A 61415-nucleotide genomic window follows, 5' to 3' on the forward strand; every position below is an offset into this window, starting at 1 on the left:
CAAGGCCACACAGCAGGAAGCAAGTGTGTGGTAGGCGGGGACCTGGAGAAAGACAGGAAAGAATGCTGGGAGTGGAGGAAGCAGGAAAGAGAGAGCTTCAGAAGGGTCTGAGGAGGCAGGGAGCCCCTGAACCATGTGGAGCCACATGTCAAGATTCTGGCTGTATCCTAAGAACACCAGGCAACTAGAAAAGTTTCAGCAGGAGAATGACGGGGTCAAATTTTATTCTGTTAAATCATTCCAGTCTCCAAATCCCATCATTTCCTGTCTGTGTGTACTCCTCTAGGGAACCCAAATCATGTTATGTTGTATCTCGTTGCTTAGGTATCTTTCTCCCCCACCAGGCTGACGGCCTCTTAAGAGCAGAGAACATCCCCTAACCACATTTGTAACTCCACCAGGGTCCCTCCTGCTCCTGAGGCTAAGTGCAAACTCCCACGGTGACCTGCAAGACCTTGCACCACCTGTCCCTTGCCCACCTCTCCAGAATCATCTCAAGTCACCTCCTTTGCTCTCCAGTCATCGGCCGTGGTCCAGCCACACGAGCAGACACCTCACTTCCTCAGGGGCCTTCCAAGATGTCCTGACTATGATAGCACAACCGCTAAATGTTCTCAGCTCAATCAATACTCCCTACCAGACCCACCTACCAGGATTTTCATCACAATTTATATACATCATTGATTTGGTGTCTGTCTTCCCTCCTAGACTGTCAGTTTCACGAAAGTAAAGAAGTTGTCTGTTTTGGTCACCATTATATCCCCAGTACCTGGCATTGTAACTCTTAGAGTTGGTGTTCCACTGAGAGATGTTAGATTACAGAATGAACAAGTAAGAATGCATGAATAGGGAAATGGATGGAAGGAAGGAAGGAAGGAAGGAAGGAAGGAAGGAAGGAAGGAAGGAAGGAAGGAAGGAAGACCCCAGTGGCCACCCCGGCCAATTCAACAGCTGACATTGGACAGCTGTCTCTCTGATCTTCCTCCAGTACCCTCAATGACATAACATCTTTGCAGGCCTCACTGCCCCTCCACTAGAAGAAATCAATGTTAGCAAAGCCTGAATAGAATGAATGGAAAGTAGAAATGGGCAGAGAAGGCCAGGAAGGCATTTCTGGCAATCTCTGTGTAGTTATTATCTTAATTCTTCTGCCAAGCAAGAGGCGTAAAGCTGGAAAACACCTACACTCAGTTAATGAGGACTCTGGCTGCATTCATAAGCTCCCAAGTCCAGGGCATTGCAGATTCTTGAGCAGGAACTAATGGGATCAAATACAGTCCTCTAGGTCAATGCTTCTCAAACTATCTCTGGTAAATGGCCAGGTTTTATTTTTATTTGTAATCTACTCCCGATCAATACTTTAAATATGTTTTTAATTGTTTTGTTTTTTTTTTTAGAGCAAAAGGAAGGGAGAGAGAGATAGAAACATCCATGTGAGACACATCCATCGGCTGCCTCCTGCACGCCCCCTACTGGGGATCAAGCCTGCAACCCAGGCATGTACCCTGACCTGTAATTGAACTGAGATCCCTCAGTCCATGGGATGACACTCAATCCACTGAGCCACGCCGGCCGGGCAAAGAAAGAAAAATTTTAAAATAAACTTAGTGTAGCCCAAGGGCACAGTGTTTGTGAAGTCTGCAGTCATGCACAGCAAGGACCTGGACCGCCACATGCACACACCACGCACTCACTGACTCCGCCAGGGCCTCCAGTCCTGCAGCTCCTCTCGCGGTACGTGCCCCTCAGGTGTGTCACTTCTTACCTTTTATACCATATTCTCACTGTATCTTTTCTACATTTAGATATGCGTAGATACACAAATACTTACCGTTGTATTATAATTGCCTGCAGTGTTCAGTGCAGGAATACGATGTACAGGCTTGTATCCTGGGGGCAACAGGCTGTACCGCAGAGCCTATGGGTGTAGTAGGCTAGACCATCTGGGTTTGGGTAAGTACACTCTGATGCTCCCACAACAACAAAATTGCCTAACAACACATTTCTTAGAACATACCCCTAGTGCTAAGAAACACATGATTGCAATTAGGTTGAGTTATATAATTATGTTCTTTTTGTAGCTTAAGAAGCCCTTAATCCATTCATACCAAAGAAGACATAGCAATCTAGAGCACATATAGAAGCTTCTAGTGTGTTCTCCCATGTAAACTGTGTGGGTCGTATCTGGGAACCTGAAATCACTGGTTCTTCATCGCTTTGATTCTTCGTTCAAGTTCCCCACCCTACAGCTCACTTGCTTCTATTCCAAGTCGTCCCAAGGCCTCATCCACAGTGAGTTGTTTTTGCTTCTCATTACACTCTTTGACAGTGAGGGCTGTCACTCCCCCCATGTTCAATCTTTTCTCAAGCAAGATGAAAACCCCCTAACCCTTCTCAACCTTCCCACAGAAAGGCCAAAGAAGCCACCACCAGGGGGCAAGGACTTGTCTGTCATCTCTGGGTTTCAGATTTGAAACTCACACTGGAAAAAGACAGCTTCCTCTTTGAATCTTTTCTCTCAGCCTCTCCTGCCAAGTTCCCTTTGAAATGGTTCTGCACCTTTTGCAAGCTACAGAATCTGACTGTTAGAGCCAGATGGGTGCCCCAACCATGGATGGAACCTGCAGCCCGGGTATGTGCCCCAACCGGGAATCGAACCCACTACCTTTCATTGTACGGGATGACACTCCAACCAACTGAGCCACACCAGCCAGGGATGAATATTGCGGTTTTAACTGCCCTTCTCATAGCATCACAGAAACTAGAAGCCGACGTCAGGGTAGGAACACCGGAAATTGAAAGAGGGGTATAAGTGATCCAATATGTCTTTTAAAAAAGAATTTTTTTTTGGATACTTGGAAGCTGAAAGGAAAAAAAAGAGGGGGATTTTGGGCCCCATTTGTAGTCCACCCAAGAGATGGATGTAGTTTGAACTAGGACGGTGGTCATGAAAGGAAAAAGTGGGCAGATTCAGAAATATTTATAAATGTAATCAGGGCTGGGTGATGGTTTGGATATGGGAAGACAGAGGGAGGGGGCATGCTCAGGGAGACACTTCTGGATTATTTCACTGGATGATGGTGTGGTTTGACCAGATAAGGAACACGAGAGGAGATCCCGGTTGGTGGGTCACCGATGCAAGATCGCAGTCTTGCCCTGGCCGGTTTGGCTCAGCGGTTAGAGCATCAGCCTGCGGTCCCGAGAGACCCGGGTTCAGTTCCCACTAAGGGCATGTACCTTGGTTGCAGTTTGTCCCCGGCCCTGGTCGGTCGTGCGGGTGGCAGCCACTCGATGTGTCCCTTTCACATCGATGTTTCTCTCTCTCTCTCTTCCTCTCTCTCCCTCCCACTCTACCTGAACAAAACAAACAAACAAAAAAAAAGATCACAGTCTTGGTTTTGGACATGTTGAGTTTGAGACAACCAAGTGGCAATGTCCAATAAGCCATCGGAGCTGAGGGGATATAAAATGTGAAGAGAATCCACGAAGGTGGGAACTGAAGTCTTGTCCAGGATGAGATCAGGGGAGAAAACACGGGATGGGACAAGGAGGGAGCCTCGGGGGAGTCCTGAGGAAGCGTAATACTGAACGGCAGAGGCGAACCTCAAGAGAAACCAAAGGGAGACCAGAGAATCAGAAGGAAAAGCAGAAGTCTTTTAACCAAGAGAAGAGCACAATTCAAGAAGAAAGAAATGGCCAGTAACGTCAAGTGCCAATTAAAATAAACACAGAGATTCATTAGATTACAATGGAGGTCACCGGTGTCCTTTCATGACAGAGATCAAACTCTAGGTCTCTTCCAAACACAGGTCCTTCCCTGTTCCTTGCCCCTGTTACCATCGCAAGTTCAAAATGGACCCCAAATGTCTGAGAAAACCAATCATCCTTAGCGTCCTGGCCACTGAGCCTGTAATTTTCTAGAGGCCCCGCTTAACCCTACATACTAGAAATTCAAAGACGGAGATGGGCTTCCTCTAGACCACAGGTGGTCTACCATGCAGCATATCAAACATCACTCACCCACGAGAAGTCTCCACCTGAAAACAGGTGCCTCTGGGCTCGCTGTCTCCACATACTAGGTCCAGGATGGCTGCATAGCCCAGAACCCTGGATCCCCTGCCTGCCTCATTTACCCCCGTCCCCATCCTCTCCTGAGGCAGGTGGGAGAACAGAGGAGACAGAGACGAGAACGTTCCACGCCACCCCTCGTCCCTCCTGTCCCTGCACGCAGCCCTCAGCCAGACTGTGGCATCTGTTCCCGACGGCGACGTGACTCGCAGTGATTTGCTTTGGAAATCAAAGCCTGGGGATTGTCGGCTCTATCTGAAAAGCAGGCCCTGCTCCACTGGAGAAGGAGAATGACTCGGCTCCCAGCAGAGTGGAGTTCACTTGGCTTGTCCTGTCGGACACGGACGCCCGCCAGGTCCCGCCCAGCCCGGACAACGCGTGTGCCTCCTTGCCAGTCTGATTTGGGAGGCTGATAAACCAAACAAAGGAGCAGATGATTGCGGAGGCTTATTTGCAGTCTTCCCCATTTATATTTAGCCGTCCTGTGACTGGGCTGCAGGCTGTGTGATGATGGCCCTTGGGAAATTCAGTCCTGGGGCCGCCGAGGTGGGCCGGGCCCAGGAGTCAGGAGTCAGGAGGGCTTTAAAATGCCGCTTCGGGTCACAGGAAGCAAGGTCAGACGAGATCTGTTCAATTAGACGTCAGCTGAACACTTAACATGTAAAAACATGTAAGCGAATGTACAAATATGCAAGAGAGGATACTTTTCTTAACAAGTTGGGACTTGCCACGTAGCGTGTGTGGTCCGTCCTCTGCTCTTCACGGCAGCCCTCGCAAGCCTGGCAGCTCAGAAATACAGAAAACCTGAATTCTGCTCCTTGTCTGCCACCAGCTAGAAGCTGTTTCCCTGCCTGTAACATAACAGGGCCAGGGAAGATGATCCCTGAGATGCTGTCATCCTGCCCATGACAAGAGAAAGCCAGGTGACCCGTGGGATGGGCCGTGGGTGGGGACCTGCTGGTTAAAACCATGGGAAAGTCATAATGGAATATTCTGCAATCCTTAAAAATGGTGATGCTGGGCCTTGGCTGGGCAGCTCAGTTGGTTGGAGCATCATCCAGAACACCAAAATGTTGCAGGTTTGATTCCCGGTCAGGACACATACCTAGGGTTGCGGGTTTGATTCCCAGTCGGGGCACATACAGGAGGCAACCAATAGTTGTTTTTCTCTCACATTGATGTTTTTCTCTCTCTAAAATCAGTAAAAACATATCCTCGGGTGAGGATTTTTTTTTTTAAAGGATCAACTAATTAATGCATAAGTGGAACAACAAAGCAATGTCTCTCAAATCAATAAATTTAAAAAAAAAAAAAATGTGATGCTGATTCAGCCCCACCAAAAAATAAAAAATAAGGAACTCCCATTAAAATGTATCTCAAAATTAAAATAATCTTTAGAGAAAAAATGATGGTACTAATCTATATTAATCAAGACTGAAGGCATTCTAAATATCTCGCGGGGTGAAAATATAAATGAGTGTGAAGCAGCCATTGATTCTCAGACAGGCAGCGCTAGGATGGGAGACAATGATCATCGAAGGTGGAAGGGGCCGGAGAAAGTTCTGGAGAGGAAGGAGACCCCAAGCAGACCCTCACCTCACCCCTGCGACCCCTCTCACTCTATATTTTGGGACTAAGTCGTCTGGGAACTTGAATCCCAGACCTGAATGCTGCCAGAGAAAAGAGGTATTTTTTGTTCTACTCCTCACTTGGGGATATGTTTCTTATTGAGTTTAGAGAGACAGGAAAGGAGAGAAGGAGAGAGAAAGAAGTATTGATGTGAGAGAAAAACACTTACCAGTTGCCTCTCCTATGCACCCCAACTGGGGTTCGAACCCACAACCTTTTGGTGTACAGGATGACGCTCCAACCAATTGAATCACCCCGCACGGCAAAGGTGGTTTTTATACAGGGCTTCTGTGGTTGCTTGTTTGGGTTTGTTTCATTTTGTTGTTTTGTTTTATTTGTCTCTGTGATGGTTCGTGCCAGGGAACCTGGAGGGGAAGCTCAATCCACTGTCTTGCCCAGCCTGAGCCGGCAGGGGGCGCGCAGGCGGGAGCCCGTCAATGGGGGCTCCTTTAGCACAAGACGGCGGTGGGAACCAGCCTCCTAGAGATCGTCTTCTTGGGCATAAATCTTCCAATTCTAGAATGACGAGGCCGAAAGGGGCCCTAGAGGTCCTCCCTCAATCCCAGAGCAGTCTTGTTCCCATGCTCTGGGTTCCAGGATAATGAAGGATTTAACCTGAGTTCCAGGGACAGACTCGCTTCTCGCAAGTACCTACCCAGCCAATCTCCCCTATCAGATCCCAACGCCTCAGCCTGTCAAAGGCGACAAGGATTCTGACTGGTGTGGTTCCAAAGAGCCGAGTATCTCTCCCACCACTTGCCAAAACACCCGTAGCTCCTCATCCCTTTGTGTTAAACAGATTCACCGGCTAAAATGGAAGGACGCGTGAGTCAGGAAAACAAAACCCCCGCATATGAAAGAGCCCCCAGACTAGAAATCACACTAGCAGGCCTCTAAGCAGACAGTCCTCCAGGCTGCACTGTCTTCACCACTCGGATTCTTGGAATCAGAAGGGACTTTTCACATCATCCCATCCTTTCATATAGGAGCAATTAGGCCCAGAGGGGTTATGTCTCATAAGCAAGGTCACACAGCAGCAAGGTCACACAGGACCAGGATCGGGGCCCTTTGGCTCCTCTGCACACTCTGAAGGATGCTGAAAGGTTAATTCTAACCCAAGACTTCATTCCTTTGTTTTACAGGCAATTAGGAACAGCTCCCACCAAAATCCCCCTTTTTAAAATTTCTCTTCTGGCGCTAACATCTGTAGCCATCAATAGTGTTCAGAACGGGATCATCACTGTAAATACACTTGTGTATCCCAGTCGAGACCCGCAGGGCTTGGGCTTGGGAACTTGACGTGACTTACACCAGCGCAAACCCTGTTGGACTGCCTGCCTGTTACCTGCGGACTTAGTCCTTTGCCTTGGTGCTTCTGCCCTCTAGTGGCAGGAAATTTTACTGCAGCCATTCATCTACACTGCAGATCAACGAAAGCGAAATAGGAAGAGAAGAGACTCTTGAAAAGAGGGATAGAGGCAACCCGCATCCATCCTCCCCTATAAAAGCAGTCCTGGTTGTGATGGGGAAAAGTTTAAACATACACACACACACACACACACACACACACACACACACTGCAACTAAGTAGACGCCAGCCCACAACAGAGTTGAACCTTCGGAGAGGTGAGGCTAGAGTATCAAGGATTCTAAAAAGAAATTACATAGCTGCCTCAGGGACTCATGGGATGAATGGGCTCTGAGAATCTGACAGAGACAGGAACAGAAGAACCTAACATTTCAAAACCGATGTTGTTGATATCCAACAAACACTGGCACTGATGAATTCCAAGTCCTGCTCCCCCAACTTTGCACAGGCTGTGCCCAATGTTCACACCACTGGTTCCCACCCTCTCTTAGCTAACTCCTGCCCCTCTGCCCAGCTCAGCTTGAGCTTGCCATGTCTCAGCAGACACAACAGGTACTCATCATAGGCTCTCATGGCACACGGTACTTTTCCTTCATGAGACTCTCACAGTCCCTGATGCTATGTTTCTCTGATTATTTTCATGCCCACACTAAAATGTTAGCTCCTAGAGGCCACCTCACTGATTATTGAATCTGTGTCCCTAAAAGTTATTAGCGCATTGGGAAGCCCTCAAGGAATACTTTACCATGGAATTTATAAAACCACAAGTGTTGGTTGAATGACTGAATCACATCCGTTTAGAGAAGTAAAAGACAGATCTCATCTCAACAGACAGAGCAGGTGGATTGCCTCTCAGGGCTTCAGAGCTGTGCAGCACCCACAGTGTGGTTAGTGCTTTTTTTGGCCATGTCTAAAGTCTTCTCAGGGTAGAGACTGCCCTTGAATATCACCCCAAATGCCCAGCATGGTCCCTGGGGTGGGTAGCTGGGCAGGTGTCTTTACCATAATTACACTTTTTTTTTTGGTACGTGCCTCTAGCAGGAACCGAACCCAGGACTCTCTGGTTCGCAAGCCGACACTCTAACCATTGAGCCAAATCGGCCAGGGCCAAAATTACACTTTTTGACGGTCAGCCTCCACAGGCTCGGCTTTCACCCCCGCGTGGTAGGAAATGTGCCCGAGAACTGAAGGGCTCGCAGGTGGGCGGCTGCGAGGACACCGGGAGACCTGACCTCCAGGGCTGCCTCTCTCTGCTGCCTTGGGTGAAGCCTCCCCGCACTGGCTCTCCATTGTCCCATTTGTAAAATAAGATCTTGGAGGATGTAACATCAAAGCCACCGGTTTTCAGGTTCCAGAAAACCCAACGTAAACTGCCTTACAGTTTATACATATTTGCGCATGACACTGAAAAGTCATGGATTCGGGGTTGACTTAATCCAGGAGATCAAGTCCTATCACCTGAGCCTGGTTTCGCTTCTCCATCCTTCAGCTCCGATTCCCACTGCGTCAGTCCCTGTGGGCATGTCCCTGTCGGTGGCGGTCTCCCCCGGCTCCAGGCTTTCATCCCCACAGCAGAAACATAGAGGGGCTTTCTGGAAGCAGGATCAGACGAAAGCCCCAGGACCGCCTCCCCGGTGCCTGGGGGGGCCACATGCTCGTCCATGAGCCAGTCACTGTGGTCAGGGGAAGTTCTGGGCTCCACCTGAATCACACGTACGATGCAGTGAGAGGCCAAGCACCCAGAGGTGACCCAGGAAGCACTCTCAGAACGTGGGGGAATAGTTGCTACACACACACACACACACAAACACATGCACTTTCACACACACGCACGCACACACACGCAAGCACACGCACGCACGCGCACACACACAGACAGCACTGCAGAGTAACTGATCTCGAAGGGCTCTTCCATTTCAAATGTGCTGCAGACACTCTGATTTGATGCCAGGGAAATGGAAGAGAGAAGGCGGCTTGGACGAGTCTAGAGTTAGCCTGCCCCACACCCTTTCAAAAAGCCTGAACGCCAAACAAGACCCTTCACCCATCCTGAAGGGAAAGAAGGGGTGACATTAGCAGCCCCAGAAAGCCAGCAGTGAACCCTGGCCCTCCAGAAGCCTTGGGCATGAAATAAATGGTATTTCGATAACACCAGTAAAATGGAACATTTCTATTCCCCCCAAAGACGAACACTGTCAGTACAATTCATAAAAAAAAAAAAAAAAATCTTATTAAACTTTCCCTTTCACTGCTTCTTTGTATCTCTGGTCGAAGTGGAGCAGGATGCAGGTTGCCATGGTGATGGTTGAATTTTAAATAACAGGGCTCAGGAGCTCTGGCTGCTGCCAGTGCCCGCCCCAGGCAGGAAACAGTGGGGCGGGAGGGGGGACAAAGTGAGAAAAGGAAGAGAGCTGCTGGGCTCATCCCAGGACACTGCAACTTCTCCAACGTGTGCTTGCTCTGAGGATGAGGCTCCAAAATCAGACTCCCGTTTCTCCATAGAATGTGGAGCCGAGCTGTGTAAGGACAGGACCTTAGACATCACCTTGCCCATCTCCCACCGGAGTTTTCCTCTTGACAGATGGAATTCTCCTACGCATATGAGCCTTCCCACCAACAGTGGGCCCGGCCCACCCAAGTTTTACATGGCCACCGGAAACCTGGCTCGAAAAGAAATGTTCCAAGACCTAGAGACCCTGAGAGCAAGAGCCCATAGGATTTGTTAAAAATTGATTTGAGACAGAAAGAGAGAGGGAAACATTCATTTGTCATCCCATTATTTATGCATTCATTGGTTGATTCGTGTATATGCCCTGACCGGGTATCGAACCTGCAACCGTGGTGTATCTGGATGATGCTCTAGCCACGGAGACACCTGGCCAGGTGGAGCCCATCGGATTTTTAAGTGAGAGAAATTTGAGAGTAAGAGCACAGCAGCTGCCAATTCAGACAGCCCTGGCCACAAACTCCAGTTCTGCTCCTTCTTCTAGACCCATCTAAGAACGGAACGGAGAGACTGATGAAGTGGGGAGCGTCTCACGACTGAGCAGAACCCAGCACAGGCCAGCCCGGGGCTGACGGCAGGGATGCTGTGCTCCAGTTCCCGGCGTCAGAGCGGCAGGACCCTGCGAGCCAGGCTGAGGTACCTCGGCCTTCCGCCCGCGTCCGGACCCTGCCAGGCTCCAGGCCGGGAAGGGGAACCAGAGACTGAGGCTGGAGAGAACCAGCAACCAGGCAGCCCCAAAACCCGCTGTGACACCTGAGCCTGTGGGAACCGGACCGACGGGTGGTCTCCTCTCATCGTCCTCCCCGCTAGCCCCCACCCCCGCCCTCGCACCCCGGAAAGGACTTGCGTTCTTCCGCGGCCCCACCCCTTGTCTCCTGAGCAAAATGGCACGCAGCCAAGACCATTCAGTATTTGTCAAAGAATGCTTTCTAAAGGTTGAAAATAATAGTAATAATAACAATAAACACAACGCTTGCGCCTGGAAGCCAGGAGAGTGGCAGGATTCCTAAAGCAAATGTGTCTGACATTCCCCCCAGAAGCTGGGTGAGCAGAGGCCCCAGGAGAAAGGGGAAGACTCAAAGAGAGGGGGGCCTGGGCCTGTGACCTGCACCCCGTGACCTGCATCCCCACCTCGTCCCTGTCCTAGGCCTGCTGGTCCAGCAGCGTGGGGCCTCGGGTCCCATCAGCACTCCCCAGGCGGCTCGGATCCGGATGAGCAGGCAGAGGCTGCACTTTGAGAAAGAGAGAAAGGCCAACTCTGAGCTGGGGAAGGGGCCAGCACTCAGGACACACCTCCTGCCCAGCAGGGGGAGGGGCCAGAACTCAGGACACACCTCCCACCCAGCAGGGGGAGGGGCCGGCACTCAGGACACACCTCCTGCCCAGCAGGGGGAGGGGCCAGAACTCAGGACACACCTCCCGCCCAGCAGGGGGAGGGGCCAGAACTCAGGACACACCTCCTGCCCAGCAGGGGGAGAGGCCGGCACTCAGGACACACCTCCCGCCCAGCAGGGGGAGGGGCCGGCACTCAGGACACACCTCCTGCCCAGCAGGGGAAGGGGCCGACCCTCAGGACACACCTCCTGCCCAGCAGGGGGAGAGGCCGGCACTCAGGACACACCTCCTGCCCAGCAGGGGGAGGGGCCAGAACTCAGGACACACCTCCCGCCCAGCAGGGGGGGGGGCCGGCACTCAGGACACACCTCCCGCCCAGCAGGGGGGAGTAGGCCGGCACTCAGGACCACACCTCCCGCCCAGCAGGGGGAGGGGCCGGCATCAGGACACACCTCCGCCCAGCAGGGGGGGGGCCGGCACTCAGGACCACCTCCTGCCCAGCAGGGGGAGGGGGCCGGCACTCAGGACACACCTCTGCCAGCAGGGGGAGGGGCCGGCACTCAGGACACACCTCCCGCCCAGCAGGGGAGGGGGGCCAGAACTCAGGACACACCTCCCGCCCAGCAGGGGGAGGGGCCGGCACTCAGGACACACCTCCTGCCCAGCAGGGGGAGGGGCCAGAACTCAGGACACACCTCCCGCCCAGCAGGGGGGGGGCCGGCACTCAGGACACACCTCCTGCCCAGCAGGGGGAGGGGCCGGCACTCAGGACACACCTCCCGCCCAGCAGGGGGAGGGGCCGGCACTCAGGACACACCTCCCGCCCAGCAGGGGGGGGGCCGGCACTCAGGACACACCTCCCGCCCAGCAGGGGGGGGGCCGGCACTCAGGACACACCTCCCGCCCAGCAGGGGGAGGGGCCAGAACTCAGGACACACCTCCCGCCCAGCAGGGGAAGGGGCCAGAACTCAGGACACACCTCCCGCCCAGCAGGGGGGGGGGCCGGCACTCAGGACACACCTCCCGCCCAGCAGGGGAAGGGGCCAGAACTCAGGACACACCTCCCGCCCAGCAGGGGGAGGGGCCAGAACTCAGGACACACCTCCCGCCCAGCAGGGGGAGAGGCCGGCACTCAGGACACACCTCCTGCCCAGCAGGGGAAGGGGCCGGCACTCAGGACACACCTCCCGCCCAGCAGGGGGAGGGGCCGGCACTCAGGACACACCTCCCGCCCAGCAGGGGGGGGGCCGGCACTCAGGACACACCTCCCGCCCAGCAGGGGGAGGGGCCGGCACTCAGGACACACCTCCCGCGATCCTCAGCAGAGGGACTCCGAGGCCCCGCGCTGGCCGTGACCTACCAGTGGCCCCCCTAAGATCCACCGCCTCTCTTCCCAAGGGCAAGCGTAGATCCCAGACCACCACTATCCGTCCTCATAGTCAGCCCTGCCTGCCCTGCACGTGTGCATGTGCATGTGCACACACACTCACACACTCTCACACACACTCACACACACTCGCAGTCACTCACACACTCACACCCACACTCACACACACTCACACACGCCTGGAACAGGGGCCGGAGCAGCATGGGGCCTTAGAAATTGTGCCCGGGCATCTATGCACACCAGGCGTATACACGCATGAAACGGCTCCGGAAGGAAGCCCAGAATCCATCCTCTGAAAGACTCCAGGAGCCAAGCTTAGGGAGCCGGGGACAGACTTCCTTCTCACCATGTGCCTTTTTGTAGACTTTTTCTCACATGTGCATGTTGCCTTTTCAAAAAATAAATGTTGTCCCTCTTTCCAGAGCACACACACTGAATCTCCTCTGTGTCCCTTGGCCGGGAAGACCAAGTCCCAGTTCTATTGGGCCAGTAACACGGAACACGGTGACGCCAGCCCGGGTCTTGCCACCCTTTGTCGTGGTTCCTGCAGCTGTGCATGGGGTTGATGAAGCCCACCTCCCTTCCTCACAGGGGCTTCAGGAGTCTGTGAGGCAACAATCACTGCAGTGCTAACAGTTCAGTATACGGACTGGGCTCAGTACTGTTATTTCCATCCTAAAACAATCCCATCAGACAGCAACTAGTATAAGCCTCATTGTAAGAGATAAATAAATAAATAAGGGAGAGAGAATGAACCTTTTCAAGCTCATGCAATTACATATCTGGCCTTCTGAGTCTACAGCCAACACTTTTACCACTCAACACAACGCGTCAGTGTGACATGAGTATTCGGTTCTCCAGATGCAGCTTCCTGTCCCGAGAGGGATCGGGTTGCCTCCACCTATTTGCCCCAATATTGGAGTCTCTGCTTTTGCTGAAGACAATTTAATGAGGGGCTAGGACATAGAAATAAGGACATAAGCAGATCCCAAAGTGGGATCCCGGTCCTGGATGGTAGGGTTTGTCTCGTGGCAGAGATCAGGGTGGTGGATCCACCTCTAACAACCGCACTGGATGCTCCTAGACACACAATCAGAGTGTTACTTCCCCACCCCACCGTGGCAGCGGGGACCTAGGATGCCAGTCCTCAATCATTGTTCCGGATTTATGCACACTTCCCCTTTAAGTCTTCTGTTCTCTCCCCAGTGGACCTCACAACCCTTGATAATATCCACCAACTGTGACAAGCAGCTCACTATCTACCAGACCCAAGTCACCCTTAACTGCTTGCAAAGACCCTTCCCTTGCCCTGAAATCTGCCTCCCCGTTTTGTCAAGCTGCAGTTCAACCTCCCTGCTGACAACCCCTCACAGTACTGGAGATGGTCCTGGTGTTCCGCCTGCGTGTTCTCCAGGTCAGTGGTTTTCAGAGCTGAGCGAGCATCAGACGTGGAAACCTTGCTAAACCACAGAGTGCTGGGCCTCCCCCCCAGAGTCTCTGACTCAGTAGGTCTGGGGGGGGGGGGGCGGCAGAAATCTACATCTTCAAGTGGCCGCTGCTTGGAGATCATCCCTTGAGAACCTCTGCTCTAGATAAACCCTTCTGATACCTTTGAAAACGCGCCCTGTGGAGAAGGTCCCAGGCTTCCTTCTCCGTCTGTCCTCTCTCCTTGGAACCTGCTCTGGTTTGCCAGTGTGGCTCCCGGAACTAGACAAGGAGCCTTACATACACGTTTTGGGCTACAAAGAACAAAGATTCCCTCAGACCACCCCAAGTGCCTCAAGTCATAGGAGGTGTTTATTGTGGACTTAAGAAAAAGAGGAACCTCAAGTTCATGGCCTGATGAACTGGACCCAGGGCTGATGGGGCCTCTTGAGAAGAGTACTGATAACAATGCAGTTGACTCTCTGCCCAGAGGACAAGAGATCTTGCCAGTCCCTGGCAGCCGTGTGACATTTATCCTCAGGGCTTTCTGCCTCTTCGTCCACTGTTTCTGCTGCCACCACCCATTCCTTAGCCACTGTCCCCTTCTTGATGTTCTCTATCTCATAGCTTCTGTTTCTTACGCTCCTTATGTCCCCTCTGGCCTCTCCAATAGCATGGCCTCTCCCCATGGACATTTCAGCTTCTGGGCCTGCCATCCTCATCACTGCCTGGCCCTAAAGTGCCCTTAGCTTTGACTCGCCTGTTGTCCTAAATGCCTTCATTTGCCCCCACTAAGGCCCTTTCCACCCTGCTCTGTGCCCGAGAGCCTGTAGGAACTTATCAATGGGCTCCTGGCCCTCTGACTTCCAGGTGGGTTTGGCACCGGCGGGAGATCAATGGGAAGGAGTAGAGAGAACGTGGTGAGGTTGGGGTATCTATTCCTCAAGTTCCCTCCCTGTGGGGTCCCCAAGGGCTGGCCGCATCCAGAGGTCTCAGCTCAAGCAAAGCAGCCCTCTCTTCAGTTCTATCTCCCCAGTTCCTGTAACCCACCCCTCCATCTGTCCCCAAAGGTTTAGGGGTGGTAATGGAACCCCACTATTACTAATGTGAGGTTCTGTACTCTGCCCACGCCTTTGTAAATAGTGTATGAAACTCAGCTTGAAGTACCCTAACTTGAGGGTGCCATCTGTTTCCTGCTGATACACCTCTCAAATTTGATCTTATATGGGTTGAATGTTTCTGCTCGGTGACATTTCTGTGTTCCTGCTGCCTGAATTGCTGCCCTGTACAGGAACCTATACCTCAACTTCTGAAGCCACACAGAATCGGGTCCATGTCCCACTCCACCTTCCTCAGCTAGAAGACCTCAGGACAGTCGCTTTACCTCTTTGAGCCTGTTTGTTCATCTGAAAATTGGCAATAATAATAATAACAATAACAACAATAGATCCACTCCATAGAGACCCCTGAAGATCAACTGAGACAATAGGGAGTGGTGGGGAGTGTGACAAATTACAGATCTCATGCTGCATCTAAGAGAGAGGCAGAGGCTCCACAGACCCAAGTGATAATTGTCATGAAGAAAAGCCAGCCCAGGGTTTAGATGTTCTGCTAATTCAAGAAGCCAGACATCCAGATTTATATATGAAATCTCCTCTTTCCTGCAATGTCAGTAAATGACTATTTTACTATTTTATTGAGAATAGCAATGACTATTTTATTCATCACTGTATCCCCCAGTGACTAGAATAATGCCCAACACATAGAAGTGATCAAAAAAATTTTTGTGGAATAATTATTCCAATTTTTAATATTTTTCTTTATGGATTTTTAGAGAGAGGTAAGGAGAGAGAGATAGAGACATCGATGAGAGAGAACATCGAATGGCTGCCCCTACATGTCCCCCACTGAGGATTGGGTCCACACTCTGGGCGTGTGCCCTGACTGGGAATTGAACTGGTGACCTCTTGATGCATAGGTCGATGCGCAACCAGTGAGCCACACCAGCTGGGCTATCCCAATTTTTAAATATTCCAAAATAAAACCAGGACCTGGGTGGTGAACACACAATACAATATACAGATGATGTATTATAGAATTGTTCACCTGAAACCTATATAATTTTATTAACCAATGTCACCCCAATAAATTCAATAAAATTAAAATATATATATATATGCATGTCTGAAAACTAAAACAAATAGTGTTCAATAGTTTAAAAACAAAACCAGGACCATGCAAGAGCTACACAACATGACAGTGAACGCTTCCTTGCATTCTGCATCCGAGGTCCCTCCCTCAACCCACCCCAGTCCCAGCCCTGAACACAGTACTTCCTGTGAATTGCAACTTTAGATTTCTGCTCTAGAAATAACCACACTTGAAAGGTGCTAATAAATGATGCATCTTTTTTGGGCCTCTACTCCTTAGATGAAGGCAGATTTTCACGAAGTGGGGTGCAGCTATCATCTTCAGAATTTCCACTGCTCAGCCCCTAGTTCCGCTCACCTGCCACCAGGCATGTGATGAACATGCTTAGGGCTGAGAGGAGATACCGCCAACCTGTTTCAGCCCAAACAGACCCTCCGCTCCCTCCGCCAGCCTCAAGATACGGATCCACGGAGCTGCAGATGTGTTAGCCAGTTTATAAATGCCAAAGAAAGTGCTCTCCAGCAGAAGAATGACTTGGTGGACACATTGCAGATAAATAATGTATGAAACCACTTCTATTTTAATGGCACTTTGCGGTGACACTAACATTGATGAAAAATGTTAGCATGTGTTAGATGGCGTTATATTCAGGGAGAGATGAGGTTTGACAGGCTCGGGGCCACTTCTAGTCTCAGCCAGAGATGTGAGAAATAGCAGCTCCCAGCTGATGAGTGTTAGCCCCTGTGGGAAACAGGCTGGCTGGGTCAATTAAGACCAACACTTGACCTCGGCAAGTTTCTTGTGGTGTCCGCTGTTGGCTGGCTCACCCAACCATCATCATTACCAAATCCCTCTCTTCTAGTCAACGTCCACTCCAGAGCTTGGAAAAGGTTCCCAGCCACTTCAGCAGTTGGCAATGGTCATGTAAAACACAATGATGCATGAGTGGAATTCTGCTGAGGGGAGGAAGGGGTTCTGGGAAGAAAATGCTTTCCTGGTAAAAGAAGCAAAAGTGTTCAGTCAGCACCATGTGTTTCACTCTCTTCCGGCTCTGGATTGAGATGTGATGTCCAGAGCTGGTGCAGCCATTTTAAAACCAAGAGGCACAGTAAAGAGAACAGCAGTGACAGAAGTCTTGATGTCACTCAGCCTCCAAACCAATGCTAATAGAGGCCCATATTCAGACTGGATGAGAAAAAATAAATGCCTACTTATATGTGCCCAGTAAGCTGGATGTTTTGTTCTATGCAAATGAATACAGTCTGACACTTATCTTATCCTCTCTGTGGTCTCATCTATATAATGAGAATAATAACAGTATCTACTATTGTTGTGAGAGGTCGATGGCTTTAATTTATTAACTATCTGTTCAAAGTCTTGAAATAGAGCTTGGCATATAGTAAATCATTAACACTAACATCCTTACACATTAATAAATAAGAAGCTACTAGCCTTTTTCAACACTCCTAAAACCACCAATAATACATGAATCAATGTGAGCAAAAAGCTAAAAGAAAAGAAAGACAGATATTAGGGAGGCGGGGGGAGGGGAATGGAGGCAGCAGATCTGGAATCAGGAGATCCAGGTTCTAACTGTCCACTAACGGGAATGATCATGTCAACAAAGGACTGCGGCCACTTAAAATGCACGAGAAAGCCTGGCTGGTGTGGTTCAGTGGTTGAGCATCGACTCATGCACAAAGAGGTTGCAGGTTCGAGTCCTGGTCAGGGCACATACCCAGGTTGTGGGCCCAATCCCCAGTGTGGGGCATGCAGGAGGCAGCCAATCGATGTTCTCTCTCATCGATGTTTCTACCGCTCTCTCCCTCTCCCTTCCTCTCTCTCTAAAATCAATAAAGAAAAAAAAAATTTTTTTTAATGCATGAGAAAGACGATGTAAAGACATGGGCAAATGCTTATGATAAAATGATAAACAATGGAACACACACACACACACACACATTACATTTAAAGTGAAAATGAAAAGACAACCCCAATGGTAATCTATGAGCATATAGATAATGTTTTTCTCCTTTATGATTTTCTGAATTTTCCAAGTTCCCAGAAAAAACAAATACATAATCATTGTATAATAAAATATTTTGGATAATTAAATTTTTTCTCATGTATATGTTTCTGCGTTTTCAAAATTCTTTGCAGTAAACTCATATTACTTAGCTAAGAAAGATAAGTTAGTTTTTAAAACAAACAAAAAATACATTTGTTGTCCAGAGATAGATGGCATCTGGCCAGTCATGAGGTTGTTTGTTTGTTTGTTTGTTTGTTTGTTTTTGTTCATCCTTACCTGAGAATTTTTTCCATTGATTTTTAGATAGAGTGGAAGGGAGGGAGGGAGAAAGAGAGAGAGAGAAACATCAATGTGAGAGAGACACATTGACTGGTTGTCTCCCACATGCACCCCAAGCAGGGCTGGGGATCAAATGTGCAACCCAGGTACATGCCCTTGACCAGGAATCAAACCCAAGACTCTTTGGTCCAAGGGCCGATGCTCTAACCACTGAGCAAAACCAGCCAGGGCTGGCCATTCTTAGTAGCGTTGTAGGACCCAGGGCAAAAATATATTATAGTTTCTTAAAAGCTACCAACAATGTAATTTCAATATAGTTTAAAGTATGTCTGTGCCCCAGAGGGTGGTCAAGCCACGTAACCTTTCAGAAACTCTTTTCCCGTCTCTAAAATTACGCTTATAATGACGACTTCACTGGGAGTGCTGTGTTCAGCGAATATAATCATGTGTGTTAAAATGCCGGGTAACCTGTAAAGCCCAGTGCAAACCTGAGGGAGAAGAACTCAGGGTCTGATTAGGCAGCCTCAGTGAACACCCCAGCTGTGACGCTTAACCGTGCACGAAATTTAAGCAAAGTACATACAAAGTCCCCGAGCTTCGGTTTTCTCATCTAGAAGATGGAGATAATATTGTTCCTTGCATATAAGATACCTGGAGCATTGTAAACCTCTAAAATAGTGAAGTTGTAATTATGTTGGCTGCGCTTTCCCAGGAATAACACAAGTTAGCTCTGCTGGGAAGAACTGGCCCAGGAGAGAGGGGCAGGACTTTCCTTCAAAAACATTGGGGATCAGCAAAAAGGAAAAGGGGAACATAGCCGATAAAATTGCAGTAACTTTACACAGTTAAGATGACTACTAGAATTGGTGGGGTGATCACACTGCAAAGTATAAAAATGTCAAATCATCATGTTATACACCGGAAACTAATATAACCAACATAAGACTGTATACCAACTATACTTAAATAAAAATATGAATTAAAAGTAAAATTTCTCCAAAGCATCTTAGTGCTGTGAAGACCAAGAGGAAGTAGGAAAAATGCCCAATTTCCTACCCACCACCCCAGAGCATTTTTCCAGATTCTCAACCTCCCAGACACTCAAGTTTTAAACTGCCTTTCTGAAATATCAAGATGAGAGGGCAAGAGAGCCTAGAAGTAAATATATGTATATATTAAAAAAAAGAAAAGAATTGCGATGGTTAATTTTATGTGTTAATCTGACTGAGTCACAAGGTGCCCAGATATTTGGTCAAACATCATTTTGGGTGTGTCTCTGAGGATGTATTTTCTTTTTATTTTTTAAAATATATTTTTATTGAGTTTTTTAGAGAGAGACAGAAACATCAATGTGAGAGAGAAACATCAATAGGCTGCCTCCTGCTCGCCCCTCCACTGGGGATCAAGACGGCAACCTGGGCATGTGCCCTGACCGGAAATCAAACTGGGACCTCTCCGTCCATGGGTTCACACTCAATCCACTGAGCCACAACATCGGGCTCTGAGGATGTATTTCAGAAGAGTTTAACATTTAAATCAATAGGTTGGGCCTGGTTGTTACAGCTCAGCAGTAGAGCGTTGGCCCGAGAAACAGAGTCTCGGGTTCGATTCCAGCCAAGGGCACGTACCTTGGTTGGGGTTGTGCAGGTGGCAACCAATCGATGTGTCTCTCTCACATCGATGTTTCTCTCTCTCTCTTCCTCCCTCTCTCCTTCCTGCTCTATCTGAAGATAAATGTAAAAATATCCTTAGGTGAGGTTTTAAAAAAAACAAAAACAAAATAAATAAATCAGTAGGTTGAATAAAGTAGATGGTCCTCCTTAATGTGGGTGGGCCCCATCCAACCAATTGAAGGTGTGACTAGAACAAAAAGACTGACCCCTGCTGGTGAGTGGGGCCACTTACTGCCCGACTATTGAGCTGGAACATTGGCTTTTCCTTGCTTTTGGATTCAAAGTGAAACATCAGCTCTTTGTGGGTCTTGAGCCTGCCAACCTTTGGACTGAAACTACACACCTTGGTTGTCAGGCCTTCAGAGTCAGGCTGGAACTACACCATCAGCTCTCCTAGGTCTCCAGCTAGATGACTCACCTGCAGATCTTGGGACGTGTCCAGAGGGACTCCATAATCACATGAGCTGACTCCCTATAACAAATCAATCTCAATCTCCCCTCCCCCCACTTTTAGTTCTATTTCTCCAGAGAACCCTATTACAGAAGTCTCCACCTTGACTAACAACGGCTTGACTGCTACAAGGACTTGGGAAGCCACTGTGTCCCTAAGTCACTGATTCTCAGCAACCTTGTAACGTGGATGGGCAGCGACTATTAAGCAGTGTGTCCAGTTTCCCACCGTGTGCCATCAATTTGAGCTGATAAATCATGACCTTCCCCTGTTATCTGAAGATGGCAAAGCAATACTTCCATGGCTATGATTACGATGGTGATGATTACTTTCAAAGCACCACTACAGGAGCATCGGACCGGTTTCCTTCCCAGCACAGAGCCAAAAGGATGATGAATCTGCTTCAGAGACCCTGTCCATCACAGCAGGAAGGAAAAGGATGAGAAGGAAGAAGACATGTAAGTGGGTATAGGAAAAAAATGTCCGAAAAAGCCTAAAACTGTTGCTCAAAGTGTTACCTTAGAAATTCCTTGCTGGTCACCCGGCCGGCGTGGCTCAGTGGCTGAGCATCACCCCATGGACTGAGAGGTCCTGGTTTGATTCCTGGTCAGGGCACATGTCCAGGTTGTGGGCCTGATCCCCAGTGGGGGGCATGCAGGAGGCAGCCAATCAATGTTCTCTCTCATCGATGTTTCTATCTCTCTCTCCCTCTCCTTCCCCCTCTTTCTCTAAAAATCAATAAAGAAAAAAACAAAAATAAATAAAAAAGAAATTCCTTGCTGGGAATCCTCAGGGGTGATGAACATGCTGAGTCTGCCGGTCAGGGGCATGACCCAGGAATCTGCCATAACTAGCACCCTCTTCAGGTGACTTTATGCACCTAACATTTGCACTGGAAAAACTTGGAGACCTACTATTTGCTGGTGGAAATGATCACTGGTTGTAAACTTAGGGTTTGTGGTCCTACTGTTCATGGACTTTACAGAGGTAAGTGTTACAGAATCCCCGAATGTCCACTTCCAGGAGAGGGCCAGCTCCTTTCATATCAGCATCAGCCACACTGCAGTTTAGTGGAGGGGGGCTGTCCCTTGACTGACACCAATTCTAAAACGTTACTGTGCATTAGTCAGTCAGCCAAAGGGCTTGTTAAAACAGAAATTGCTGGGCCCCACTCCCAGTGTTTCCTATTCGATAGGTCATGGGAGGAGCCTGAGAAATTACACTTCTAACAAGTTCCCGGTTGATACTGATGTTGCTCATCCAGGAAACACACATTGAAAACCACTGATTTACACAATGAATTGATTCTTGGAAAGTGGCATATATACTGAAGGTTCTTTTTTTTTTTTTTCCTTATTTGGGCAGAGAAGTATAACTAAGGAGAGGGAAAAAATCACCCGCTACCCATCAGACCTACACACACACACACACGCGCGCATGCGTGCACACACACGCGCGCACACCCCCCCACACACACACTGCACGTTGCCTGTGCCTCCCTCCTTCACTGAGCACACCAGGAACCTCCCTCCTCTCTCACAACGCATCTCCGCAGCGTAACTTCTAACCAACGCACAGATCCAGCACTGCCTGGTCTCATCACAATTATGTGTGAAATGTCCTTCAGTAACTTTATTGTTTTAATTAAATATGCTTGGCAAAAGAATCAAACAATAGAGACAAAGATGAAGAAAGGAAAGGGCACCTCAACTTTCTCTGCCCCAGAGTAACCCCTTGGGTAAATCGATGTACCTCTTGCAATGCACATTATCCTACATACTTTTATCATCATTTTACATAAATGGGATCATATAATCCAAACGTTTGTATTCTGCCTTTTCCACTTTTATAACATGAGTTTAGACAAAGCAAATACAACCTCAAATCCCCCCCCCCGAAAATGTATTACTTAGTGGAATTGTAACATAAATCCTCTTAGGAAATGAAGATTTCTTTTTGTTGTTGTTAGTCCTCACCCAAGGATATTTTCCCACTGATTTTAGATATCGAGGAAGGGAGAGAGGGAGAGAATGAGAGAGGGAGAAGGAGATAGAGAGAAATATCAATGTGAGAGAAAAACATCAGTTGGTTGCCTCCTGCACAACCCCGACCAGGGCCGGGGATTGAACCTCTAACCTATGTACATGCCCTTGACCCAGAATCAAACCTGAGACCCTTTAGACTGTGGGCCAACGCTGTAACTACTGAACCAAACTGGCCAAACATTCTTATAGGTTGTATTATTTGCTGTGTGTGCGTGTGTGTGTGCGCGCACACACGTGTGCATAGTCCACATTTGGCTACCAGGTTTGCTTCAGGAAGAGTTCATCTGCAATAAGGACGAGTCTTTTGCGTTAAGTCAGAACTCTGGGTCTAAGTCAGTGTTCACAGCCGAGATGATCCGAAACACAGAGCGTTGAAGCCTGTGGTGTAAATTCCGAATTTTCTCTAGTGATCTAGGACTGATGACACTGATCTCTGGTCTCAGTTGAGTTTCACTGGTGTTCTGGTTCTGAAATGAGTCACTTGCTAAGGGTCTAGTAAGCAAAGGTCGGAAGTGGGCAGAGTGAGAGGGGCGGGTAAGGTCCTTGATGTGATCAGCACTGCCCAGAGAGCACGCCACACCCCACACCCATGCTGGGGGCTTTCAGAAGGGCCAAGCGCCCCTCTGCAGCCACAGAATGTAGTTACACTGTTTCCTAGGACATCCCTTTGTTACTCTGTCCTCATTTCCCAGATGAGGTTTGGTGCGAGGTTCACGGTGATCATTCACAAAATGCCCCAAGCACAATGCCCGGCACACAGCCCGCACTCAACAGACACATCACTGAGAAAACAGCGTGAGGATCCACAGGCTGGGTGTCTCTGGGCTAGTCCACACTTTCATTCTGTGGACTACAGTGGGATGGACATTTCAGGACACCGACAGGCAGTAAGGAATCAAAGATGAGTTTTCAAAAAGACAAAGCATGCCCCGGCCAGTGTGGCTCAGTTGGTTGGGCAGCATCCCACGCACCGAAAGGCTGGTGGTTCGATAGCCAGTCAGGGCATTCACTCGGGTTGCAGGCTCGAACCCCCGTAGGAGGCAACCGATCAGTGTTTCTCTGTCTCTCTCTAAAAATCAATTGTAGAAAATTAAAATAAAATTTAAAAAAAGACAAAGCACACTCCTTCTTCCCCACCGAATTGAAAGCCTACTAAAGTGCAGATAGCACGCACACAGCCTCCAGCCCTGTGTCTAAAGGTGGAAATCATCATTGTCATAGCAAATCCCAGCCTCGGAGCAGACCCAGCTGACCGGGTGGCAGAGGAAGACAGCAGAAGGGCACGACCCACAGACACAGCTGACGGTGCCAGCAGATGGGGCAGCCTGCACAACCTTTGTATCCCTTTCCCTGGGAGACACTGGGGCAGAGTCTAAGGACAAACTCTTCTTCCTTGTTTGGAATACAAAGACACGATGTAGCCCTTCTGTATTTACAGCAGGCAAGGAAGTTGAGACTCAAATAAAGGGAGAGGGGGACCATAAGAGGAATGTACCCATGTTTTTCATCCTAAAAAGGAACCAGTAACCTCATCCATGGATGCCAAAGAATACTTGTCACATTCCATGAATTCCATCTGATCCCATGAAGGGGGTGGGGGGAAATCCCTGCATGGTAGTGCCGGGTGTCTCAGCTTCATTACAGTCATTTCCCCCAAGAGTCTGTAACAGTGTGGAAAGAAGTTAGCACCGTACCTGCTCGTGGTAAGTAATCAATAAATGTAAACTAGTTGTAACAGCAGCAGCAGCAAGAATGACTCACCAGGAACATTCATTTAGCTACTTGGAACCCTGCTCAGCGTAGAATTCAAGTCTTCTCTCAATTAAATGAGTGTTTTTCTCAAGAACCCAGCCTCCCTGTTCCTTCAGAGCCCGGCACTTTGCCCTTCTGTCTCCAGGCTTCCAAGTTCTTCAGCGGACCTTGGGGCTGCTCTCCCGGGTGTCCCTCGAGTCCACGATGACAGAGCTATCCCAGCTGAAGAACTGAACTTCACAGGTCTGACACTGACACAACCCATGGAATTCAGTTCTCAAAGCTGAGGACACACAGAGGCCTTCCAGAGTCAGCACAGAGCCCCCTCCTCGCAGTCCAGGTCCGTCCGCGCCCTGGAACATACAAGACGAAAGCCAGGTGAACCCGGAGCAGCTGCCTCCCGGTGCCAAGTCCGGTCATGCGCATCGCGGAACATCACCACGCACTAGAGCTGGCCTTCCCCGCCTCCTGGCCCTCCCACGCGCTGCGCCCCTGGCCTGGAAGACTCTTCCTTCTCTTCAACACCAACTCATCCTGAGGTTCTCACTTCCGATGTCCCTTCCTCAGAGAGGCCGTCTATGGTAGACGCTGCTAATTGTTCCCCTAACACCTGTTTGCTCCTCCATCTGTAGTAATAGAACCCCACAGTTTAACCTGGGCACATGGACACCTGGTACATGACATCACTTCCTGGCCTCGTGTGACAGAGTCCTGGAGGCCAGTATGATGAGATCATAAAAACAAGTAGCTAGAAGTTACACTGGGTTCTAGTCCCAGCTCGTCTCCTACCAGCGATGAGAACTAGGCAGCCCACACAGTCTCTCTGCACATCAGAGATCTTCTCCTTCCAACCAGGCACTGGATGAGCAAAGGGACCTACTGCATGAGAAAGCATTGCTTGACCATGAGTTATTACTGAGGCCCAAGGTCAAATAGCTAAGTCAGTCCCGTCAGTAAAAGACAGCAGGTGACCCAATTTCTAGTCCAGGGTACATGCAGGGGCATCATAATTCATTTTGCAAATTATTGCTGATTTCCATCATCAATGTGGATGCTTTCTGGTTCAACACAGGGAAGGGAGCACCAACTTAGTCCTAAGTCACAGAAATTCTGAGTCTTCCCACCTACCGAGAGTCCCAGCCAAGAAGTGATGCTGCCCCTAAGTGTAGCTCCAAGCAGGGATTGTGTCTTATTTACTACTGAGTCCTCGGCACGTAAGACTATACCTGGCACATGGTAGAGGCAGAAAAGTATTGTTTAAGTGGTGAGTGAATAAATAAATGATCAAACAAATGAGTGTCAACATGAACCTGAATCCCACAGTCTGAATAAAGCAGGTGGGAATGAATGCCTCAGGTAGAAGGATCCGGAAGCAGCATTTGGGCACACCTGGAGGAGGTAAAGCACAACAGCTGGAAACAAGCCTGCACAAGCTACTGACCCCTCTGAGGCTGTTCTCATCGCTACTGAGGCGTTGGGAGGAAGCAAGAGGATGCTGGTAGGACGCAGTGCGTGGCCGGCAGTAAGCACTCAGTGAAGTTTAGTTCCCTATCAGAATCGGGAAGGAGCGATAGGATAGAGTCATGAAGTCTGTCACAGCAGAGGAGAGAGGCAGCCACCTGTGGTCACCTCTGCCTAAACGCAAGTCTGTTTATATCTGTCGCTGTGTGACCCGTTCCTTCTGTTCTATGCCAGGCTTCATGCTCCATCCATCCACGGCCCTAAGCCAAAGCCCCAGGCACTTGGTATTCTGGTTGGATCCGCACAATTCGGTGATTACTAGGTAGTCTTGTATTGCTCATGTGGCAGCATCCGTCACACCTCCTCAAATGAGCCAGTGGGCACTCACTCGCCTCGGGTGGCACCTAATGGCTTCTCCATCACCCTTGCCTCAGTGTGGCCTTTTATCCTTGGAACACAACATAATATACAATGTAAACGCCCACATTTGCGGGTTTCCACTGTTTCTTCTCTTCATTAAGTTTTGTGGTTTTTTAAATGCTTTTATTGATATTTTAGAGAGAGAGAAACATGAATGTGAGAGAGAAACATCAATCAGCTGCCTCCTGCACGCACCCGACTGGGGATCAAGCCCACAACCTGGGCATGTGCCTTGACCAGGAATCAAACCAGGACCTCAGTCCATGGGGCGATGCTCAGTCCACTGAGCCACACCAGCTGGGTTCGTTAAGCTTTTTTCCCCATTTTATGTGATGGAAAAACCAAGACATGGAGGGAGGGGGGTGGTGTGATGCCCTCATCTTCAAGTGCTTCAGCCGAAAGGACCCTGAGATCTGAGAGCCAGCAAGACGGAAGTCCGCTGGGAAGGGGGGAGCCACACAACATCAAGATCACCAAGTGCCAACTGCTCGCCAGACCCAAACAAGGCGCTTCATAGGCAAATTTCACTTCACTTTGCAGAGCCATAGGAAGCTACCCTCTCCACTTGACCAAAAAATAAAAAGGTACTTACTTCAGTTAAGGAGGAGCAGGAGGAAGGGGGTGGGGGGATGGAGAGGACGAGGGAGAGGATGGAGACAAAGGGAAGGGGCAGGAGACGTTCAGCAGTTAAAGCGCTCACCCCAGCACACACAACTAACAATTTAACCATTCTACTCCACGGCCTGCCTCTTGGAGAAGTTAAAACATACACGAAATAGTTTCTTCCCTGAATGAATTGGAAGACTAGATAAGGTGGAAAAACAGGTAACTGTGGAAGACGGCGTCAAATGGATGCTGAGCCTGGTGTCAACAGCAGGGGCCAGAGCGGGCAGGGGGACGCCGCTCCAGGACTGGTCCCCGGGAGGACGGGCTCCTTCCACACGCAACCTCGGCTCCAGATGTCAGTCAGTGCAGCCCCGCGGCCCAGGCTAGACCCTCAGCACGCGGGACTCTTCCTTCTTTCACAGCCTCCACGCAATCCCAGCGGGCCCCACTCCTCAGGAATGGGAGCCTACGCTCTCACCCTCTCTCAGGCCATCACTGCGGCCCACCCAGAGCCCAGCACCAGCCTCCGGGCTGGCCCCCTGGTTGCATCCCGCCCCTGCCGGCCGCCCTGCAAACAGCAGCCAGGGGGACCTACTCCAGAGGTGAATCAGACCTGCCACTCCCCTGAAACGTGCTCCAACAGCTTCCCTCACACTCAGAGCAAAACCCAACCCCCTCAGCACGGTCTGCCCGGTCTGCACGCACACCCGTGGGATCTGGGCCCTGTCCTGCCTCCGGGCTCTTGTCCTGCCCAGGTGGTCTCCTTGCTGTCTCAGTCTCACTGCATCTCACTGCCTCCAGGCTCTTCTCAAGTGTCACCTCCTCAGAATCCCCTGACGCTCCCTGAAACAGACATAGGTAGCCCCGCACTTGACCCCAAGCTCTCTGTCCCCTGGCCCTGCTTTTCTTTGTAGACTTTCTTCTTCTTTGACAGTTGCGTTACTCACGTAGTTATTGCCCACCTGCCTCGGGAATGAAAGCCCCATGGGGGGGGCACTGTGACCCGAACAGTGCTCGACATGGACGAGGTCTGTTCTCGACCTTTTGTTCATGATCATCTCCTGAAAGAGCCCATGTCCTGCCCTGGCCGGTTTGGCTCAGCGGTTAGAGCGTTGGCCCTCGGACAGGAGAGTCACGTTCAATTCTGGTCAAGGGCACGTACCTCAGTTGTGGTTCGGTCCCCGGCCCTGGTCGGGCTCGTGCAGGAGGCAACCAGCCAATGGTTCTCTCTGTCTCTCTCCTCTCTCCCTCACTCCCACTCTATCTGAAAATAGGTAGAAAAAAATAATAAATAAAAGTATCCTCAGGTAAGAATTAAAAAAAAAAAAAAAAAGAAAGAGCCAATCTCCTAACCACCTCCACTATGAAATTTTATGCCATAGGTATAGTGCCTGCATATATATGTGTACGTGTTTGTACTGGATGTGTATCTGTGCTTTACACATAAAAAGAGTAAGATTTTTTTTTCACCACCAAGAGCCCATTTCCATGCCCTCCAATGATCAGTCCCAACGCTGGGAATTTATGGAACAGTGCTAGATAAATATGTGTTGAATGCACAGACCTCCCGAGGCCAACAGCGCGCTGAGACAGACAGCCGTCGTTCACGGCACTGAGTTCAGCTGGGGAAATTCCAAGCGGCCTCCCCACCCCAACCCTCCATCTGCAGTGTGAGTACATCCTGTCAGGCTGTGTCTGGTGACTAGTGGGTATTTTTCTAACTCGGGTTCTCAGCTTTTTTTTTTTTTAACCCTAATCTTGTTTTGCATCCCAACTCTTACTGCTGTTTTGAGTATGTAAATCTGCTTTTCCTTCATCCTCAACCCAAGCGTGCCTTAAAATCCAGGTGAGTCCGCCTTCATGCACAAGTTGCTCTTCAACCCACAGACCTTCATGGAGTTTCCGTATGAGCCCAACTCTGGAGATGAAAAGGTTATTATGACCCAACCCCTGCCCTCTAGAAGTATGGGAATGTGAGGGTAGACAAACAGGATGTTTCGTACCTCATACCAAGTGCCCTAGTCGGAGGAGATGCTTTGACAGGACAGCTGCATTGACTCAGTGGAATCTCTCCTTCCACATCCATCCATTCAGCCATCCATTCATCCATTCGCCAGTCATCACTCATTCACAGAGCATGAGTTAGACCCTGGGACAGACGCTGGGGATACAGCAAAAAAACAAGACGAACTTGACTCTCACCCTCATCCTCATGGAGATCACCAAATAACAGGAGAGACTGAGATCTCACTGATAATCACGCAGAACAAGTGAGCTCAAAGGCAGGAAGTGCTACCCAAGAGCACAGGGTCCTGTGACGTGCTGGTGGGTAGGAAGAGGAGACATTTGAGGAGACATCCTGAAGGATAAATAGGCCATGGTCTGGTGAGGATCAGGTAAGAGGGAGGCCGAGCAGAGGGCACAGAATGTTCAAACACTCTGAAATGGGACGTGACTGGCCACACAAGTAGGGACAGACAGGGACCCTGCTGCTGGGGCCCGTGAGGAGACCAGGGATGGCACAGAGGTGAGGGAGTCCCAGGCTGCCACGGGCCAGTTCACATCAGCCTTGTTAGAAATTTGGAGTTGACCCTAACAGAAGACAGAAGGAGCAGGGAAGGGATGTGATCCCGATTACATTTCTTAAAATATTCTGGCTGGGGGTGGTGAACAATTGGGAGGAGGGCAAGAAATAGTCCCAAGTAGCCCTCATCTGGTCACGCAATGTAACACTTGATCCTTCAGGGTCTTGAATCCATCAGTGGATGTCACATGAGACTGAAATTCTCCAAAGAGCTGTGATACTTTCAACCCTTTCACGCTCTCCCCATAACAGCAGTGCACGGCACACGGTACATGATTAGAAGATGTTTCTTGAGTAATTATTTTGTGATAATTTATTCCACGCTTTCCTTGCCATTAACAACTCTGCAAGACTCCCTTCTGTCTCTGATATGCACAGTCCCTCTCCCGCTCTCTGGCTGATGATGTGGTTCTGAAGACCACCGTGACTTCCAGATACGGTCCTTGCAAGTTCCCTGAGTGCGTGGACAGGGACATCACAGGCCACGAGAACCTGGGGGTGGGCCATTTCAGCCTTCGTGGTCTGCTCCCTGCCTTTAATCCCCACCTACACCAGGTCACCCAGACCCTCCAACCTCCGCTTCCTCAGTCTGCATTGCCAATGCAGCCAGGTCAAAAGGAACGTAAGTGGCACAGCCAGAACCATTTCTAAGCTGGAACAGAGAACAGGACAGAGCAACTCAGCAAAGTAATTGTTTCCTATTTACCAGGACGAACTCGGTGGTGTGAGCCACTTTGTCAACTTCATGAGATTTGTAGTCAGAAACCATGGAAACAAAAGAACAATATGAAGGCCTTTAACCCGTTGACCATTTACATTTATCAACACTGCTGTTATATCCATTATTAGGATCTCCCCAATGCAGCGCCCCAGGGAAACTCACGTTGTACCGAATCAATACAACGCTGAGTTCTCTTTCCAGACAGCGCGGCTGTGTAACTCTATTGGGTAAATGTATAATTTGTCCTTTGAAAAGAAATCCCACACCTGATTTGCTCTTGGTGCATTATGATAAAGAAGCTGTTCATTTCTATTTCTAATAGTTCATCCCCTTCTCTTTTATGTATTGTTCCCTCTATTTAAAGGAAAAAATAAGAACTGACCCAAAAGTTATTATAAATATGATTTTGCCAAAAGCAGATACCACTGTGGCACTTGGCTCGTGCTTTGTGGAGTTAGAGCAGAGGAGTGGGTGGCCAGCACGCGAGGCTTCTGGGAAAGTTACTCATTTCGTATGAATTTGCAAATCTAAAGTCCTTTCAAAGCTACATTAGTCCTGGGCTTCCAATTTACTCCCAGAAGCTGTAAAGAAGATATACCCAAATTGTTGTATGTGCTTGCTGTGTATATGTGTGTATGTGTGTGTGTGTGTGTGTGTGTGTGTGTGTGTATAAAATTGAAAGTCCCTTACATAGCACTTTTTGTTTTAAATTTTTAAAATAATGATCTCATTTAGGTCTCAGCCTGAGGAGGAAGGCTGGAGCAGACAAGGCAATGTTAAAGACGCAGGGTCAACAGGTCCTTGCCAGTAAGAAACTGCAGGGCAGTCTTGGTGTTGAACTTCAGTAGCCCTTCGTGTAAAACAAAATCCCCTGGCAACCGGGAGGTGGGTTCTTGCAACGAGGAAAGAGATGTAATAAAATACAACTCAGCCAAGTACCGCAACCAGGCACCGGGCACCCAGCACCTCCAGGCCCGGGGCCCAGTGGGCCAGCAACCAGACAGAGCCTGCTGCAGAAGATGCCCCGAGTCAGCAAACACGGTGGCAGCTGGAGTCACTCAGCAGAGGTGGCTCAGCCTTTCCGCTCTGCCTTCCAACCTGCCCACTTCGAACCCGGTCATTGTTTGCTACCTGGAGAGAACATTCTGAGCTCCGCGGCCCTGCGTCCATGGCTTTGACGGTCTCTCTCACTGTGTACCTGCTCTGCTTGTGTCTAGGATCCATGCCCCTTGTGGCCACTAAGTCTCTGGGGACTTCTCTGAGTCCTCCCACTTCCATAGCCTTCGATGCTCACCTGTCAAAACACTCTAATTTCCCTTTGGAGTCACAAAATGTCATCTTGGACCTGAATGTGTCCCCCACCCCTAGCACAATGCCCCTCTCGTGGAGGACACTCGAGTAAATAATAATTATAACCATGATCATAATAGCTAAGATGTAAATGGATTATCTCACTTAAAATTCACAACAAAGCTACAAGGTAGGTACTATCAGTGACATTATTTTGCAGATGACAAAGGTTAAGTGACTTCCCCAAGGCCACGCACCCAGCAAGTTAAGGAATTGGGATTTCGACCTGATCATTCCAGCTCCAGAACCCAGGCTCCCAGCCACCCAGCTGCACTGGCTGAGTGAGTGAACCAACCACGCCTCACCAAGGCCAGGAGCCCTCCTGGCCTCCAGCCCTCCAGCTCCAGCCAGGGCTCTCCTCACTGCTGTTCAAACCAAGGCCTGGTTTCAGTGCAGGAAGTGAGCCCTTTGGACAAAGGTAGAGACACCGCCACCCCCCTACCCCCCATCAGCCACATCTTCCCACACATTTAACAATCTTATTAAAAATCACCATCTCCACTGGAGGGGCTCTTGGGCAAGCTTAAGAATAACACACGTTGTGGTTTTGCAAAAGCTGCTGCTACAAAAGGGGAAAAAATTTTCTGGGTGACCAAGTAACATGAATTGTTGGAAGGCGAGTCTCGCATCCACCCCCCTCTGGGCTGCAAGATGATGGTGTGTGTCCATGGCAAACGAACACAGCGCTCCCAAGACCACCGCCTGAATGAATCTAGTCAATGTTCAGTCTCCCTACCCCAGATCTCCATCTTCCCGCCGTCATTATCGGCTCGCTTTGGAACTCATTTCTGGGCCTCTCTGCGGCTCCTCGGAGCTGGATTGTCACTTAAAGGCCTGTTAACCAGATGGAATCACTCTTCTGTAGCTGCAAATAAAATTCACACACAGCGTGGATGAGTTTATCTTGGGAGCTGATTAATTAACAGTTCTGGAGCGCTGGAAAGAGGGCTCCATCTCATGAACATGCAGTCTTTTGGTGAATATGGCTCTGGTTTAAACACATTCGTTCCGTGGTGGGGAAGACATGGAGGGAGTAGAAAAGCGGGAAGCCTGTGTGTTTATTAGGAGTGACATCAAGTGTAAAGAATTTTTAAGATAATAGTTACAGCTACCATAGAGCTAGGTCTGTCCTGCCAGGGTCTGTTCTGAGTGCTTCATGTGTATTTGCTCGTTTGGTCTTCAGGATTGTTTTAAAAGGTAAACAACAGACCAAAATGGAGTCACGTTTGCTAAGCTACGTCATCAGGCCAAAAGTCAACAACTAACCTTATTATGGTCTCAGCCTCTCCCTGGAGCAGAATTTTAAAGCAATCAGTCCGGAATTTCCTGATCCCCACTAGTGAAGAAATCTGCTAGATAAAACCCCTCCCCCCCCAAGAAAAAGATGACCTGGACTAAAAACAATCCTTTCTCTCTCTCTCTCTCTCTGTTTTTTTTTTTTCAGATAGTGTGGGAAGGGGAGAGAGAGAGAGAGAGAAACATCAATATGAAAGGGACACACTGAGTGGCTGCCACCCACACGACCCAACCAGGGCCGGGGACAAACTGCAACCAAGGTACATGCCCTTAGCGGGAACCGAACCCGGGTCTCTCTGGACCGCAGGCCAACGTTTTAACCACTGAGCCAAACCGGCCAGGGTTTTTCTCTTTTTTTTGCTAATTCCCCTGCCAACCCTTCTGCCTACAAAGACCTTCCGTTTGGTACAACCCCTGGGAGCACCCTTCTAGTTGCTACATGGGAGGTTGCCCCACTGGTGAATTACTTCACAAAGCCAGTTAGGCCTTCAGATCTACTCAGTTGAATTTTGTTCTTTAACAGGACCACCCTAGGAGACGGGCACCGTTATTTGCATTTTATACAGGAGGAAATGGAGGTATGCAGCTACTACACAGTGGAGCCAGGCACAAACTCGGGCAGCTTGACTCGCCTGGGGGTTCTCGAGGGGGATGGGGGCTGACCCCCAGCAGATGATTTGCAACGTCTGCAGATAATTTCGACTGTCAGGAGTGCTAATGGCATCCAGTGGCTGGAGGCCAGGGCTGCTGCTGAACATCTTATACTGGCCCAGCACAGCTCCACAGCAAAGAATTCAGCAGTCCCCAACTGTCAGTGGTACTGAGGAAGAGACCCTGCTGCAGAGCCTTGTCCTTTTGTGTCCACAGCTTGTGCTCAGAGAATAAGGCATGCTGTATGAGAGGCAGGTCGCCAGTGCTGACCTCCTTCCCTGTGGACTAGGGAAATCAGGTGTCCCCCCTTGGCCAGTCACCTCAGCAGTAGCAGCATCCATAAGCAAGGTTAATCACGTTTAACTTGCCTGAAGTCCATATGGGACTTCTTTTTTTTAAAAAAATTTTTTTTTATCCTCACCTGAGGACATTTTTCCATTTTTTATTCAGATAGAGCGGGGAGAGAGAGGAAAAGAGAGAGAGAAACATCGACGTGAAAGGGACACATCGAGTGGCCGCTGCCCACATGACCCAACCAGGGCCGGGGACAAACTGCAGCCAAGGTACATGCCCTTAGCGGGAACCGAACCCGGGTCTCTCTGGACCGCAGGCTGACACTCCAACCGCTGAGCCAAACCAGCCAGGGCCGTATGGGACTTCTTAAAAGCCCTGTGAGATCTCAGGTTCCCCATCAGAAACTGTGAACTCTCTAGAAATAAAATTAATTAATTAAACATGTGACCGAGGGGCAGAAAATAGAAAACCCATCGATAAAAGAAAAGTGAGATTCTAGAGAGACGTCTGTGTATAAGTGGGAATTTAGGGCCATGCAGAATGTTCCTTTCAGATCGTTGAGCTGCTGAGAGGGGGTCCAGGAACCTTCTGTACTACCTACGCAACTCTTCCAGAAATCTAAAACTAGCCCGAGTCACAAGTTTATTTTAGAAAAGAGTGAAGGGAAAGACTGACACCAGTTGAGTAAAGAATTGTCTGTCTCGCACCATATAACTTCAGATAGATAAAAGAGCTAACTGCAAATAAACAATGTGATACCAGGTAAAACTATCAAATTCGTAAGTAAATGTAAGAAACAATCTTCATAGCCTTCCCTTGAGAAAGGCCTGTCTAGCCCTGGCCGGTTTGGCTCAGCGGTTGGAGCGTCGACCTGCGGTACAGAGAGACCGGGTTCGGTTCCCGCTAAGGGCACGTACCTCGGTTGCAGTTTGTCCCTGGCCCTGGTTGGTCGTGTGGGTGGCAACCACTCGATGTGTCCCTTCACATTGATGTTTCTCTCTCTCTCTCTTCCTCTCTCTCCCTCCCGCTCTATCTGAAATGGAAAAATGTCCTCAGGTGAGGATAAAAAAAAAAAAAAAAAAAGAAAGACCTGTCTAAACAAGGCCCAGAAACCATGAAGGCAAAGACCAACAGGTCTGAGGCCACCTTGATGGCGATACCATTGCATTTTGGAGAGGGAAGGAGTATCAGTTCAGGAAAGAAGTAACCAGAATTGTTTTTGCAGCTTTCTTCTGGAGAAATTTCACAGCCAAAGCTTTGAATCTCCAAGTACGGCAGTCAGAGGACAAGGCCCTTGGGCAGACTCCCACGGGCATTCTTTGCGAATTAGCTTTAGATTTAGGAGGGAAATTCTCCTTCCAGCCCTCTGTTCCTGGTGTTGCAAGGTTGAAGGCCTCGACAAGCAGATGGAATGCTGTTATTGGTGCCTATCGGCTGGTAGAACAAGGGGCTGTTTTCTTGTTATTTTGATATCTGAGCTGATCGGGGTGGCATGCCCTCCAATGGTGGGAACAGCTGGTAACAGCTATTGTAGGCTAAGCAACTGCAGGTCCCTGCACACCAGCCACCCCCTCTCCTACCAAAATGGTGGCACTGTGTGACTCTAGTACCTTAAGAGCTAGAACTAGAGAAAAATTTTCAGCTCCACACCCAAAACTCTGGTATTAGCTTTCCTTAAGATCTATGTAGTTTTATGCTCAGACTTCCAAGAAATATTAAAAATTCAGAACAGTCATTTTTTCAGCATGACCTTGCATTTCTATCTCTAATAAGGAATGTATCCAAATAGTCATGTCCTAAGGATACAAATTCCTTGCAGAACAAGGGACCTAAGAAAAATCCATAGAAAGGGGTAGGCAAGGCTCTCTGCACCCCTTCGATAGTAGAGCCCTCTGATGGCATTTTCCCAGCATCCCTTATTGTAGAATCAAAGACGCTTTCCTTGAGAAGGACAACTAAAACCATGTAAAACAATATATCAGAGCCGGTCAGTCAGGAGATCTGAGTCTGAGTCCCTCCTGGGCAGTGCGACCTTGGGTAGGTCACTTGACCTCTTTGAATCTCAATTTCCTTGGCAGTAAAATGGATATAATTCATTCATTCAACAACTTTTTAATAAGTTCCCATGATGTGCCAATTCTACTCACTCTACTAATCTCACAAACTTTCTGGAAGAATTGCATGAAATGACCCATGAAAATGCTTTGCAAATTGTAAATCATAAAAAGACTTCATCAGTTATTGCTAAAATAAAAAGAATTCGTTGTTGTTGTTGTTGTTGTTATGATTAAGACCGAGGCCAAGACCAAAACGAGAAACATTTGCCAGATCATACAACAACCGGAGGGAGCGGTCACCATTTGAACTCAAAAGGCCTAAAAGCTGGCTTTAGGGACCACACCCAAGACTATAAATCGCTGACAGCCAGAGAAAATATATATTCGCTACAGATTTAGCCCAAAGGTTACACTGAGAAGGGAACACTGAGTTCCGCAGGGCCCGTGGGGAAAGTGGGTGGATAGGAATCCAGAGGGAAGAGGATGACCAAGTGCCCCGTCCAGGCGCAGGCCTGGTGGGTCCTGAAGAGAGGACTCAGGCAGCGCCCAGCCCACGCTGACAGCCCAGGCCGCTGCAAGCCACCCAGCAAACCTGATAGACTGGCCAGTGAAATCATGGACACAGAATGTGAAGGTCCTGAATGACAAGAAAATGCAATGATACAGTAATTAAACCTTCAAGAAAGAAAAGCTACACTATTGCCCAATGGGTATTCAAGTCAAGTTCAGTGTGTTAAAAAAAAAGATTACTTTCAAAACAAACCAACAAAACTTGTATATTTAAAGGACAGGATCGAATGTGATCAAGAATAGAAACACAACAAACAAAATATAGCAGCCATAATCCCCAACCCCTAGCCCCCAAATTACACTGTATGTCCTGTGCATCGCTGCAAAAATTGTAAGACTTGTTAAATAGAGGTCACAGTCTACATCCCCAGGGTTTAAAGCATATTATTTTATCGTGGGTATAAATTCGACAGCACTTCCTAACCACACCCTACCCACTCTGAAAAATAACAAAAAGGTTGAAAATATTTTCCTTTGGGAAATGGAGCCTCGTCTTAACTAAGGCACTGAAATATCTCCAAGCCACTGAAATTGTTATCTGTATAGACCATGACAAGAGTCTCACCTACTTTAACTCTAATTCATTCAATACACCTTAACATCTCGATTATATCTTTAACGTGCCATTTACTCTGCAATAATCCACCGCACAAAAGCCTGCTGCCTCTCAGACGGGAGATAAGTACATAACAAATCAGCTTGTAGCGATTATTTTTCCCAGCTCATACCTACAGCAAGTTGCTAAAATTTCGTTTTACTTTATCTTTCCCAATGCGGCCATAGTCCTCCCCTCCTCGTTTTGCTACTTCCTCCTGCCCAGCCAGCCCACCCCGTTGGCATGGCTCCCTGCCCGGGTTTGGGGTTTTACCACCGCACTCAGCCCGCGGTCCCATCCAAGGAAGGAGAGCTGTCAAGTGTCTGGAGCAAGGGCATCCTTCTGGAGACAGGCCCTTGCTGGATGGGGTGGAGGAAAGCACTCGAAGGCCGATTTGCATATGCTTTTATTCCATTTCCACACCCTGCCCGCAAACGCTCTCTGGAAAGTCCCTTCTGAATTCCCTCCTGGGCGCAGCAAAGGGGGGAAGAGGCTGGGCCGGAATAGAAGGTTCCAGCCTGACAGTGTCAGCGTCTCCCCAGGGGAGGCCTCCACCTCCCTCCTCTGCCTGCGGGGTGCGGACCCGGTGTCGGGCCCAGGGACCCTCTCCCAGCGCGCCCCCGGGAGCAGGCATCTGCTCGGGCTCGCGCGCTCCGGAGGGTTCTGGGCAGGATGCCGGTGCTGGGCTCCGGCCTCCCCCGAGGAAGTTCTGGTCAGGCGCTGGGTCCCAGGCTTCCTGTCTGTACTCTCCGCAGCCCCTCGGGGAAATCCCGGGACCTTTATTCGCTGCCCAACGACCCTGTTGGCTTTTCAAGTGTGCGCAGGCTGAGTTTCATCAAAACCTCAATGTAACGTTAACCAAAAATAAATAAATAGCATGTGTGCACGCATTTACACATACATTGTTAATTTTTTTAAAATCAGCCTTCGGAGAGGGGTAGGGATCAGACAGAAAGCTTTTCCTTGCTGCAGATCCAAGGGGCCTGGATTTGCTCCGCGTGTGAACAAGTGGCTGCTTTGAACCACTTGGAGGCTTGAAGTGAGCGCTGACCCGGCAGGCAGGAGAGGCAGAAATGTCTTTCCCCAGCACCCTTCTGTAAAATGCAGATATACAAAGCAGTCTTGTGTCTTAATCAGCTAATGATCACAGTAATAGCTACATTGTAACGGGCACTTACTCTGCGCCAGGCACTCTGCTGAATGTTTCACACTGAGGGATCTTTCCTGATCCCACAGCGAGTGTATCCCGTGGCCAGTATTATGACCCCCACTTTACTGATAAAGGAATGTTGTCTCCCAGGAGGGTGGGTGACTTGCCCGAGGTCACACAATGAGTTAACTGCTTCCATGGGGTCCCTTTGCTGTTCCTTTCCCTAAATTGGAAAGGACTTAGGAGGAATGTGCAACTACAAATGGAGATTCCCAGACGAGATCAGTGCAACCTCCCTGCTCCAGAAATCCACCCTGGGTGGCAAAAGTTTTTGCTTCCAGGTGCAGTTAGTCACTTCCCTGACCTTCCCAGAAGGTATTTGTTGCTCACCTTGCTGGGCTCCCAAAAGGTTATAGAGAACTTATTTTATTTTTCAATTACAGTTGACATTCAATATTATTTTATCTTAGTTTCAGGTGTACAGCATAGTGGTTAGATATGCTATACATACACCTGAAACTTTACAAAGTGGTCCCCAATATTTCAAGTACCCATCTGGTATCATACATAATTATCACTAGATTATTTATTATATTCCCTGTGCCATACTTAACATCCCCATGACTATTCTGTAACTACCAATTTGTACATTTTACATCCTTCACCTTTTTCACGCAGACCACCAACCCCCCTCATCTCTAGCAACCATCAGTCTGTTCTCTGTGTCTATGAGTCTGTTTCTATTTTGTTTGTTCATTTATTTTAATCTTTAAATTCCACATATAAGTGAAATCATAGAGTATTTGTCTTTCTGTCTGACTTATTTCACTTAGCACGGTACCTTCTAGGTCCATCCATGCTGTCACAAATGGTAAGATTTCATTCTTTCTAATGGCCAAGTAATATTCCATTGTATATTTGTACACATCTTTTTTATCCACTCCTCTATTGATGGACGCTTGGGTTACTTCCATATCTTGGCTATTGTAAATAATGCTGCAATGAACATAGGGTGCATGTATTCTTTTGAATTAGTGTTTCAGGTTTCTTCGAATATATAGCCAGAAGTGGAATTGCTGGGTCATAAGGCAGTTCCATTTTTAATTTTTTGAGGAGCCTGCATACTGTTTTCCACAGTGGCTGCACCAGTCTGCATTCCCACCAACAGTGCACGAGGGTTCCCTTTTCTCCACATCCTTGCCAGCACTTGTTGATTTATTGATGATAGTCATCCTGACAGGTGGGAGGTGATATCTTAGGCATTGTGGTTTTACTTTGCATTTCTCTAATGATTACTGATGTTGAACATCTTTTCATGTCTATTGGCCATCTGTATGTCCTTTTAAGGGAAGTGTCTATTCAGGTCCTCTGCCTACTTTTTAATTGGATTGTTTTGTTTTGGTTGTATGAGTCTATAAATTTTGGATATGAACCCCTTATCAGATGTATCCTTAATGATTATCTTCTACCATTCAGTAGGTTGTTTTTTTGTTCTGTTGATGGATTCCTTTGCTGTGCAAAACTTTTGGGTTTGAAATAGTCCTGTTTATTTTTCTTTTGTTTCCTTTGTTTGAGTAGATATGTCAGAAAAAACATTGCTAATTGGAATGTCCAAGATTTTACTACCTATGTTTTCTTCTAGGACTTTTATGATTTCGAGTCTTACATTTTAGTCTTTAATCCATTTTGAGTTCATTCTTTATAGATATCTTTTTAAATAGCAAATATTATTGAGCACATATAAACCAGACACCGTACATACATACAGATTCTTATTCAACCCTCCCAACAACCCTTAGAAGTAGATACTATTATCATCCTCAGATTCCCAATGAGGAAATTGCACCTCGGAGATTTAAAAACTTGCCCAAAGTCACACAGCTAAAAATTCGCAGAGCCAGGGTTTGCATTGAAGTTTGCTCCCCTCAAATCTCTGACCCCCACCCCTATACCCTACATTACTCTGACTCTCGAGGGGATCAACATCAAAACCATTTGCTTGCCCTGGCTGGTTTGGCTCAGCGGTTAGAGCACCGGCCCCTGGACCAAAGAATTCAATTCTGGTCAAGGGCATGTACCTCAGTTGCTCTTCAGTCCCCGGCCCTGGTTGGGGTCATGCAGGAGGCAACCAGTTGATGTGTCTCTCTCACATTGATGTTTCTCTCTCTCTCTCTCTCTCTTCCTCTCTCTCTCTCTCTCTCCCTCCCTCCCTCCCTCCCTCCCTCCCTCCCTCTCTCCCACTCTGTCTGAAGACAGATGGAAAGAAATATCCTCGGGGGAGGATTTTAAAAAAGACAAAACCATTTGCTTGTGTGAGATTCTCTCTCGTGGGAAAGGGAGATCTTTGGGGGTGTGGACCAGGCCCCAGGGAACTGAGTCAGCTCTGAGCTGATCCTCAGGCACTATTCAGCATTGGCTGGAACTTCGGATGGATTGGACAAGGAAGGATAGGTGACCAGAGAGTTAAGGAGAAAAATTACCTATTTGAAGCTTTTATAAAAGGTTAAGAGCTGCCTAACGTCAGTCAGTGACAATCCTGTTTAAGGAAATCCGAATTCACGTGGACTCGTTAACTGGGGCTAGACTCGAGGGGAACAAACAGGAAGGCCTTGGCTGGCTGGTTTCTGCTAAGTTCTTTGCCACATTACAGTCAGTTAACTTGACTTCTGCATTCCTAAGGGCTCCCTCACAACACTTGGGGTTCACTTGGTAGGATTTTCCAGAAACTGGCAAGTGGATTCACAGCGACAGGATTTCTTTTAATGTTTTTGTTGATTATTTGGAGAGAGGAAGGGAGAGAGGGATAGAAACATCACTGGTCCCCACTGGGATGTGCCCTGACCAGGAATCAAACCAGGACGGCTCAGTCCATAGGACGACGATCAATCCACTGAGCCACACCAGCAGGGGACAGTGCCCGGATTTAGAGAGCTATATGCCACCAGCTGTATGCACCCCTACTGTCTGCCTATTGCCTCAGTAAGAATAGACCCTCAGATCTTGAGCCAGGTTTTCATGGACGATGTGGGGATTTAGCCTCATCCTTCTATAATCAAAATGTATGTCATTCTTACTCTGTTGTATGTGGGGGGTGGGGGGCTTAAACACCATGTCTAGAACTCAGATGCCAATAAAATGGGTATTGCCATCTCCATATTACAGATGATTGAAGCTCAGAGAAGTTAACTTCCCAGAGTTACGGGATTCGTAAGGCAATACCAGGAGGAGGGGAATGAAATGACTCTGAATCTTCCTGGGTATCAGAACACTGTCTTTACTGGTTGGAAGCCACAACCTAACCAAATGCCACGCTACATTCTTTACAGGTGCTCACAAATGCCAAAACAATAGCACTTCTGGGGTGGAGCTATTTTCTACCCAGTTACTTGGGAGGCAGGGGAACCGCATCAGTATGACAATTTTTGAGCCCTGCATTGTCTTATTTTAAAGCCAAGCAGGGCCACCGTTCCTTTTGAATAACTCACTCACTCCCCCACCCTCTACCATTGTAGTAGACATTTCACAACGCATGCATCGCCCACGGTAAATATTACATATGGGCAGTCCTCAGTTTTGCACAGTACTGTGTTTACTGAAACTAATGTTGATATATGAATTGAGTTCAAGTCCATGAATTGATATATAGTTATGATGTTATGTTGGGGAGGCATTTAATTAAAACTGTTATTAGCTTTGGTTTTTGTAGTTTTCTATTTGAACTTTGGAGCCCGTCAGTCCCCCCCACCCCCCACCCCCCACCCCGGAGCATCCAGGGCCTCTGGAGCGTCCGTTACCTGGCTCCATGTTTAAGAGGTGGCTTTGCTCCATGTTTCACAAGGCACCTGCGGAGCCTGAGAATCTCGCCACTGTCCACCTTAAATATCACAGTGTGGGTTCAGGGGTACAAAAATGTCAAGCTGGGAAGGTGACCTTCAAGCGTGTCCCCGTGTCCTATGGGGGCGTCTCCACCTGAGCTGTTTGACCCTCAGACTCTTTGATCTGGTACTAGGAAAGTGTGACATATACAGCTATGAAAAATACCCCCAGGGGTCATGATGATGCTTGTGTTTCCAGCCCACTCGGGAGCTGAGATGCTGGGGTTCTTGAACCTAGGAAATCCCCGAACAGACAGCCTCCCTGGGGGCGAGAGTTAGAGCCATACCTCAGTCAGCTTGCACTGCAGCTGGAGCCCAGAATCAGGTTCAACTCCCTTGTCTCTGCAGGTTCAAGCGAGGGTGAGCTGTGCCTGTGGACACCTCTCTCTGCAGGACAAGCCCACGAACCCATGTGCCCTGCTGCTCTGGTGCCCGCACCAGCGTGGTGAGCAGCAGGGGGCCACCAGGGGTCACAACCCCAGCTCCCCACCCCTTCACCACATCACAAACTCTCTGGCATGCCTGCCTTGCCCAGTTTTAACTTTTCACTTGTGCACACTGGTCACTCCCACCTGTGGACAAAACAAGGAGTCATAGAAAGATGCGGCATTTGACTCCAGCTGAGAAAAACCAACAAGCTCTAATTTATTTCTAATACAATGGGGAAAATCTCCTCCCTGACAAGGTTGCATTAAAGCTTAAATCTAATTTAAAGTGCCAGACATAATACATGGTCCACAGCAGGCCCTGAAAATGACAGAGCAAAAACATTACCTATTAAGTATCTTTGTATTTCTTGTGTGGCCTTTCCCCAAGCTAGACATCAGAGAGCTGTTGTCTAGACAAGCTGTGCTTGTCCTGCAGAGAGAGGTGTCCACAGGCACAGCTCACCCTCGCTTGCACCTGCAGAGACAAGGGACTTGAGCTCTGATTCTGGGCTCCAGCTGCAGTGCAAGCTGACTGAGGTATGGCTCTAACTCTCACACTTTGTTCCCGGCACGGAGTTCATTCTGCACTGTCATATAAAAGGGCAGGGATACAATAATGATGCCAATTGTCTGCCTGCATTCTGAGAGTCTGCTCCTGAAATTGAAAATGTGTTAAGGAGAAATCAAGCATCTTTGCAGGTGGGAACAACACAGTGCGCCTAGAAGAGATACAGAGTGTCCCCAGGTCTAGAAGTAGACAGCCACTGGCTTGCTGACCTATCCCAAGCCAGCAAATGAAGAAGGTCAGCAACAATGTAGCAAAGATTTAGCCAGACAGAGTTCATGAGTAAAGCTATTTTCACATGATATGCTGGTAACAAATCCAATTGTCCCAAATAAGGACTTGGTTAAATAAATCATGGTGTATCTTATCAAATAATCATGTCCACTCTATTTAAAATGATGATACTATAATACTGAATGTCAACTGTAACTGAAAAATAAATGTTTTAAAAATAATGATGATAAAGAATGCCTGATAACACTTTTAAATCTTCTATGTATCTTTTAAAATGAAAATAATACTATAAAATGCTTACTGTCATGTGATTTCTGTAAGAAAAAAGTGAAAGCAACACACCAAAAACAGTAGTTCTTAATGGAAAGGAGATGGGACAACATCAGATATTTCTTATAGTTTTGCATCTGGGCTTCTACATCTGAAAAAAAAAATTCAAGTGTATTCATTTTTCAAAAGGGAGGACAGTTTGGGAGAGAGAAAGGAGAATAAGAAGGAAACAAAGAAGGGTCAGAAACCTTTCCACCAAGGGGCTCCCCCCCGCAAACCTCTCTGCTCTCTTCCTTCAAAGCTTCTGGCCAAGGAAAAGCAACCCTCGCCATGCTGCTGGTAAAAGACTAAAGATAAGATGCTAGGAACATATATCCAATGCATTAGCAGAGAGGAAATATTTATGGATCAAAGATAAGTACAGTTTACAGGTAATTTTAAGCAAAAATTACATTGTCTTCCCCTTGTAGTCCTAATAGCCTAAAAAGACCTTCAAACTACCCAAAAACTTTCAACGAAGTGGAATGATCTAGAGCAACATAGGAACATTCCCCTCTTCAAAAAGCATTCAAGACAAAAATACAGTTTACAGCAAATAGTATGAGAAAAAGGACTTTGTGGAGCAGAATGACATTAGTCCCAATTTGGGTCTTGTAAAAACATGGGTGGAATGTCCAAGCAGAAGGTCCGGAGCCAGACGACCTGGGTTGAATTCTTTTGCTTCCACTCATCAAGAGGGCAACATACTTGATCTATTTCTCTCTCTGTTGCCTCATCCGAGACATAGAAAAAAATAGTAGTACTTCACTGGTTTTCCTTAAATGAGTTGGTGCATGCAAAATGTTTGGAACTGTGATCAACAGATAGTAGGTACTGCATGTACAAATAATTGATTGTTCCAGTAGATAGTTACATACTGGCAGCCTAGCATCTATTTCCTTCCAAACACTGCTCCAGGTCCCCTGTATGGAGTCACCACTCCTCTGTTCTCAACCCTGTTATTTTGAATGGAATTAATCCCACCTCTCCTCCAAAGGTGGTCACTGACTGGCTTAAATCACTCTTCTGAGCAATGATGATTGGCTCAGCAAAGGGCACATGACCCAATTCAGGCCAATGAGAGAGAAGCCATCCTGAGGCTTGTGAAGAGTGGAGAGAAGAGGCCCTCTCCCCCTAGATGATGCAGAAGAGGAATGGGGGCTGCAGCTGCCATAGCAGCCTGGCTACCAGGAGTCTGCAGTCCTCAGAGAGCCCCACGGAAGAGCTGAAAATGAAGCCAGCACTAAAGAAAGCTCTTGGTGATATCACCGGAGTCCCTGGATCGGGCCTCAGCTGAGGCTAGCTCTATTGCACAATTCAGTTCCTTGAAACAATAAGCTGTCAACTATTGAAGCCAGTTGCTTTGGCCTCTGTAACTTGCACACAGGAAGTGTCGATGGATTCACTTTTCTGAGATGAATCGTCCTTTGCGTTTCCTTCTCTGGAACCTGACCATGTTCTAGGCTTTCTCTACGTCAGTAGAGTTCGACTGAGTCTCAGTCTCTCTTTCTGTGGAGAAAATGAATAAAACAAGCCTTTAGCTACCTCCACCCTTTCCTACCTCAACTATTGCAACCCACCCCGGTTTCCTAGGTACCCTCTAAAACCAACAGCATGACCTGGAAAACGGTCCAGGCATCTGGAATGAGGAAAACATAGACACTAAGTCAAGTGCATATAACTCCATGGCGTGCGTGTGTGTGTGTGTGTGTGTGTGTGTGTGTGTGTGTCTTTTAATGTGGTAACTACCCAAAACAAGAACTATGACTTGAAACAATATACTTAACCAAATTGACAAAATTTCACTACAGAATTGGTGTTTCCAGAGTTGTGATGAGCCACTTGAAGGACAGGGCATGCCATCACACAGCTTCAGGTCCCCCCTCACCTAGGCCGCTGTCTCCCAACAACAGACACCAACACTCACTTGCCAAATTGAGATGCCATTCATTTAGGCTACACCCTGCTCAAACCACAGCTGTGACTATGTATTGAGCACCTGGTTGTCCACCAGGCATCTTGTTAGTCAACGTACACATATTTTCTAGATAACTGACCTCAAAGCACATCTGCACAGTAAAAAAATGAACTTTCTTTCCTTTTTATAGAGGAGGAAATGGTCAATTTGCCCCGGGGCCACGCAGGGAGTAAAGTATGACACTAAGATAAGAACCCGAGACTAACCATGTAAAAGACACATCGACAGTGAAACACACATCACGTGAGTATCAGTAGGAGAACAAAAAATCATGTGGTTGCAAGATGTAAAGGTCAAGGGCAAAGATTTTTAAGAGGCAGGAGGCAACGTGATGCAGAGAGGGAAAAAAACAAGAGCTCACACAACTCTGAGCTTCATGATATTAAACAGGACAAAGAATCCATCCATTCATTCACTCAACAAACACCCACTGAGGGTCTAATACGTGCCTAACACTCAGGAAACAACAGAGAATAAAACAAACACAGCCCCTGTTTGTGGAACTTGTAATCCCATGAAGATCCCAGAAATGGAAAGGCCCTTCAGGATCGCAGGGCCAATGCTCCCTTTGACAGGTGGGAAAACAGAGGCCCGGAGAGAGAGAGGGACTTCCTCCAAGTTACACAATGAGTTGGTCCGTGGCAGAGCTGGACTAAACCCAGCTCTTCACATGACCCACTGTGATGTTTCACACATGGGAAGAAGGTTGACTGCTTGCCCCACCCCACAGGACTCCTGAAACAGCTAAGAGAGTTTCTGAAAGCAGTTGAAAGGCATATAAAGATATAAAGATGGCCCTGGCCGGTTTGGCTCAGCGGTTGGAGCGTCGGCCTGCGGTACAGAGAGACCCGGGTTCGGTTCCCGCTAAGGGCACGTACTCGGTTGCAGTTTGTCCCCGGCCCTGGTTGGTCGTGCGGGTGGCAGCCACTCAGTGTGTCCCTTTCACGTCGATGTTTCTCTCTCTCTCTCCCTCCTGCTCTATCTGAACAAAAAATGAAAAAATGTCCTCAGGTGAGGATAAAAAAAAAAAAGATATAAAGATGTTCATTGTCAAGAGCAGTGTACACAAGCACTCACATACACACACAGAGGAAACAATTAAATGTGCTCCAAGTAGGGCGTGGTTAAGGAAACAATGGCACATTCATCTAATGGATGAGTTTGCTGCTGCTGCTGCTGCTGCTGCTACTAATAATAATAATAAATATTAGTTTTATTGGCTTGGTCTAGAGAATAACCACGGTATTTTGTCAAGCATGGGGAGAGTAAGTTGTAGACTAATGAATATAACATAATTCTATTTCTTGTTGGTCTTAAGAAGAAAACAAATCCCTGGCCGGTTTGGCTCAGCGGTTAGAGCGTCGGCCTGCGGTCCACAGAGACCCAGGTTCGGTTCCCGCTAAGGGCACGTACCTCGGTTGCAGTTTGTCCCCGGCCCTGGTTGGGTCGTGTGGGTGGCAACCACTCGATGTGTCCCTTTCACATCGATGTTTCTCTCTCTCTCTCTTCCTCTCTCCCTCCCACTCTATCTGAACAAAAAGTGGAAAAATGTCCTCGGGTGAGGATGGAAAAAAAAAAAAGAAGAAGAAGAAGAAAACATAGATGTGTCTGTTTTGTATACTTGTGTTTAAACACTGAGAAAGATATGAAAAAATACATCACTGGTGGGACTGGAAGAAAGGAAGTACAATTATTAACTTTTTCTTTACATATAAACTGTATCACCTGACTTGGTACACATGTGTATACTTTTCATTTTGATCATACTTCTTTTATTTTTTATTAATTTATCTTTGTTACAGATGTTCCTCCTCCCCCCCCATTGACACCCTCCTCCCAATCCCCTCCCCCATCATACTTTTTTGAATGGGTGACACATTCACATGGTTCCAAGTTCACGAGACCAAAGCATGGAGGGTGAAAGGTGTGGCACCTCCAGAGAATTCGTTCCCACAGGGATGCTGTCCTGGGTACCTTCTCGGAGACATAACGCAAACACAGCGCCCGCGGATTTGCGCTCGACAACACATGCTGGATGTCGCGCTGTCTCGGTCAGCTCACCTGTGGCCGTACACCATACACTGGGTGGCTAAAACGACAGACATTTCGCACAGTCCTGGAGCGCAGGGTGCCAGCCTGGTCCAGCTCTCAGCGACGACGACACCTTTTGCTGTATCCTGAGAGGAGGGGGGAGAGGAGAGCAAGCTCTCTTGGGCTCCTCGTCGAAGGACACTGATCTCACCATGAGGGCTTCGCCTCCAACACAGCAACCGGCACAAAGAACAAGCTTAACGAATATTTGTTAAGTGAATAAATATGAATGAATTGCACAGGTAAGCATATTTTATTACACACATATTTTTAACAATGACAATATAGTTAAGTGAAGGGAAAAGGACAAGCATATGCTACTTGGAAGAGGGAGCAAAGGAGTCATAGGAATATTTATCTTTCAGAACGACCCCTGCACAGAACCATCAGGCCTGTGTCCTGGGATCGTGTCCCTGGATGCGCACGCCTCGGGCAGTCCTCGAAATAGCCCGAGGTAAGTAAGTGCTGCTTTAACCCCTTTTAGGGTTGAGGAAACTTGAGCACAGAGTGGTTCAGTGACTTGTCTAAGGTCACACAGCATGGGAAGAGGGAATAGAATCCACAACAAGAATCCCAACCAGGCTCTCACCTACCAAACATCTACTCGGATTTCCATTCAGGTCAGGGCTTATTCGCTGGCAGTGAAATCCTAGAAACCCTTGTGGTCCAAAAGTCTCCACTTTATTTTCACACGTGCACAGCATGGAGGCAATCAGGAGCCCGCTCCAGGCTGGTGACCCCGAGGCTGAAGTCACTCACTCAAGGTCCCAGTGTGCAGTGGAGGCACAGTTTGAATCCGGACACCCCTCATTCCTGAGATCCCCCTCAAGCATCACACCACACTGCCCGCACTTGGGCCAAAATGAAGAAAAAACACATAGGGAGGTTGTGTGCATGTAAAGACTAAGGGGCTCCCGGGAGGGCCTTTGTCCCGAGGACACACATCAGCCACCAGAACCGCCCTGCGTGTTCGCTGGAAAGTTGTGACTTATAAGGTTCTCTCAACAGGAAGTGTTGCCACTCAGACCTTACCTTGATCACTGCCGTGGCTGGGAGCTCACGAAACTGCATGAACAGGGCAGGAGACAGGTAACCACGGCAGCTTGACATACTGTCAGAGGCCGCTGACGGTCATCCCCCAGGCCCTGGGAGTGTCTGAATGATGGGCAGTGTCAGCTCAGCCGGGCCCCCGAGACCCACTGACCGCTGCTCTCTGCGCCCCCTTACAGGACATCGTAAATCATAGTGCTTCTCGATTGCCGCGTCCTTTCTGGGCCAGGGCGGCGGACATTTAACCTGCCGCTGACCTGGAGCAGGCTCCCGAGTCTCTTGACGCTGCCCGTTGGCACTTAGGAAACGGAAACGAAGCATGAGGGCTACATTTATTCACGAGCGGCCGCCTAGGGTTTCACATACTTAAAATGCCGCCAGCCTGAGTGTCAGGAGACCTGTTTGAAGATGACCTCAATTAGTTCCTGACTGTCTTGTGACATCTCACTGGGTCTCGGTTTTTTTATCTGCAGAGTGGGCGGCTGGGCCGAGCGGCATGAATCCAGGCCCAGTTCCACCCTGAGCCCCTCCCTGCCCAGTCCCAGCACCCAGGCCCCACTGTTCCCCCTTCCTCGTCCCGCCAGGGCTGGAGGCAGGCTCAGCCCCTCTCCGAAGAGGCAAGGACACCAAGAAAGGAGCCGTTAAAAAGCAATGACACTTCAACAAAAACACTGTGGGGAAACTGCTAAACTTTCTGTTAGATTATGACTTTCACTAGTGGGGAGAACACCATCACCTTTTCGTATTTATAATAACGTTCCAGGCGACCATGTTCTGAAAATGTAGAGGGCTCCTGACCTCCTCCCATCCTCCTTCCTTCATTTGAAAAGATTCTTACAAACCTTCGTGCCTTGGTCCCTCGCTTTTTTTTTTATCCTCACCCGAGGACATTTTTTGATATTTTTTTCAGATAGAGTGGGAGGGAAAGAGAGAGAGAGAGAAACATCGACATGAAAAGGACACATCGAGTGGCTGCCACCCATACGACCCAACCAGGGCCGGGGACAAACGCAACCGAGGTACGTGCCCTTAGCGGGAACCGAACCCGGGACTCTCTGGTCCGCAGGCTGACGCTCTAACTGCTGAGCCAAATCGGCCAGGGCTGGTCCCTCACTTTTAATCCAGACCACTCATCACCAGGGCAGTGGTGTGTGTGCAGGGGTCTTCTCTTTGGCAGCATTGTTTGCAACAGCAAAATAGGGGGAACAATCTAAACGTGTGTCACACAGCTCTCCTTAAACCCATCACAGGCATATCCGTTCCAGGTGCTTAGTGACGCGGCAGCCCTGTGCGTGCAAAGCGGAGCCTTCTCCGGAACACGCTTCCCAAGGAGAGACTGGAGACGCAGAGCAGAGCACCGTGGTCCCAGACGTGTTTCTTTTAAAGAAATCTGTATTCGCCTACACTGATTTATACCGGGACTATTTCCAGGAGGGTAAACGAGAGACTGACTGGTGGTTGCTTCTGGGGGTTAGGTGGGTGGTCGGAGTGAGAGGGAATGAAACTTCATTTCCATTCTATATGCTCTTGTACTATTTAATTTTTCTTATCACTCACGTGCAGACCGTCTATTGAAATAAACAAAAGAGCTGTGTTTATGTACCATATTGCTATTAATATTAATGAGGGAAGATGATGGAAGATCGCACTCTCAGTACCAATTAGAAACCATCCGTTCACTTGAAAGACTGACGGAGCATTTTACGTGCAAAGTGACAAGCCGCGCACAGGGCCTTGCAGAGGTCCCCGAGACGAGACGGTACCAGCAGCCACCAGCTCAAGCTCTGGAGGGAAGCGGAGTCCACTCGAGGTGCCCCAAGGGTCCACCACGTTCTCGCTGGGTAACTGTGGGAAAACCAGGTCACCTCCCTGAACCACTGGTGCTTTATCTGCACCATGAGGATATTTAAAGATCCTGCTCCCTCCACCCACCCCCAGAGGCAGTTAGGAAGGATGAACGAGGCCAGGCCGGTGAAATGCCCAGCCCTGGTTCTAGGAGATGGTGACGAGCGCGCCACTGTCATGTATGATGCGTCTATTTGAAGTCTGAGCTACTTGCTCTCTCCAAACCAGGAACCTCTTAGTGTTTGATAAGCCACACTCCTCCCTACACACAAAAGCTGTCTGAACTCAAGAACAAAACAGATTCTTAAGAAGCTCAGAAGAGGAATCTAAGCCTGCAAATGAGTAGGCAGATCCAGTCAGTATGGTCGGGGGTGGGGGTGGGGATGGGGATGGGGTGGGGGGTGGGACTTCCTTTCTGAGGGAGCAGCATGAAGTAGGAGAATGTAGCAATAAAGACGGCTGAGGAACGGTCAAGAGTCTAGTGTGGGGACCTCCGTGGTGAGAGACCAGGAGCAGTCGGGGTCAGGTTCCAAATGCTGTGGTGGGACCGTCGGGTCAAAGGCAGCACTGAAGCCCACGAGCATTGGAATTTCCTGTTGAGGGCAAACGGCAGTGAGAAGGGAAAAGAGAAGATGGGACCTCAGACAGACAAACCACCTGGATGTTTAGCGAGCGAAGGTGACGCAGCAGCAGAAGACAAACTCCAGATTCTAGTCAACGCAATAAATCTGAACTTTCCATAACAGATGCAGGGGGACAGGACGTTGCCAAACACAATTCCCCCTTTTTGTTTTAATTTCCAAACTGTCAGAAGATCTGAGCAAGCTTCTCTTTAATGCACCCAATACATATTTATTGAGCACGACGGTGCATTAAGTATGACGCTAGGAGCCAGAAATATGACAGCAAAGAAAATACGGGGCTTGATCTCAGAGTCCTTAAAACCCACAGTGGAGTCCAGGCAGGTTAAGTCAATCACAGTCAGGCTGGGACAGGGGCGTTCACGGGGTGTTGGGATTTTGAGGAGGGACACCTACTCCAAGCTTGGGTGTCAGTGAAGGCTTTGGAAGTAGCTTCAGAAGTGAGAGCAGAAAGAGAAGAGGGTTTTAAGAAGACAAAGAGGCAGGAAAGAATATCCCAAGCAGAGCAGACAGCCAACAGGATGCTCTGCAGTGCTGGAGGAACTGAACAGGTGGAACAGGCCGGATGGAGACTGGGAGGTGGGCAGTGGGCTGAACGGAGGCCACAGGGGGACCAGGTCATGACGTAAGGCGTGAGGACTTCATGCTTCGGGATCACGCCCTGTGCCTCTCTCAGCACCAGCCCCTGCCCCTGCAGCTCCGGTCTGCACCCTGGGGAGGGCTGCCTCTGGGCACATGGGGCTGGGAGCCTCCCCCACAGCCTGTGGCAGAAGCACGAGTCAGGCCAGTGACTTGGAACCAAGTTTGGATTTGAAAACGATGACTTTGCTTTTGCATCAGATTTCTAAATGGGGACTTTTTTTTCTCAGCCCCATCAATGTCATGTGCACTGGGTTCCTCCTTTCACTCCCTCCTAAAAAAAAATCATGCAAAATCCATGTGAAGGTAGATGTTCTGGTATGACGATGTGGACATCTGAATACAGAACCTTGTCTGCAGACTCTCCCCTGCCTTCATTTGACCATAATAACCATGTCCATTATCTCCCTGTCAAGACACAAAAAGTCAGAGCCCATCTTGTTTTGCTGTTGGTTCTGATGCTTGAAAATAGTTTGTAACTTGCCCAAGTTTATCTAGCAATTTGTTGCTCCAAGGGCAGGGCAGCTTGGTCTAGTCTAGATTTCAACATATCTTTTCCAACCTCTTCCTCCCCTTTCCTTTTCTCTTTCCTTTTACTGTTTGCTTTAAGCAATGGCGGCTGGGGAGAAAATGCAAGGGAATTAATAAGGCTGGTCATGAAGGGGAACCCGAGACCTTCATGGGGCAGCAGGCAGAGCTGGGGCACCCCACAGATGCTGGCCCTGGCTCCAGGAGGCCCCAGGACATTTCCCTTGGGTCTCTGCCCTGACATTCCTGTGGTTCAGCTGCTTGCAGGGAGTTTGATTCTTTCTTCTCCCTACCAACCGACTTTACAGTAGTGTTTCTCAGAATTCGGTGCTTGGGACATGAAAGAGACATGACAATTAAGTAGAATTCATGGGCTGGATAAAGACACTGTCAGAATGATTGATGAGATTGAAAGATGGACTGGAGAGTAGATAACATGATTGTATCGACATTAAGTTTCATGAATTTGATCACTCTATTGTGATTGTGTAAGAGGACAGCCTTCTTTCTAGGAAATACATTCTGGAGGATTTAGGAATTAAGGGGGTTAATGTATGCAAACTACTTTCAAATAGTTGAGAAAAATTGTGTGTGTGTGTGTGTGTGTGCATGTGTGTCTGAGAGTGTGGAGAGAGAAGCAAATGAGGCAGAATGTTTATAGTGGGTGAATCTGGTTAGAGTGTACAGAAGTTCTTACAACTAAAAAAGAAATACCAGTAAGAAGTATGGGAAAGGGGCTTGAAGTATGGGCTTGAAGATTTGATTTAGTAAAGATTAAATTCCTTCACTGGGGATAGACAGTCTGGACAAGGCGAGTATGCACTTGATTTCCTTATAGTGAATAAAAAGAAAATCATGTGTAAAAAAGAAAAACACACGAGGGAATAGTTACAACTATTCTTGTAACTTATTTTAAGTTTGAAAAAAAATTTTTTTGAAGGGAGAGAGAGAGAGATCGATTTGTTCCTCCACTCACTTATGCATTCATTGGTTGACTCTTGCATGTGCCCTGACTGGGGATCGAACCTGAAACCTTAGTGTATCAGGATGATGCTCTAATCAACTGGCCAAGGCAAAATTATTTTTTTTTAAGTTAAGAAATAAAAGTGCAGCCCTGGCCAGTCTGGCTCAGCGGTTAGAGTGCCGGCCCACGGACCAAAGAGTCCGGGTTCGATTCCTGCCAAGGCCACATACCTCGGTTGCAGTTCGTCCCTGGCCCCAGTCAGGGTTGTGCGGGTGGCAACCAATCAATGTGTCTCTCTCACATCGATGTTTCTCTCTCTCTCCCTCCCACGCTGTCTGAAGATAAATGTAAAAATATCCTCCGGTGAAGATTTTTAAAAAATAAATAAAATAAAAGTGCAGGGAACAAAATTAATTTTTATAAAGGCTGAAAATGTGGACCTGGACCAAATGCATGAGACTGGGACAGGTTTACAAAACTGTGCCAGTTCCTAAGCCCCAACTCAGAGCTGTGGAATCTGCAGCTGGGAATGGACAGGTCACATGAGCCTCTCCAGTGACTCCTGTGCACCAAGGAGCATCACCTGCACGTGTCGCATCAAGACCACTCCAGGCTCCTTACAGCTTCGGCTCCCTCGTGTGTTTTTCTTTTTTACACATGATTTTCTTTTTATTCACTATAAGGAAATCAAGTGCATACTCGCCTTGTCCAGACTGTCTATCCCCAGTGAAGGAATTTAATCTTTACTAAATCAACTCTTTAAGCCCATACTTCAAGCCCCTTTCCCATACTTCTTACTGGTATTTCTTTTTTAGTTGTAATTGAATTCATTGAGGTGACATTGGTAGATAAAATCACATAGGTTTCAGGTGTACACGTCTAGAATACATCATCTGTATATTGCATTGTGTGTTCACCACCCCAAGTCTCCCGTGTATTTCTTAAATCAAAATTCTCAGTGAAGAGAGACTCCAATGGCCCAGCCCATCCTTTCATGCCAGGACCCATCACTGGCTGCTACAAACCCATTCACTGGCTGCTTTGGGGTCACGTGCATGGTCCAACATGATTGGCTGAGGACAGGGGTGGCTATGACTTCTGATTGGACCAGATTTACCTTTAAAAAGGTAAAGCCCTGTCATTGGCTCATCTAATACAACATTCTGAACAAAGAGCCACACAGCAAAGCCTTTTTCAGCAGATGCCCTGTGTTTCCTCCCAAAAAAAGAATACTGATCTTAAAAATTGGAGGTAAGGGGGAGGTTTAACGCAATCCAAATGTAATCTTGCAAAAGCAGAAACTTGGAAAGTCTCTACATAACTTGAGAGCAAATACCTTTCCTGAGGACCAGAGATTTCACTCTGTAGTCACAGACCGCGTTATGCATGTCAGATGTGAGACATGAAGTGGCCAACCAGTTTATGAACCCTTCCCGAAGACCCAGCTCTCCAACAAGGAAACTTTACCTGGGTGATGCCGCTGCCTGTAGGAGGCGTGTCCTTGAAATCCCATATGGCTGGGTATTTTTAAATCAAGAGCTGAGTCTAAACCCCAAGCAGCAAGAGGTCAGGAAGGTGGGGTGTGAACCTGCCTTGGTTCCTTCACACTAAGCCTCACTCCCACCCCTGCCCACCTAATCCACCTGCCAGCCTCGTCAATTCCATTTCCAACACCAATCCCCAGTATACCCACTTTTCTCCAGCATCACTGTCACCAGCCAATTCCAAATGACCAGTCTCTCTCCCAGGACAATTTGTCTCCTGTTTCTATTCTTCCCCTAAATGCAGCAACTAGGACTTTTTTTTTTTTAACTTTTTCATTTAAATAATGTCAACCCTACAGAGGAACACCTACTTCTGGCCACAATGGAGCAATAGGGACTGGATTACCCTCACGCTTGAAACAACTGAGAAACCAAACCAAATGTAAGGGACAGGGTTTTTCAAGACACAGGGCCCGAGGCCATGAGAACCAGTGACACTTGTGAAATGGAAAACAAATGAGGGTTGCCCCACAGTCAGCCCCACCCAGCGACTGTTTTACAACTGTTTTACGGGAGCTTCCAGGCCATGACCCACACGGGCCGCCAGGCAGAACCCAGCAAATGCCGAGAGGTGAGAAGACAGGTCACTGTGAGTCCCACTGAGCAGGTGCACGGAGAGGACCAGTGATCTGGTCAGGAGGGTGCTGGTCATGGCATGCCCAGGGGAGCCACTCAAGGAGGGGAGCACCCTCCGGAAGGATTCGAGGGAAGAGTATCCGGCATTCACTCTAGGTCAGAAAGAGTGTCTGATGCGCTCAGCCGGATTGGGAGACTGCAACATTCGCCGGGCACTGGCAGAGTAACCAGAGGGTGCTGCTGAGGAGAGGGAAATAATTAGCCCTAGACTACATGCTTCTCTGGTCCCAGCAGATCTTGAGAGATCTGAAAGGATTTAACAATCTCTCTAAGTAACTTAACTGCCTCCCAGAGCAAAGCACAAGCACTTTCCTATAGGAAAAGAATGCTACACAGCACCCAGAAAAGTCAAAATTCACAAGGTCTGGCATCTAGTAACAAATTATCAGGCGTGCACTAAAGCAGGAAAACAAGACCCATAATGAAGAGAAAGATCAACCAATCGAAACTGGTCCAGAACTGACACAGATGTTAGAATGAGCAGACAAGGGCATGAAAACATGTATTATAATTATATCCTCTGTATTCTGAGTCATAGAATATTTTTTTAAAACTAAAATCATAAACTTCTAGATGTGAAAATTACAACATCTAAAATGAAAACTACAGCCTGGCCGGTGTGGCTCAGTGGTTGAGCACTGACCCAGGCACCAAGAGGTCATCGGTTCGATTCCCGGTCAGGGCACAAGCCCAGGGTGTGGGCCAAATCCCCAGTGGGGGGCATGCAGGAGGCAGCCAGTCAATGTTCTTTCTCATTGATGTTTCTATCTCTCTCCCTCTCCCTTCTTCTCTCTCTAAAATCAATATAGAAAAGTAAATAAATAAATAAATAAATAAAATGAAAGCTGCATTGGATGGGATTAAAATTAGATAAACTGTGGAAGAAAAGAGAGTGAAATTGAAGACATAGTAATAGACACATGCAAAATACAAATACAGAAAGTAAAAGCCTGGAAAAAATGAAAAGAGCCTCCGTGAACTATGAGTCCCCAAAGGGCAAGTGAGGCAGAAAGAAAAAAACTATTTGAAGAAATAGTGGTTTCCTGATTGATGAAAAATAACTCAGTCATGCTCATCTACCCCTGCTAGAAGGTTATGCAGTACATTCTGTGGTATGTAATAAAAATTAAAAAGTTAAAAATAATTTTTTTTTTTAATTTCATAAAACACTATAAACACAGAGGTCCACTGTATACACACACACACACTCTCTCTCGCTCTCTCTCTCTCTCTCTCTCTCTCTCTCAAGAAAACTACCCAAAAGGACATCATAATGTAATTGTTCAAAATCAGTGATCAGGGAGGTATCTAGAAAAAAAGACACTACCTACTGAGCAACAAGAATAATAATAGATTTCTTCTTATTGAAACAAAAAACATGCAAGAGAAGAAGTATCTCTAAAGTCCTGAAAGAACAAACTGTCGACCTAGAATGCTACACAAAGAAGTTGCTTGGACATAGCAAAGCTGAAGGGTCCTCACCGGCAGACCCCCACTGTAACAAATGTTAAAGGAAGGTCTTCTGCCGGAAGGAAGAAGACCCCCGGTGCCAATCTAGATCTATCTACACACAGGAATGAAGAGCATCGAAAATATTAAAGATGCTTTCGTATCAGTTAAATCTCTTTAAAAGACAATTGACAGTCTAAACAAAAATAACGACAATACAATGCGGGGTTCATCACCATCAGAAAGTGCTAACTTTGACAGTAGCACAAGGCTGGGAGGGGAGGGGGGGTACACTGTTCAAGGTTCTTGCACTTTATGTGAAGTGACAGAACATAACCTGAAAACAGATGCGACGAGTTCAAGCTGTGTACTATAAACTCCAAAGCAACCACACAAAAACGTTATAGCTAATAAGCCAACAAAGAAATTTATCTAAAAAGAAATAATAATGCAGGAAAAGAGGAACAAGGAACAGATACAACAAATAAAAAACAAATATCAAGATGATAGACTTTACAGAACAGGTACGAAAATAGAGCAAAGAACTCAAGTATACTCTTTACAGACTCACCAACTTGTGAAGTTATTCCATACTTGTTTTTCACCCTCTATTATACCTTTTTCTATACCTTTTGAGAGTGTATTACAGACACCATGCCCTTTTACACCTGTACACTTCTGTGTGTATTTCCTAAGATACTGTCCTACATAACCATAGCCAAGTTGTCAAAGTCAGAAAACTTAACAATGATGCAATACTCATCTGAAAATAGTACATTTCAAAGTCTCATCGGTTGCCCCAATAGCGTTTTTTAGGGCAACTTTTTCCCAACCCAGGATCCAGTCCAGGATCACACACAGCATTTCACTGTCACATCTCTTTAGGGTGGAACTCTACCTCAGCCCTGGTATGTCTTTCGTGACCTTGACATTTGTGATGAGTACAGACCAGCTGGGTGGTCTTTGTGGTTGTCATTTACTTCTGTTTGGTTGTAGAAAGTCCCTCACTGTGTGATTGTCTAATAACAATAATTGTTTACTCTAAACCAGATCACAACACCATCCTATGTAGATGGATGGCTCCCATGGGTTTCCCGCCCCTTGCACTCAGGCTGACTGTCATTAAAGAACCCTTCATGATCTGGCCTCCTCTTCCTTCATCCCCCATCACTCTCATCCCCATAGTGCTCCAGCCACAGAGGCTTTCTTCCCCCTTCCCTCCCCTCCCCTCCCCTCCCCTCCCTTCCCTTCACTCCTCTCCCCTCCCCTCCCCTCCCCTCCCTTCCCTTCCCTTCACTCCCCTCCCCTCCCCTCCCCTCCTTTCCCTTCCCTCCCTCCCCTCCCCTCCCTTCCCTTCCTCCCTTCCCTCCCTTCCCTCCCCTCCTTTCCCTTCCCTCCCTCCCCTCCCTTCCCTTCCCTCCTCTCCCTCCCTCCCCTCCCTCCCCTCCCTTCCCTTCACTCCTCCCCTCCCCTCCCCCCTCCTTTCCCTTCCCTCCCTCCCCTCCCCTCCCTTCCCTTCCCTCCCTTCCCTCCCCTCCCTTCCCTCCCTTCCCTCCCCTCCCTCCCCTCCCCTCCCTTCCCTCCCCTCCTTTCCCTTCCCTCCCGCCCCTCGCCCCTCCCTTCCCTCCCTCCCTCCCCTTCTCTCCCTTCCTCCTTCCCTCCCCCTCCTTTCCCTTCCCTCCTCCCCTCCCCTCCCTTCCCTCCCCTCCTTTCCCTTCCCTCCCTCCCCTCCCCCCCTTCCCTCCCCTCCCTCCCCTTCCCTCCCTTCCCCTCCCTTCCCTCCCTCCCCTCCCTTCCCTCCCTCCCCTTCTCTCCCTTCCCTCCCCTCCCTTCCCTTCCCTTCCCTCCCCTTCCCTTCCTCTCTTTCTCCTTTTCTTTCTTTCTTTCTTTCTTTCTTTCTTTCTTTCTTTCTTTCTTTCTTTCTTTTCTTTCTTTCTTCTTTTCCTTCTTTCTCTCTCTCTCCTCTCTCTCTTTTTCTTTCTTGGCCTATGGCCCACGCTATTCCCTCTTCCCTCAGCTCTGAGGCTTGGGACCCCAGTTCCCGACCGATCTCCATCTCAGAAATACCTTCCCAGTCACCATACCCAAGCAGCCCTCCCCCGGAGCCAGGCCCACCACTTCTGTTATTTCCTTCAGAGCACTTACCACCACCAGAAATTACCTTGTTGGCGGGCGGACGTGCTTTCTAAAGCCTCGGGAGGGCAGACACTTGTTCACGGAGGAGTGCTCAGCACCCAGAATGGGACCCGGCACAAGGAAGGCCTTCACTGGTTACGTTTTGGAGAGAATGAATGAAGACAGGACAGAGGGAGCCGAGAAAGAGGGAAAAGACATAGACTTTGGAAGTAAAGACAACCCAGGTGCATAGCTAACATTTACTAAGAGTGTCCACGTGCTAAGCACTCTTCTGAGCATTGTGTGTGTGCCAACTAATTCACGGGACAGCCAGAACCTTGTGTAAGTCCATTTCTGAGAGCCCGGGGCCTCCAGCAGTGAACTAAGGAAGACCTAACATTCTGGTAACATTTGAACAGGCAACCACGACCTCAGAGAGACACAGGGAGGAACGCTCAGGTGATCTCGGGGGACCTCCACAGTGAGCAAAACGCCATGGAGCAGCAGAGCCCCTTCCTGGTTGCCTGATACAGGCATGAAGGGGGCAGAAGCCACCCCTTGTCCTGAAGGCCTCGCTCTCCTTCCGGGAGGGACCCTTAGAGCCACAGAGGGGGGCCTGCAAAGGCCCTGTTTTACCACATGATGCTTCTCCTGGGCTAAACAATGTCAGGATGCAGAGAGAGCAAACGAAGGAGCACAGAGCAGCAGAGGTGAGAACTAGAGAAAAAGTTCTGCTGATTTTCAAGTGTCTGGCTCCAGGCCCATCCTGAGGTCTGGCTTCCCTCTGCCCTTGGTTTCATGAAACACCCTATGCTAGAAGAGTCTGCTTGACTGAGGCTGGTGTGGCTGGTTTCTGTTCCTGCAAAATGTGGCTTTGGGAGGGCTGCCTACGACTGTTTGCAGAACCTCCCTCACCCCCTCAATTAAGAGTCTTGATGGGAAGCAGAGAGCATCTCCCATGTGTGGGTGGCAGCCTCGTACCTTCACACTCCCCTTTCTCAGACAGGGCACCCCTCCTTGGGTGCCTATGGTGTTCATTCCATCAGTTTAAAAATACTGGGGACAGGGCAGGAGTTGCTCTCCCAGTCAGTCGCTTGCTCTCCCAGAGTCCCTTGCAGCTAGGATGGTTGGGCACGCGACCCAGTCCAACCAATGAGATATTCGAATGCAATGAAACGAGGCCCTAGAGAGTTCATTTGAACCCTGTTGGTGACAGCAACATGTCCCATCCAAGCCCACCAGTGGCCGCAGCACAAGGTGACTCTGCTTGATGGCAGCGGCCTCGATGCCAGCCTGGGGCTGCATCATGTGTCACACCGCTGCTCTGGCTGAGGCCGGGCCTCCTGTGCCACTGCCCTTTGTCTCGTGCCTCCTCTGTTCTCCTGACACGGCCAGGAAGCACCTGACGTGCTTTCAGGAAGTCCCTTTTCTGGTTCCGTCAGTTGAAGCGGTTTCCTTGCCTGAGATGGGCCCAGAATTCCCACAGAACAGCGCTGCTAACGCAGGTCTGCAGACAAAATAACAGAACTCTCTGTATGCTTCAAGCAGTCACACGATCGTGCCAACACGGTATCCTCAGCAGGAGAATTCTACCTGGTCTGGAAGGTCCTGGAAGTGGCAGTCACAGAGAGGTGTCTCCCAGACCGAGCGAAGCAGAGCCCCCAAACCGATGTGGACCTACGGGGCTAGGACAGGCCTGCCTCGGTGAAGAGCAGATCGTGGCCACCAGGGTTAACTCTGTCCCCCTGCTGTGCTCCTCCCTGCCTCCTGTCCCGCGCACACACTCGCAGGTCCCTGTACCTGGGGGGCAGGCAGAGGTGCAGGAAACCTGTGGGCTGAAAGCCACAAGTCACTGAGCACCAACTTTAGAACAAAAATTGCAATTTTTTTAAAAAAGTCTTAAAACCCACACAAAAATGCTCAGCCCTCCCATTAGCACCAGGGCCATGTGTGGGTGGCAGCCTCGGACCTTCACACTCCCCTTCCTCAGACAAGGCGCCCCTCCTGTGTGCCCATGGTGTTCATTCCATCAGTTTCAAAATACTGGGGACAGGGCCACCAGTGTCCTCCCGTGGCTTACTTCCGGCATGTTTGTTTCGTTGTTTTTTTTTTTAATCTCAGGCATCAGCAGAATAAACAGGAATGACTGCTAACACATGGGCCAAGCACGGTAGTGAGCACTTGACATGCTTATCATGTCATGTTCACGGTAAAGACAAACACTGTGACTGTCTCTATTGTATAGAGAGGAACTGGGGCCAAAGAGGGAAGTAACGGGCTCAAAGTCGCAAAATGAGGAGGAGGCAGAGTAAAGATTTATTTATTTATTTTTTTTATCCTCACCCGAGGACATTTTTCCATTTTTTGTACAGATAGAGTGAGAGGGAGAGAGAGGAAGAGACAGAGAGAGAAACATCGATGTGAAAGGGACACATCGAGTGGCTGCCACCGCACGACCAACCAGGGCCGGGGACAAACTGCAACCAAAGTACGTGCCCTTAGCGGGAACCGAACCCGGGTCTCTCCGGACCGCAGGCCGATGCTCTAACCGCAGAGCCAAACCGGCCAGGGCCAGAGTAAAGATTTAAATACACGTCTCCTGGACTCCGGAGTCTCAGCTCGTAGCTGCTCTGCTCTGTCAGGCTAAATTGCTTCTCGGGGGAGAGGGTG

General features: G+C 48.4%; 1 long non-coding RNA gene across 1 annotated transcript; it reads right to left on the bottom strand.

Moving 5' to 3' along the window:
* Positions 1-24433: 24433 nt before the first annotated feature.
* Positions 24434-37253, bottom strand: LOC118616340. Its single transcript, XR_004956546.1, has 3 exons — positions 36978-37253; positions 31978-32106; positions 24434-24452 (listed from the first exon to the last, which is right to left on the bottom strand). It is a non-coding gene; the product is annotated as an uncharacterized LOC118616340 (long non-coding RNA).
* Between the last annotated feature and the right edge of the window lie 24162 nt (positions 37254-61415).

Source organism: Molossus molossus, unplaced genomic scaffold (genome assembly GCF_014108415.1).
Source record: "Molossus molossus isolate mMolMol1 unplaced genomic scaffold, mMolMol1.p scaffold_m16_p_4, whole genome shotgun sequence".
In the NCBI taxonomy this organism is placed as follows: Eukaryota; Metazoa; Chordata; class Mammalia; order Chiroptera; family Molossidae; genus Molossus; species Molossus molossus.